Source organism: Bidens hawaiensis, unplaced genomic scaffold (assembly GCF_021521415.1).
Source record: "Bidens hawaiensis isolate Kalapana, Puna unplaced genomic scaffold, B.hawaiensis_p1.1 tig00016108_1, whole genome shotgun sequence".
Classification (NCBI taxonomy): domain Eukaryota; kingdom Viridiplantae; phylum Streptophyta; class Magnoliopsida; order Asterales; family Asteraceae; genus Bidens; species Bidens hawaiensis.
The window spans coordinates 361,659-433,747 of NW_027492463.1; the positions used below are offsets into that span (position 1 = coordinate 361,659).

At 37.2% G+C, this 72,089-nt stretch overlaps 1 pseudogene; it reads right to left on the bottom strand.

The window, feature by feature from the left end:
• The window catches only part of LOC143550584 (uncharacterized), a 1,298-nt pseudogene extending 452 nt beyond the window's left edge, over positions 1-846 (bottom strand).
• Positions 847-72,089: the final 71,243 nt, after the last annotated feature.

Here is a 72,089-nt window from a genome sequence, read left to right on the forward strand (position 1 = left end):
TCATGATTTTGTTGATACAAATCTTAGAATAAAACTTACCCTCGCGTAGAGGCTTTGGGGATCGGTTGCGGTGCCTCTACTCGCTCTTGTTTTACCGTTGGAGTTACTTTGTCCTTCATCATTAGAGCTGCAAGAGCTTGAACTTTGTCCATTCATTTCCCCATTGTTTTTCTTGTTACCTTCTTCTATGTCATTCATATTTTGGTTCTTCTTTGGCTGCACATTTTTCTTATTTTTCTGTAAATATCATACACAAAACAAGATTCAATAAGATTTAATTTTCAGTAGGGATAATATATATGATGTGTCATACACTTATAACATGTTCTTTAAAATAAACAATAGATTCCATAAACAATATACTTACGTTCTCTCTTGAAACTCGAATTCTTTTCTTCGGATTCTTATCAATTTTCTCGTTGTCAACTTCATCATCCTCTGCATCGGGCAACTCCCGTGATTCAAGCTTCCGTTTGAATGTGGTTTCCCTACTTGAAGCAAGTCGATCCTCCTGTGCTACATCTTTTGTCTTGTAGTGACTTTCTTGAGAAACAAATTGGGACATTGGTGACGAGTTGTCGATCTCGTTCGTCATACAAACATGATGGCTTGATCACACACATTATTTGATAATGGAGTAACAATATTAGCATGTCCAAATGGGAAACTAGCATCACTGCTACTAAGGCTATATTCTTGAGAGAAAAATTGGTGGAGATTAGGGTTGATGTCATCAACAAATAAATTGACATTGCTAGAGTCATCACTAACAGGCAAAAAAATGTCAGGAATTATAAAGTTTAAACCAATCAAATTAGAACAACCTTCATGATCAGTGTTAAACATTCTATCTAAGTTGTGCCATTCCTCATCAAAAAAGTTTGCAAATGACTCCATCTTTTTTTCTCTCTTTAAAATGAAAGTTTTGAATTTTGGAATGATTTGGTGATTGAGGGAGAATGTAACCTATTTATACAACTTATGAGCATTGACTAGATTAATAAATTCCTAATCATTGAGTTGGGATATTTAAAAAGAAATCAGTAGTCCTATGTAGGCCCAAGGTAACACAGGTAAAGCACAACTCATAAGTGGGACCTATCCATTTGTGCATCTGGAATAAAAAACATGAAATGATTAATCCACATTTTGGTGTAGATGGACTAGCTAGTTGATCAGATGAAAGAGATAAATAACAGAAAAAGGACGGCTAATCTTTATGTACATCATTACAAAAGAAGGGGCATTAAGAAGAAGGGGCATTAAGATGGTTTAGACATCAAAAAGAAGTCAAATGTATAACACATTAGACTATAAGAGGGAAGGGAGCAAACATAGACTCAACTGACATAGGAAGAACGAATCATTAAACATAATTTGCTAAACTTGCATATATCTGAGGCTACGGTGAGAGATAATAGTTTTTGAAGACGTCGAACAAAGGTGATGGACTTTTATATAATGTATAGAGTTGTCTAAGCGTTTTCTTGAGGCCTTAACTTCTCCATGTTTGCTTGTGTTAGCCTTAGTTTTGCCCTAGGGTGGGCTTGGCGTGAAGACTTGTTAGGGGATTGTATAGGTACCTTAAAATTTTTTGCGATGTTACCATCACACACCAAGTGAAATCATTGGTGAGTGTTTGCTAATGCATTAGGCATGCAATATTATATTTAGGTGGCACAAGATGTCGTTGGCCACTTTTATTTTATTTTATTAACTACTTAATATAAAAGTAATTTTTGTTAAACGATCAACTAGATAACTTTAGAACTAACCGGCTTGCAAGAAACTAGACCAAAAAGTTAGCCACCACGTAAAACTGAATACACCCTAATACAATACATTTATCCACATTCACCCGTTACAGACTTACAATATTTCCAAGTCAAAATCACACAACCTCTCATATAATAAACCCACCCGCTTCACTGTATTATGAACTTTTAAGATGCTCAATACTTTGATTACCCCCTCCACACCATGTAAACGGCCAGTTACCTCGATTCAAATAACACCAAATTCTGGGTTTTTCAAACACACCATAGCGTTTTTAAACAAGTTGCATGGAACACCTTTGTTACATGTGTTGGAAGCGCAGCATACATGTACAAATCTAATATATTAGATGTTGTCAACACACACCAAGTGAAATCATTGGTGAGTGTTTGCTAATGCATTAGGCATGCATTATTATATTAACGCGGCACAAGATGTCGTTGGTCGCCTTTATTTTTTTTATTAACTATTTATTTTAAAATTAATTTTTTTTAAACGATCAACTAAATAACTTTAGAACTAACCGGTTAGCAAGAAACAAAACCAAAAACTTAGCCACCACGTACAACTGACACAATGCATTTATCCACCTTCACCCGTACAAACTTACAATATTTCCAAGTCAAAAGCACACCACCTCTCCCACAATAAACCCATCCGCTTCACTATATTCTGAACTTGTTAGAAGCTCAATGCTTTGATTACCCTCACCACACCATCTAAACGTGCCAGTTACCTCGATTTCAAATAACACCAAATTATTGGTTTTTTTATACACAACATAGTGTTGTTAAACAAGCTGCATGGAACATCTTTGTTACATGCGTTGAAAGCACAACATACATTGTTGGGTCTTATATTTTAGATCGACGCATCGAATTAATATGTGGGTGAAAAAAATATATTGTTTGGTCTCAACCAAGGGTGGATGGCTTGAAGACCAAGTCATGCTAGATTAGTATAAATAGATGTTTTTATTCATTTGTCTAACATTGAGTGTATTGTGTATTGATTGAGATCTAGGGTTTTATCCCTATGAGAGAGTCTCCTCCCCGGGATGAGCTCTCCTGAGATGGATGATATTTCTTGTGTATGTATCAATGTATTTATGAGTGGTTCATCTTTATGGGAATCATTCGACTAACGATATCATACTACCATTTCTATCTTGTTTGTGGTTTGATTCCATATATGTGTTCATCCTACTTTATTGGTTATTGTTAATCGAATTAGAATCTCTCTCAAGACATCTCATCCGTCCAAATATCATTCAAGAATGAATACGAGTGCGTTTCGATCCTAACCAAATCCGAGCTCCTGCGTTTATAATGAATATTCACGCTTCTGCACCGGGGCTCGATTATGTCAACTGATATCAGAGCGGGTTACCGAATCATTCAGACTAACCGCTGAGCTAGATTCAATTCACTCTTGAATCCGCCATGTACGTTAAACTTGAAGTTCGTTGAAGTTTTTGTGGGTTTTTTGCATTGATTTGGATGAAGTTTGATGATTCGAAGATGATTTTTGTGAATTGATGTTTGAGTTGATGATTAGCTCAGAAATTCAACATTGATTTCCCATTTATATGTTCAGATTTGTCCAGATCTACATTTTTGGTTCGTTTTTTGGTAAGTTCGTTTATATGAGATTATTCATCTGAGTATTTGATGAAATGGTTGAATAATTTATCATAAAATTATGAGTTGGAGATGATTTAATGAGATTTAAGCGATCCTTTTGTATACTCGGTGTTTAATTACAGATATGAGAATTTAGGGCTCGTTAGTTCAATGTTTGGCGAATATCAATATCGATGTTACTTAGGGAAAATTGGTGACTGATTTTGTCTTTTATAACGATTATGGTGTATTTGGAGATAGTTTTGATGATTAATTTATTGATTTTGATATTTGTTTAAGCCCTACACGAGCCTTTACTGAATATGTGTTAGAACAGATGTGAGTCCGTGCAGATACTGATGTGTGCTTGAGTTATAGACTGGGTTGAAATAGAATGCCGTGTATAGAGTCAATCACTCAGTGGATGTGTGTGCTCACTGAGTTTGAACAGCCGTTGGTTAATCGAGTTTGCTACCGACTCTTAATGTTTGTTAAGAGTCATAACAATTACTAGTTGCAGATGGTTTGTTATTTTCGAGCACTTAATTGCAGATATATAAGGGTTTAAATTCAAACCAAATTTACTGCTGATTTCTATACACGAGTAATTAAGATACATGGGCATTTAAGTAATTGACTAGGATGCTGCACTATTATCAGGGGTATTTTGATAATTTTGGTTGTTGATATGAACTTCGAACAAATAAACACAGATGTCGTCCGTTGATATGTTTGTTGCATACATACCATTATTATTTCACGAGCAAGAGTAGATAGAACATCAACATATCAGTAATTATGGGGGGGTATTTTCGTCTGGTTGCTGCTGATATAACATTACTCAAAACAGTTTCGCAGTTGCTGCATATAACAGCTGCTACCAATATTTGAACAGTTGTTGACATCAGATCCACACGGACAGTTAACTCTCAACTAGTTGTTGCGGATGGTGCGTATACTTGAATAAATGAGATGGTCATGAGAAATTGCTACAATAACTAACAAATGGATACAACCAAATCTCGAACAAATGCAACAGGGGCTGTTCGGCAATTTGTATTTGATTATATGAAAAGTTGCTGAATCGTTCGAGTAGATGTTTTAGCTGATGTTTATTCAATGATGTTTATTTGGGTGTCTTGAGTAGTTGTAACAGTTATTCACGAACACATACAAGTTGGTTCTGAACACTATATTATTTACCTGTTGATATGCTATTTGATCACGAACATACATTGAGATATAAGGGTGGAACGGTAGTTACAGTGGCTGCTATGACCAGTGGCAGAATGATTGAGCTGCTGCACGGATATGTTTTGGTTGTTTTAGTGCTGAGTGCAGCTGCTGAACGGGCCTGGACACTTAAGAATTCGAGTGCATAACTGCTGATCCAAAATTGTTCAACTTGTTTGCTGATGATGCAAGTTTCTGCAGGGGTCTTTTAGACCTTTTGCAGTTGGTTCAGATTTTCAACGGAGAAAGTTAAGTGTTTGATATTCGAAATGTCAAAATAGACGAAGAAAAAAATATGTTTTAATCTCGAGCATATAATCTTTTCTCGACCACATCTTACTTTTGTTCGAGCAAACTTTGTTTAGACTTGAACAATTAGAATTGTCTCGAGCATATCTCATGCTTGAAAAATATTCTAAGCATACGTGATCGCGAAGGGAAATCTCAAGTTTATGTCTCGAGCACACTTTTTGCTCACAAGCATGCTCCTTCATTACAAATCACTGCATATCTTTTTTACTCTCGCGCACACTTCTTACTCACAAGCATGAGCATGGTCTAGCATGCTCGGGAAGGGAAATATGTGTGCTCGTGAATAGAAAGTTTGTGTTTGTGAAACATTTCAAAGTTTTTGGAAGAAATTTTTGTATAGTTGATGCAGTTGACTTTCAAAGTCAAACAAGCCAAGACGAAGAAAAGAATGTATACTTGCTTATCCGTTGACTTTTTGGCCATGTGCTCTAAATGAAAGATGTTTGCCAAAGTATGATTGACTATTTGGAAGCGAATTTTCTGGTCAAATCATCTGTTGACTGTACCGGGTCAACGAGGGGTATTTTGGTCATTTTTGAAGATATTTGAGCAAAAATTGGCCAAAATTCACCAAAAATTCACGATTTAATCAACAGCTTTACAAGAACAAGTGTTGACCAAGCTTAAGAATTTAACCACTTTGAGTGTCAACCAACAAATGAATATTTTTATTTGGTTATTTCAGATTCTTCAATCTTGATAAGGATGATCAAGACTATTTCACCCACACTTGATTTGAAGACACTTTCATTAAAGAAAATTGCAACGAAATTGGGGGAGTAAAATTCTTTGAATTTCATTGCAAATTGGTTGCTTCAAATCAAGTATAAGACTCAAGTTAAGGAAAAGTTAATCAAGATCAATAATCCAATTTCAAAGATATTTCATCATTTGGAATGGTGTGTAGATGATTTACATGTGGAGGATCTTGATGACGTAATCAGATGTAATCTTCCGTCTCAACATCCATACCACAAACGGGTTTGTAAAATTGAAGATTATTTGAGGATCACATTGAGTGTAATTCTTTTTGTGATGATCTTGTTACTTGATGTTGATCATTGAACTTCAAAGCCGCTTAAAGTGAGAGGAAGAATTTCAAGGAAAGACAACGGGTTATGAAGTAATCATGGAAGAAAACTCGATGGCATCGGTCTAAGGGGAGATTGTTGGGTCTTATATTTTAGACCGACACATCGAATTAGTATGTGGGTGAAAAATATATTGTTTGGTCTCAACCAAAGGTGGATGGCTTGAATACCAAGTCATGCTAGACTAGTATAAATAGATGTTTTAATTAATTTTTCTAGCAATGAGTATATTGTGTATTGATTGAGATCTAGGGTTTTTGTCACACCCCAACCTACGGCGGAAATGTTGGGGCGCGAACTGATTGTCACAGCTCTCAAGGTTACTATCATGCACAATATAAGTTTCAATATCTAATTAATAATTTCAAATAAAACAAATATTTATGTACATCAAGTTTATAAATAAACAATTACATTAAACATCCAAAGTTAAGTTCTTGTATCTTTTCTCTAACATGCATCCTAAGTTGCTTCAAACAATCTTGAAAATCACGTCACACTGTTGGCGAATAATGTCAGTAGTTCAGTATCTAGTGTTTTGTATGTGTCTGTAATCGTGTTAGATTGTTTGTTTTGGTTTTGGATATTGTGTCACACAAGTTCGCCTGTGATGTAGGCGAACTTGTAGACAAGCGAAGTTGTGACAACTTCGCCTAGTCTGTTAGGCGAAGTTGTCGAGGTTATATAAACCTCAACTTCGGCTTGTTTTGAAAATGTTTTTTTTTCCAGAACGTGTATTGTGATAATTGAAATCACGTGTTGAAGTGTTGCAATACAAACGTGTTTTATTAGTATTGTAACGTGTGTTTGTGTATCGTCTCAACGTATTATATATCTTACGCTCGTATCCTATTATGTAGGGATTCCGCACCCTCGTGTTACGAGATACTCCTGTGTAGATCCGGCTGGGAACCTACAATTGGTATCAGAGCTTTTGCTCGTGATTGTGCGGTTCGGGATTATCACACGGGTGTTACGATCGTTCCGTTCGACTATTCGCGGAATGAGTTTACGTTGAAATACCTAGTTTTTGTGTCTTGCCCATCTCCCACCATCAAATATAACCCAATACACCTTCGCATACCTCGCAATACGTCCAATTAAAACCTGCAAAACCTTGTGTTCATCAGGCGAAGTTGCCGTCATTGTTCGTAGGGTTTAAGCGAACTTATAAGGTTTAAGCGAAGTTATAGTGAAGCGAAGATAAGAACAAGCGAAGTTAAGTTTAAGCGAAGTTATAGTGAAGCGAAGATAAGAACAAGCGAAGTTAAGTTTAAGCGAAGTTATAGTGAAGCGAAGATAAGAACAAGCGAAGTTATAGTGCAAGCGAAGTTGAGTATAAGCGAAGTTAAAGCCCAAGCAAAGTTAGACACAAGAGAAGTTGTTACAACTTCGCTGTCTGATCATTGTTTAAAGGAAAAATACTTTCTTTGTATTTCGAGTCATGTTTCTTTCAACTATGACTTCAATAAACATTACAGAACTGGTCAAAATGGAGGTTGAAGCCGGTTCAGCAACTAAAGCTCCAAAAATGCTTAAGGGTACCGATTTCGTTGCATGGAAAGATCGGTTTGAACAGTATGTGAAGTATCCAGATGCTAAGATGTGGGTTTGCATTCAAGACGGATACATTCCACTAACATCCTTGTTTGAAGGCCGTGATCAAATTAAGAAGTACAGTAAGATGGAAGAGGAGGAAAAGAAAATGTATGAGGCAGAGAGTAAAGCTCATGCAGCAATAACCATGGCTCTTCCACAAGAGATTCTTCATACCTTCAAGAAGTACAAAACTGCTAGAGAGCTATGGGAAGCACTAGAAAATCGATATGAAGGTAATGTGGGGATACGTGCTTCCAAGACAAAGCTGCTAAAAACTCAATTCTCTGTATTCAAGTATTTGAAAAATGAATCACTTGACGATATCATCACAAGATATTATCACTTGATGACCGAACTTAGTAATTACTCAATTGAATACAAGGAATAAGAGATAGTAGAGAAATTTCTTGATGCTCTTCCACCGAAATGGGAAATGTACACGGTTCTGATGAGAGAGGATAAATACTTTGCCAAGATTGATTTGGAAACAGCAGTCAATAAGTTACGAAATTTTGAACTTAACATGGTTAGGAAGGAGACACCAACTGATCAGGTTCAGGATCCGGGAATGTATGGTGCGAAAGTCACTCCAAGTTCAAGTTCAAAATCAGAATCCTCTTCCTACTACTCAAAGGGAGAATCAAACTCAAACTCAACTCGAGATGGTCATGTGATTCTCAATATGGATGGCGACGTATGTTTCGTAGCAGGAGGTAGTAATCCTTCAAAACCTCAAGCCACAACTGGAAATTTCTCATCAAATGTTCTGAGCTACAACTACTCACAGATGCCCATGAGTGTTAAATAAGCTGAACAGCAGTTTGCTCTCCATGCATCCTTCATTGCATCTTATGAGAATTACATCAAAGGTAAAATAGTCGACCCTGCAACTTTGGATGAAGACTATGATCAGATCGATGCTGATGATTTGGAAGAGATGAACCTGCAGTGGCAGATGGCTATGATAGTAAGAAGGGTAAAGAGATTCATGAAGAAAACGGGTAGAAAGTTCGTTGGAGAAAGACCAGGGTTTGATAAATCAAAGGTTCGATGTTACAATTGTCAACAAAATAGTCACTTTGCTAAGGAATGTACAAATGAGAGAATCGAATGAAGTCAGAACAGGCCTGCACAACAGAATGGGGGTGGTAGTGAGAATAGGGCTATGGTATCTAGACAGAATGGTGGATACAACTGAAATATACAAGTTGAGGAAGTGTTCGAACAGGCTAATCTGGTAAACATCGAAACTGGAGGAAGTGAGAGGGAGACGGGAGAAAATCAAGCATATATGGCAGAAGTGAACGATCAGCTCTCTGAGGTAAGTTCTGAACTTCATTGTATAAAATGTGAAAATCTGTCTGAACAATTGAAAACAATAACTGATTAGTTTGTTAGTTTGGACGCACAATTTAACACGTTAAAAGAAGATCATCACTATACTATAACTAGAGAAAACAGTTACTCGGTAAAAATAAAAGCTAGTGAAAAGGATATCAGAAGTCTTAAAGCCAATCTAGCTGATAAAATACAAGTAATTGATCTTAGTTATGAAGTGTTAGAAGAAAAAACCAAACTAATTGCTGAAAAAGATAAACAGATAGCTGATTACCAAGTAAAAGTGGTGGAACTAAACAGAAAAATTGAACAATTTAGAAATTCTTCAGCAATGCTTGATCACATCATAAGTGTTCAATGTTCCCCAGTTAACAAAGGGGGAATTGGATTTTCTGAACTTCCACCACCGTATAACAATAACTATACTTATAATCCTAGTAATCAGAAATCTGCTGATGTTGAGATTAGTCAGACAGTTCCAGTCAAAATTTCGACTAAAGAACCTGAAGTTAATAAGAGCGAAATGAGTAAGCCAATTTCTAATGTTGAGATTTCTGTTCCTAGCTTTGTCTCATCAAATTCGGACAAGTCATCCGAATCAGGTGAGATAAAAGAAGAGGTAGTGTTACTAAAACGTGGGGAGGAATATAAGCCTGATGAAAAGAATTCTTCCCTAAATCCGTTTGTCCCACCATATGTTAGACAAACGGGTAGTAATGCAATCTCAACATCTGCAACAACTGTTGAAACGAAAGTTGAACACATAAGTTGTTTCAGATGCAATCAAGTAGGACACCTTATTGCTGATTGTCCTCTAAACCAGAGAAAATTTAGAGGTATGAGGCCTCCGAAAACAGAGAATAAAAGGAATATTAATTATGATACTGGTAAGAATGCGAACTCACCAAATTTCAAACATTGGACTAATCCAAGATTTCAAAGAAATCAGTCTCATTTTTCCCCAGTTAACTACCAAACCAACAATTATAATTCAGTTAATTCACTAAGGTTTGGATGGCCTCATAGTCAATCCTCGAGAAGGTTTCCTTTCAGAACTTACAGAAATCATCCTCAAACTGACTTTGGGCAACCAAAGTACTGGATGCAGGTCAATAGATTTAATCGACCCAAGACCAGTAGGTCTTGGGTCCCCAGATTTTAATATTTTTCTTTAATTGTGCAAGAACAGTCGAACAGGGCTGTAAACAATCTGTGGGTTGTGGATAGTGGCTGTTCCCGGCACATGACTGGTAACAAGAATTTGTTACGTGACTGGAAACCTGTTCAAGGACGAAGGGTCAGTTTCGCTGGAGAATGTGGAGGTAGAATCAGTGGTATAGGAACAGTGACAAATGGAAGAATGAAGTTAGAAAAGGTGAATTTTGTGGAAGAGTTGAAGCATAACTTGTTGAGTGTGTCTCAGATTTGTGACAAAGAATACACGGTGCATTTTACTAAAAACGAGGCAATCTTCCTTTATCCTGGTTTCAAGATACTAGAGGCATGGGTGGTGATGAGAGCTCCAAAAGAAAAGAACACGTATGTAATGAATATGAGGTCAACTGAGATGACAACAGAAGAATCATGTCTTCTGTCAAAGGCAACTGAGTCTGAGTCAGAGTTATGGCATCGAAGAATGGGACATATACAACTTCGCAAAATGAATTACATTGTCAAGAATGGGCTGGTGCTTGGGGTTCCCTTGAAGAATTTTAACTTTGAAGATCAATACTTGTCGTGCAAGAAGGGAAAGCAACACAAAAAACCTCATCACTCCAAGAAGGTTAACTCAATTGTCAGTACCCTAGACCTACTTCACATGGATCTCTTTGGTCCCGTGAATGTAAAGAGTCTAGGTGGAACGTCATACTGCTTGGTTGTAACCGATGATTACTCTCGATACTCTTGGGTATACTTTCTGAAGGCAAAAGATGAGACAGTTCAGTTGGTAATCAACTTGATTACCAAGGTTGAAAATATTGTTGGGAGAAAGGTTAAGTACATCAGGAGTGATAATGGTACAGAGTTCAAGAACTATCAGATGGAGATGTTCTGCTTACAGAAAGGGATAGAACATCAGTACAGCGCACCGTATACTCCGCAACAAAATGGAGTAGCTGAGAGGAAGAATAGAACGCTAATCGAAGGAGCCAGAACCATGCTGGCAGATGCTAAACTTCCCGTGGTGTTCTGGGCTGAAGTTTTTGCCACGGCTTGTTATATCCTTAATCGTGTTTTAACTGTTAAAAGATTAAATAAAACTTGTTATGAACTCATGCATGGTAGAAAGCCAAACTTGAATGGTCTCGAACCTTTCGGGTCCCCATGTATGATATTAAAGACAAACTCAAAATTTGGTGAGAAAGCCGACGAAGGTATTTTAGTCGGATATGTTGTTGGGACACCCAACAGAAGAGTCGTTAATTTATCGAACAACAAGGTTGAGGTGGTATGTAACACTAACATTACGAGTTATAAATCACCAAAGCCTAGCACGGGACCTGCTGAAGCTTTCGACTATGATAAACTATTCAAATCTTTTAATATGCCTTACTTGGATTTTGCAGAAGTTAATGAGAAAATTGCTTCACATATTCTGTATGACGAGGAGGAGAATATTGTGCAACGTCCGCAATACGACGAAAGTCAACCTTCCTCGTCAAGTGCCGTTGATACTCCTGCTGCATCTACTGAAGAAGAATTCTATAATCCATTTCACACTCAACCTCAATCACACACTGATGAACTCTCTTCAAATTTAGAAAACAATCTGGAGGTCGGTCCGGTTCAGACTACTGGAATTCACAAAAATCACCCTTTGGAGAACGTGATAGGTAATCTGTCTGACGGTGTTCAAACAAGAAGAAGTTTGGATGAACACACATGTGTTTACGCAAGCATTAAAGACACGGGTATCATAAATGAATTCTTGTACACCTGCTTCATTAGCCAGATTGAACCGAAGAACTATCAAATGGCTCTAAAGGATAGCTCGTGGGTAGAAGCCATGCAAGAAGAGTTAGCACAGTTTGAGAAGATGGAAGTATGGAAATTAGTTGAAAAACCAATGAATGTAAATGCTATTGGTACAAAGTGGGTTTTTAAATGCAAGAGAGATGAGAAAGGGATAATCATACGGAACAAGGCAAGGCTGGTAGTAAAAGGGTTCAATCAGCAAGAAGGAATCGACTACAACTAAGTGTTTGCTCCTGTGGCAAGATTGGAGGCAATTCGACTATTTTTGGCATTTGTTGCACACAAAGAGATGAAAGTGTTCCAGTTAGATGTGAAAAGTGTCTTTCTTAATGGTAAAGTCGATGAGGTGGTGTATGTTGAACAACCTCCATGATTTCATGACCCTGAATTTCCTGATCATGTGTACAAACTGAGTAAAGCTTTATATGGGCTACATCAGGACCCTCGTGCCTGGTACGCATCCTTGTCCGATTACTTGCTTGAGAATGGGTTCGAAAGAGGGAAGATCGACAGCACGCTATTTGTCAAGAGAAAAGGGAGAGATTTTCTACTAGTGCAAGTCTATGTGGACGACATCATTTTTGTTGCATCAAAAGTCGCCATGTGTCAGGAATTTGAAGCAGTCATGAAAAAGAGGTTTGAAATGAGCGCCATGGGCGAATTAACTTTCTTTTTGGGATTGCAGGTAGATCAGAAGAAATATGGGATGTTTATTCATCAAACAAAATATGTCCATGATGTGCTCAAACGCTTCAAGATGGACGATAGCACTCCATTTGATACTCCGGTTTGCGTCAACCATAAACTGGGTGCTGATTCTGACAGTGATGAAGACGTTGATCCCACCCAATATCGAGCAACCATAGGTTCTTTAATGTATTTAACTGCATCTAGACCTGATATTATGTTTGCAATTTGTCTTTGTGCTCGTTTTCAGGCAAGCCCGAAGGAATCTCACATGAAGGGAGTGAGGAGAATATTGAGGTATCTCAAAGGCAAGCCTAAGTTGGGATTGTGGTACACAAAAGGGGGAGAACTGGACTTGGTTGCTTACACAGATTCTAACTATGGAGGTTGCAATCAGAACAGGAAGTCAACAACCGGTGGATGCCAGTTTCTGGGAGGAAGATTGGTGTCGTGGCAGTGCAAGAAGCAGACCTCAGTAGCCATTTCCACCTGTGAAGCGGAGTACATGGCAGCATCGAACTGCTGCTCCCAGGTTCTTTGGATACAACAGCAATTGCGTGATTACGGTCTGAATTTCACTCAAACTCCTATTTGCATTGATAATACTGCTGCAATCTCAGTAACTAACAATCCCGTCAAACACAACAAAACTAAACATATTGACGTTGGTCATCATTTTATACGGGATTGTGCTGAGAAGAAATTAATTGTGCTTGAAAAGGTTGATTCTTTGGATAATTTCTCCGATCTTTTTACTAAAGCGTTTGACCGATCCCGTTTTCAAAATCTTGTTGAGCTTAATGGGATGATCAATCCCGAGTAACCTTGTTTTTTGTTTTTATTAAAAAAAAACATCACTATCGCTTAGAATTATGTCGGTTGCTTCAGTTTGAAGGACACATCTTCGGATATGTTTGGTCCTTACTTCTACTAGTAGATTATGAGGATAGCCATTAACCAGATGACTGAAAGTGACCGGGGCGGTTTATGATGGGTTTTTATTCTTTCGCTGAAAAACAGTCGTTCATACTTAGTTAGAAGGACACATACTCGTATGTGGTCGGTCCAGCTGATCCATTGGATCTTTAGAATAGCCGTTTACCTGAAGACTTTGACTTGATCGGGGCGATAGAATTTAAGATTTTTTTTGGGAGATGATATAATTTTTCAATTCTATAACTTCGTAAGAAGTTTCAATACAATGTTTAAAAGAAAATTGATCCAACCTTGGAAAGTGATAGAAAAACTAATTCTGTGTCCTTAACTAGTGAAGTTATTAAGCCTAAAAGACTCTAGAATAGCCATTGTAATTTATGGTAGCTTTATATGGTGCGTAAAAGTAGAAGTGATACAAACTAAATCTCCTCGATATAATGTGGAGAATCATTCGGAGTTGTGAATGTCTCCATATACATCTTTCCGAATGATAGGCAGAAAAGTGATTACCTAGTCATACACGAGCCCGTGAGTGTTCTGATTCCCGAGAAGATGGTGTATCAAGTACCTGCAGTGATCCAGATTCGGGACTTGCAGTTGTCTATTATTTGAAGTTGTATTAATATCTTTAGTATTAAAAAAAATGTTGTTAAGCCTTCTGAAGCTTATGTTGTTACAAATATCAATCAAGAGGCAAGAAGGAGATCGGGAAGAAGACTCTAAAGATCGATATATACTTACTGTTTAATCAGACACTACGGGTCGAGGTCAACTCGGGGTGACTTGGGGAAAGCCAAATACGCTTTGAGAATAGATAGGAGGCATCACAATCTCTCATGTGATGTCCATCTAAATTTTGAGCTTAATTGAACCTAATCCGTATCACAGAAGCGATGAAAACCATACTAAGTTTTATACCTGCTTACAACCTGTTTCTTTATGTCATAATACCGCTGAACATGGATCTATGTGACAGTCACTTAATTAGTATGATTCCTGTTCGGATCTTTTCTAAAACATGCAGGTTCTCGTCTAGACTGAAATTTGATCCCGTTTATTTAATTACTAACATTTTCATTGCATATCTTGTTTTATGGTTTAAAACTTGGTTACTTGGTTCTTTGATCGTAAAGTTTAAATCTTTATCGGAAGAATTTTAAAAGACTGTTGCATTTTGATCAAATTATACGGGCCTGTTTTGTAAATAAAATAGGCGAAGTTACTGGGAAAGTAAAAAGGCGAAGTTGTTCAGGGGCGAAGTTAAGGGTATGCGAAGTTAACCTTAACTTCGCCTGTGTATTTTTCAAACCTATATAAATGTTCAACTAGGTCAAACTCTTTACATACTTTCAAAAACTCGGCGAACTTATACCCATAGACATAACCCTCGACGAACTTACACATTGAATCGAACCTCATTATTATCTGTTTCTTGTCCGAGATAAAGGTGTGTAGGATCGGTTTAACCCGTAATTGATGTTAATGGTGTTAATCAGAAGTCTTTTTGGTCTGATTCGTGACTTAGTTCATGCAACCCTTTAAACACCCGATAAACAATCTGTTTCTACCATGTTTGTAACTCATTTGATTGTCTAGATCTCCATAGAAACATCTTTTCATGTTTTCAATCACAAATACACGAAACAAAATCATGATCGGATATCAGTTGCTCGCCGTTTCAGATTCAGGTGAAGTTAGGTTTTAGGCGAAGTTGTTCTCAACTTCGCCCTAGGTCTAACTTCTCCTGCTCTAGTTTCTCGTAAATAATTAAATAGTCTAGTTTGTTCTTAGGCGAAGTTATAAGTTAGACGAAGTTATCCTCAACTTTGCCTTAGGTTTAACTTCGCCCGATCAAGCTAATTTTATTTACAATTTCTGGTTAGCTGTTCTCAGGCGAAGTTAATGTTTTGGGCGAAGTTGTACTCAACTTCGCCATATGCCTAACTTCGCCTGCACTTTAGAAGTTATCATAACTTCGCCCATGGTAACAGGCGAAGTTATGATATGCTATGTCAATGTTCTAACTTGGACCGTTTGTTGTGCAGATATGGCTGCTGTAGCAGGAGCTGGTGGTGCTGGTGGTGACGAAGGTGGTGAAAACAACCAACAGTTCTTTCCGGGTCACAACATGTACATTACTTTGGATCCGGATGCTAGTGGTATCGACGACTATCGCGAGATCATCTCCTTCCTCGTTCGATCGCGTATCTTTCACGCCATCACTACAACTCTCCCCATTTCTCTACCGAATATTGAAGATTTCTGGCCAATGGTAGAATATGACTGTAGAGTTGATCCTCCGGTTATGCGCGCTACAGTGAACAATCAGGTGGTGCAGTTCTCGTCAGATCAAATCAGAGTTGCCTTGCAGTTCGGGGCTGAAACTACAGATGATCCAACAGATTTTCCGGCTCAATTCAGAGATGGGCATTTCTACGTATGGGCTATTCAGGTCCTTTGGGTGACACTCAAAGGCGAAAGGGATTCTTACTGGATCAGTGGCGTTTTCTGATGCACGTGATGATTGTGTGCATGTCGGGTCGTAAAGCTGGTACTGACGGTATGGGGGCAATGATGCAATCTGCTATGACAGCGCTGACTTACAACAAGCCCTACAGCTTTAGTCAGATGGTGTTTTATGAAATTGATCGTCAGAGACGCGCAGTCGCCAGGGAAAGATGTTTAATGTACCAAAGATTTTTACAGATGATTTTGAATCATGTGGCACCTACGCTACCTCAACAACGTCCCATCTGTTATGTTGAGAATGTCAGTAAGAGGATCTTTGCGCAATGTAGGTCGTCAAGCGCTCATAGCAAACCAGAGCTTCGTCCGCGGCACACTCCATTGTTTGGTTATTTGGTGAACCCTGCTTATATTACTCCTCTTGGAGATGAATTTCGGGACCCGGCACCGCAACAGGCTGATGTTCCTCAACCACCACCTGTGATACAGCAAGCATTGCCTTCTGATCCTGTTGCAGCTCCGGAGGAACAGGTAGATCTTGAAGAAGCCTTTGGTGGCCAAGGGTTCTTCGACGTGGAACAAATTGATCCAGCTGCTGAGGTTCGAGCCCCAGTAGCTGAGACTTCTGGTGTAAATTTTTCGATGGTAGCTACGTCTGTAGAAGATTCTAAGAGAACCGACTCTGACTCCTCCGCTGATGATATTGCAGAAGCACAACAGATTCTGGTCTGACAAGAAAGAATACATGGAAAGAGAAAGAAAGACTCGGATGACAGTGAATCTGACTTCGAGGAGGAGTTAGACCAGTTGATACGACGATCGAAGATAGTCAGAACTGGTGAGGGTTCGGGAGCTGGTGAAAGCTCAAGGGTGGTTTGTTTCTCTCCACCCTCGTTATCCGGTATGACTATGGTTCCTGCTTCTGTGTCTGTGACAGTACTGGATAACCTCCAGTGTTCCCGTGGTGACAACGTCATCATCATTTGGTGTTCCACCAACCACGTTGTTGGTGCATAGATGTCAGTAGTTCATATGTCTAATGTCTGTAATCGAGTCTGTAATATTGTTTGTGTATTTGTTTGTAAAAGCGAAGTTGTTGACAAGTTCGCTTAGGCGAACTTGTTAACCAAGCGAAGTTGTTGACAAGTTCGCCTAGGCGAACTTGTTGAACGAGCGAAGTTAAGGACAACTTCGCCTGAGGCGAAGTTGTCGTGTATTTATATAGTTTACAGTTAACTGTTTACGCGTTAGAGTTTTGGTTGATCGAGTTGGTCATTTACGTGTAATTCAGTAAGTCAATTGACGTGAGGTCGAGAGTCTGTAAGTATCACGGTTCGAGTTATCAATATAACGTGAGTTTTGTTCATATCGTGTGTACGTGTGCTTGTGTTCTACGTTCGTAACGATCTACACAGGGATTCCGCACATGTGTATATCGGGATATCTCGTGTGATCCGTCCGAGGAACCTACAATTGGTATCAGAGCTTTTGCTCGATTGTGTGGTTCGGGATATTCACGCGGGTGTAGAATTCGTCTCATTTCGGGTATTCACGGGACGAGTTTGTGGTGTTTTTGCTCATTCTAGCCTCCTACCAGTGTGTTTAAGCCTTTAAACAGTCAAAAACGTCATTAAAATCCGATTTTCAGATCTGCAGAAAGTTTAAGTTCGTCAGGCGAAGTTGCTGTTCATCAGGCGAAGTTGCCGTCAGGATACGTAGGGTTTCAGCGAAGATATAAGGAGAAGCGAAGTTATTCACAACTTCGCCTACCTCCTCAACTTCGCCTAACTCAGCGAAGTTCTCATCAAGTTCGCCTAGCTCAGCGAAGTTTTCTTCAAGTTCGCTTACTTTCTAAGTTATTACTTAAGCGAAGTTAAGAAAGATCCAGCGAAGTTATTACTTAAGCGAAGTTATCCATAACTTCGCCTACAGTACTGTTCAGAGAATTTTTTTTTAATTTCGCCTTTTCAGAATTTTTTGGGTTTTTTAGTCTTCAAGAAGGATGTCGTCGATCAACATTTCAGAGCTTGTCAAGATGGAAGTTGAAGCGGGGTCAGCCACAAAGGCCCCAAGGTTGCTGAAGGGAACCGATTTTGTCGCGTGGAAGGATCGGTTCATACAATACGTTAAGTACCAGGATGCGAAGATGTGGGTATGCATCCAAGATGGATATATTCCACCAATCATGGAGTATGAGGGTCGAGACCAAATCAAGAAATACAGTAAAATGGAAGAGGAGGAGAAAAAGATGTATGAAGCCGAGAGCAAGGCTCATGCTGCAATCACAATGGCTCTTCCACAGGAGATCCTCCATACTTTCAGAAAGTATGCATCAGCTAGAGAGCTTTGGGAAGCTCTTGAGAGCAGATTTGAAGGGAATGTAGGTATTCAGGCTTCAAAGATAAAGTTGCTCAAGACTCAATTTTCAGTCTTTAAGTACTTAAAGAATGAATCTCTTGATGATATTATCACTCGATATTATCATCTAATGACTGAATTGAGTAACTACTCCATTTCCTACCGAGAAGAAGAGATTGTGGAAAAACTTCTTGATGCTCTCCCACCAAAATGGGAGATGTATACTGTACTGATGAGGGAAGACAAGGACGTCCCTACTTATGATCTTGAAACCGCTGTCAACAAGCTCAGAACTTTTGAGCTTAATATGGTAAGAAAAGAAACATCTATGGATCAGGTTCAAGATCTAGGCATGTACGGTGCAAAAGTAAACTCCAATACAAGTTCAAAGACTGATTCTGCCGCCTACTACTCGAAGGGTGAGTCGGGTGCCAATTCTTCACAGGACGGGCAAGTGTCAGTAAACTCAAATGGAGATGTTTGCTTTGTTGCGGGTGGATCAAGTGGTACTCAACAAACAGCAAGCAAGATTAGTGGATTTCAAGTTCCTCAAGCAATAATTACTCTAAGATGCCAATGAGCGTCAAATCTGCTGAAGAGCAGTTTGGCCTCTATGCTTCATTTATTGCTTCATACGAAAATTATATTCAAGGAAAGGTGGTTGATCCAGCGATGCTAGATGAAGACTATGACCAGATCGATGCTGATGATCTGGAGGAGATGGATTTACAATGGCAGATGGCCATGATAGTGAGGAGAGTGAAGAAGTTCATGAGAAAGACGGGGAGAAAGTTTGTTGGTGGCAGGCCAGGGTTCGACAAGTCTAAGGTGAGGTGCTATAACTGTCAACAAAACGGGCACTTTGCCAAAGAATGCAGAAACGAGAGAGTTGAACGTGGTCAAGGCAGGTCTACACAGCACACTGGGAATAATAAGGAAATCAATGCCATGCTGTCCAGAGAAGCAGGTGAATACAACTGGAACCTGCATTTGAATGAAACTAGTGAACAGGCAAATATGGCTAAGGTTGAGAATGAAGAATGTGAGAAGACTACCAGAGAAGAGAAAGCTACTGGTAAGGAAAAAGCTTTCATGGCAGATAACAATGATCAACGCTCCGAGGTAAGTTCTAAATCTATTTGTACTAAATGTGAGAATTTGTCTGAGCAACTTACTACCATAACTGATCAGTATGTTCGTTTAGATGCTGAATTTAAAACTCTTAAAGAAGATCATCACTTTATGAAAGCAAGAGAAAACAGTTACAAAGTTAAAATAAAAGCGTGTGAAAAAGATGTTAAAAGCTTAAAAACTAAACTTGCTGAAAAAATTGAAGTAATTGATCTAAGTTATGAGGTTTTAGAAGAAAAGACTAAACTGATTGCTGAACGAGAAAAGCAGATTGCTGACCACCAGGTGAAAGTGGTGGAACTGAACCGAAAACTTGAACAGTTCAGAAATTCCTCAGCTATTCTTGATCACCTTGTTAGTGATCAAGGTACCTCTACAAAGAGGGGAGGAATTGGTTATCACAAGGTTCCACCACCTTATAACCACAATTACACTTTTAACCCTAGTGTTCAGAAATCTGTTGATTTTGAAGTTCCTCAGACAGTTCCAATCAAGGTTACGAGTAAAGAACCAAGTGTTAGTAGTGGCGAAACGAGTTCGCCTGTTTCAAGTGAGAAAATTTCTGTTACGAGTCCAGTCTCATCAGATTCGGATATGTTGTCCGAATCAGGTAAGACAAAAGAGAAGGTAGTGTTACCCACTGGTGGAGAAAAAGATAAAACTTCTAAAAAGAATACTCCACTCAACCCGTACGTCCCACCTTATGTGAGACGAACGGCCGGTAACACTGCCTCGACATCCAAAACAACCTTTGAAAAGAAAATGGAGTATAGGTGTTGTTTTAGGTGTAATAAGTTAGGACATCTTGTTGCAGATTGTCCTCTGAAGCCTAAATTCAGAGGCATGAGGCCTATTAAAACTGAGCATAAGTCTAATGGTAATTTTAATACTGCTAAAAATGAAAACCCTTCAAGGTTCCGAAATGTAACTAATACAGGTTTTCACAGAAACAAACCTCAGTTTAACAATGCTAATAACCAAACCACAAGATATAATACTTTCAATATACATAGGTTTGGAAGGCCTCACACTCAATTTCCAAGGAGATTTCCTAATAGGACTGACAGGAATTATCCAAATGCTAACTTTGGAAAGCAGAAGTACGGGATGTATAGATCCAAGACCAATTGGTCTTGGGTCCCTAGATTCTAATCCTTTGCTTTATTGTGCAGGAACAGTTGAACAGGGCTGCCCACAGTCTTTGGATTGTAGATAGCGGCTGTTCCCGGCACATGACGGGTAACAAATATTTGTTGCACGACTTAAAACCTGTTCAAGGAGCGAGAGTTAGTTTTGCAGGTGAAAGTGGAGGAAGAATTACTGGAAAAGGAACGGTGTCTAATGGGAAAATGACACTTGAGAATGTGAATTTTGTAGAAGAACTGAAGCACAATATGCTGAGTGTGTCGCAGATTTGTGATAAGGAGTATATTGTTCATTTCACGAATAATGAGGCGATCGTGTTGAAGCCTGGTTTTCTGATACCAGACGAGTGGATAGTGATGAAAGCTCCACGTGATACAAATACTTATGTGATGGATATGAGGTCTACTGAAATGGCCACGGGAGAATCATGTTTAATGACGAAAGCAAGCGAATCGGAATCCGAACTATGGCACAGGAGAATGGGGCACATTCATCTTTGGAAGATGAACCACATTGTCAGGAATGGGCTTGTGATGGGCGTTCCCTTGAAAAGTTTTAACTTTGAAGACAAATATATTGCATGCAAGAAGGGAAAACAACACAAGAAATCCCATCTCACCAAGAAGGTCAACTCTATTGCCAGTACTCTAGAACTGCTTCACATGGATCTCTTCGGTCCAGTGAATGTAAAAAGTCTAGGAGGTACTTCTTACTGCTTGGTGATCACTGATGACTACTCGCGATATTCGTGGGTATATTTTCTGAAATCGAAAGATGAGACGGCTCAAATGGTGAAGAATTTGATTACCAATGTTGAGAACGTCATGAGTAAAACAGTTAAGTTCATCAGGAGTGACAATGGAACGGAGTTCAAGAATTTTGAAATGGAGATCTTCTGTCTTCATAAAGGAATTGAACATCAATACAGCGCTCCATATACTCCGCAACAGAATGGAGTGGCTGAAAGGAAGAACCGAACTTTAATTGAAGGAGCCAGAACTATGCTGGCAGATTCGAAGCTTCCTGTGATGTTCTGGGCTGAAGCGGTTGATACAGCCTGCTATGTTCTGAATAGAGTGTTAACCGTTAAGAGACTTGGTAAAACTTGTTACGAGCTTATGCATGGAAGGAAGCCCAACTTGAGTGGTCTTGAACCATTCGGGTCCCCATGTTCGATCTTGAAGACAAACTCTAAATTTGGCGAAGTAGCCGATGAAGGAATCTTAGTCGGTTATGTTGTTGGTACTCCCAACAGACGTGTCTTCAATACTTCGACCTGCAAGGTGGAGGTGGTGTGTAACACCGACATCACAAGTTACCAACCGCCAAAGCCTAGCAATGGACCTGCTGAGCTTTTCGACTATGTTAAGCTTTTTAAGTCATTTAACATACCGGATTTGGAGATTTCTGAAGAAGAAGAAAGAGCTGCGACGAAGATGATACTCGATGAGGAAGAAAATCTATTGCAAAGACAGCTGATTGAAAAATGTCAACCTTCCTCATCAAACACTATCGGTACCCCTGCTGCCTCTGCTGAAGAAGAATTTATCAATCATTTTCACTCTCAGCATGAAACAACCATTGATGAGATCTCTTCTAATTTGGAAGATAATCTGCATGTCGGTTTTGTTCCGACCACGAGAATTCATAAAGATCACCCTTTGGATAATGTGATTGGTGATGTGTCCTCAGGTGTACAAACGAGAAGTAGCTTGAATGAACATACCTGTGTTTATACAAGCATTAAGGAGACAGGAATAATCAATGAATGCCTGTACACTTGCTTTATAAGTCAGATTGAACCGAAGAATTATCAAATGGCTTTAAAGGACAGCCCGTGGGTCGAGGCCATGCAAGAAGAGTTGGCTCAATTCGAGAAGATGGAAGTTTGGACTTTGGTTGAAAAACCAAAGAATGTGCATGCGATAGGCACAAAATGGGTGTTTAAGTGCAAGAGAGATGATAAGGGGATTATTATAAGAAACAAGGCGAGGCTGGTCGTTAAAGGTTTTAATCAACAAGAGGGGATTGATTATAACGAAGTGTTCGCTCCTGTCGCCAGGTTGGAAGCCATAAGATTGTTTTTGGCGTTTGCTGCTTATGAAAAGATGAAGGTGTTTCAGCTAGATGTGAAGAGTGCGTTTTTGAATGGGAAAGTTGATGAGGTTGTGTATGTTGAGCAACCTCCGGGTTTTCCAGACCCGGACTATCCAGATCATGTGTACAGGTTGAGCAAGGCGTTGTATGGATTACATCAGGCACCTCGTGCCTGGTATGCAACTTTATCGGATTACTTGCTCGAGAATGGTTTTGAAAGAGGAAAAATTGATAGCACGTTGTTATTCAAAAGAGATGGAAGCGACTTCCTGCTGGTACAAGTCTAAGTGGATGACATTATTTTTGCTGCATCAAAAGTCTCCATGTGTCAGGAGTTTGAAGTCGTCATGAAGAAAAGGTTTGAAATGAGTGCTATGGGTGAACTAACTTTCTTTCTAGGATTGCAGGTTGATCAGAGGAAGGACGGGATGTTCATTCATCAGACGAAGTATGTTCATGATGTGCTCAAGCGCTTCAAGATGGAGGACAGTTCTCCATATGATACTCCAATCTGCGTCAATCACAAATTGGGTGCTGAAGTAGACGGTGATGCAGATGTGGACCCAACTCAATATCGGGTGATAATAGGTTCTTTAATGTACCTAACTGCATCTAGGCCTGATATAATGTTTGCTGTTTGTCTTTGTGCACGTTTTCAGGCAAATCCAAAAGAATCTCATTTGAAAGGTGCAAAGAGGATACTGCGGTATCTCAAGGGCAAGCCGAAGCTGGGGTTGTGGTACCCGAGAGGAGGAGACTTGGAGCTGGTCGCTTACACAGATTCTGATTATGGAGGGTGCAATCAGAGTCGGAAGTCAACAACTGGAGGATGTCAGTTTCTTGGTGGCAGATTGGTGTCGTGGCAATGCAAGAAGCAGACTTCATTCGCAATTTCAACCTGTGAGGCAGAATACATGGCAGCATCCAACTGCTGCTCTCAGGTTCTTTGGATTCAACAACAGTTGCGCGACTATGGTCTGAATTTCTTACTTACTCCTATTTGCATTGACAACACAGCTGCTATCTCAGTAACTAACAATCCCGTGAAACATAGTAAAACTAAAAACATATACGTCATCATTTCATACGGGATTGTGCTGAGAAGAAACTGATAATTCTTGAAAAGGTGGATACGCTTGATAATTTCGCTGATTTATACACTAAAGCGTTTGACAAATCCAGATTTCAAAACCTTATTGAACTGAATGGGATGATCAATCCCGAATAACCATGCTTTTCTTGTAAAAAAAAAAAAAAAAAAACACGTCACTAATCGCTTAAAAATATGTCGGTTACATCAGTTTGAAGGACTTGTCTTCGGATATGTTTTGGTCCTCATTTTCTACCTGTAGATTTTGAGGATAGCCATTAACCAGATTACTGATGGTGACCGGGGCGGTTTATGATGAGTTTTTCGTTCTTTCGCTTAAAATTGGTCGATCATACTTAGTTAGAAGGACACATACTAGTATGTGGTCGGTCCAGCTGATCCATTGGATCTTCGGGATAGCCGTTTACCTGAAGACTTTGTTTTGGTCGGGGCGATTTTTGTTAAAATTTTGAAAAAGAAAGGGAAATGAAATTATTTTTCAAGTCTGTTACTTCGTAAGAAGTTCGTTAACTATGTTTAACAGAAAATTGATCCAACCTTGGAAAATGATAGTATACTAATTCTGTGTGCTTAGCTAGTGAAGTTATTAGGCTTAAAAGGCTTTAGGACAGTCATTGTATGTCATGGTAACTTTTTATGATGCGTAAAAGTAGATGTGATACACACTAAATTTACTTGATTTTACGTGGAAACTCCTTAAGAGTTTTGCATGTCTTCATATATATCTTTCCGAATGATAGGCAGAAAAGCGATTACCCAGTCATACACGAGCCCATGTGTGTTCTGATTCCCGTGAAGATAGCAAGATACTGCAGTGATCCAGATTCGGGACTTGCAGTTAATTTCTACTCTGAAGTCTATGTTTATTAAAAAAAAAAAAAAATTTGGAGTTATTGAAACATATTAGAGATGATAAAATCATGACTTCTCAATCTTAGAGCAAGAAGAAGAACGGGAACCAGAAGAAGAGTACTTACATGTTTAGTCAGACACTATGGGTCGAAGTCAATTTGGGGTGACTTGGGGAAAGCCAAATACGCTTTGAGGATAGATAGGAGGCATCAATATTTCTGAGATGTTGCCCACTTAAATTTTGAGACTTAATTGAATATAACTCGTATCACAGAAACGTTGAAAACTATCTTAAGTTATACCTGCTTACAACCTGTCTCTTTATGTCATAATACAGCTAAACACGGATCTATGTGACAGTCACATACTTAGTATGATTCCTGTTCGGATCTTTTCTAAAACGTAGCAGTCCCTATCGAGACTGAAATTTGATCCCTTATACTTTAAATTTTTTAAGTTTTTGTACTTAGATAGTTTTATGATATTTTAAATGGTTACTTAGAATTGATCATGTCATTTATTTCTTCTAGGAAAGTTTTATAATTTATTTGGAAAATTGTTCAAATTATAAGGTTTGATTTTGTAAATATAGGCGATGTTGTTAAACAGGCGAAGTTGTGAATAACTTCGCCTAGGCGAAGTTATTCGTAACTTCGCCTGTATAACCCAGACCCTATATAAGGATGTTCAACAGGTAACTGTTCATCAGTTTTTCAAAATCCAGCGAACTTATCCACAGCGAACTTACTATTCTCCGGCGAACTTGTTATTTCATCCGATTACGTGTTATTTATTCCCGATTTTCACACCGATCAAAGGTTCGAGATGTTGTTTTATCATATATTGTGACATTCATGATAAAACGAGGTATACTATATTCTTTACGTAACAAGTAAACGATAAATCGGTTAATTCGTAGTGCTTAAACGAGTAACCGACCGATACTAATTATGACCCGTATACATACTGAGGGGTCATATACGAGTTATATATATGTTATAGAGGCTAACATATTGATATTTAGGCTCCAGTACGTTTAAAACTCTTTAAACGAAAAAGGTTTCGTTTATCGATACGCTATAAGCTTAAACGCAATCGTTAATGTCAAAACAAGCATTGTAGCATCCGTTAAGCCAAAAAAGATTTATAAAACACTTATATGACATGTTCTAAGCAATCCGTGAAAATATTTTGGAATTTTACAACGAGTCAGTACGTTTTTCTTATTTTACAAAAATAAGCTGAAAAACACTCGTTTTTACGCTATTTCTTACACCCGAATTAATTTTCTTGCGAAAAACCGGACCCGAACTAAATTTGAAGTGGGCTTTTCACGTTTGGGCTTGTATGATTAGCTAAATGGGCCAAAACAGCCCATTAAGGGCCTCTAAGATTTCCGTTCGCTAGCTACCAAACCATACATTCTTTTCTTTTTTTTATATAACTTCAACTTTAAGCTTTGTTATTCATTTCACCTTTCAAAATATTTCAAGTCCACAGCAGCTCCAGTTCTGTCCTTCCAAACCCTTGCCCAAAACCCTCAAGTAAGTTTCATTTACATGAATTTTTAACCATCCTTTAACTAAGTTATAATCTTATAAACATGTTTTAGTTAGTTTTAAACATGTTTAACCATCCAAAAACCCTAAAAATCAAGTAAAATTATGTGTTGATGTTAAACATGTTTACAAACCTGGAACATATACTTTTTTGGTCAAAAACGCGGATTAGAACATGAATACAACGTTTTTACGGTTAGAAAGTTCGGTTTGAACCCAAAACCGAAACCCTAATTATCAAGGCTGTTACATGGATGATTTATGCTTGGTTTGATGTTATATGATATGTAGATATACTGAGTTTGCAACCCGAGACCCGGAAAGTCGTTTAAGCTAGCAAAATTCATCGAAAACCGACAAGGTAAACCCGTAATACTCGTTTAGGGGCTGTTTAGTATTAGGTTGTGACGTGCTTGTTGTTAGCTTGTGAAAACTTGCAGAGACACTAGGGATCATATAAATGAGTCCCTGTTCAAATTTGGTAATTTTTCGATAAACGGAGAATATTTGGTGAATTTATTCCCGTTTATGAGCGTTTATTTGGGAAAAATAGCTAAACATATTGAAAAATTATGAAACTTGGTTTTGGAGTTTAATATGTGATGGTAAGATCACTGGTAATGTTTGGGAATCATTGGAAATGTCTAAGTATGGTTTGTATGATCATGGCTTAACCGAATTTTAACAGCCGAAAAACGCACAAAAAGGCATTGTGTCAAAAGAGTTAGGTTCTGGAAATTTTGCAGGGGCTATGTAATAACATTGAGGTCATTGGTAAAAATTATCAGATTTTTCGGAGGTCGTTTGATATAAACGGGCCATTTATTACACGATTATAACCTATTAAATGAATTTTTATAAATAAATAATTAATCATAAAATTTCTGAAAATATTTTTATAAAATTCTCCATGTCTTAATGTATTTTTACAAAAATTTACATAATTTATATATAAGTACATATTTAGTTATGATTAATCAAAGATTTAAATTATAATTGTTTTAACGAAACCGGCAGTTTTGTGTTTAACGGACTGACTGGTATGTCAAAATGTCAAAAGTGGCCAAATATCATATTTTTGAATGATATTAATAAAAACGAAATTTTTACGAGAATTCCGGACAATTCGGGTGGATTGTGCGCGTTTTGTATAATCAAACCCGTGTAAAAACGGAAACGAACCCTGCAATCAAACCAGACACCGAAACTTTAAAATTCTTTCATAAATCAAATCATTTTATCAATCAATATATTTACTTAAGTTTTATGTGATCTTACCAAATCCCGAAACGTATAAACGATCAACTGAGCTAGGCTCAGGAAACGGTGAAACTGAGCCAAATCCAGTTTTAAACATTTCATAGTATACAACGTCACAATCTAAGACTATGGTCATGTTCTGGGCCTAACAGCTATACCCAGATTATCTATACAGCCCGACTTAGCTTAAACACTGTACTAGTAATAACAATACGATACCGTTTATAGGAATCAGGCTATAAACGAGACATCTGACTATTTGATACGTGATTTCTGTGCGAACTACGATAAGGTGAGTTTCACGACCCCCACTTTCTAAACCGTGTTACGAACTTTTGGGGTGAAAAGCATGTTTATATAAACTGTTATACTTGAAAACGTGTGATGATGTGGATTATCTAAGTACTAACACTTGACAAGTCCCCACAAACACAAGTGATTAACTTCGTGCCGGTGGCGTGTGGATAGTACTATCGGTTTGACAAACCCAACTGTGACAGAGCCGGTGGGGTAAGCCGGAACATATGTAAAAACCAGTTGCACATTGTCATTATATATTTACATACTGCTATGTGGTGTTAGACATAGTACATACATGGGGCAAATTGGCTGTTAAATGCCAACAGGAGTGCATGGGCAGGAGAGGCCATGCAGTATAGCTCGTTTCGGTTTCACTTGTGGCTTAGTATAATGCATCATACACAGACATTTATACATACACACTGTAAACATTACAAACTCGTGAACTGATCTCAGTGATACTCGTGAAACTTGAAACTCACCAACTAGACGTAGTTGACCCGTTTTAACATGCTTTTCAGGTAAAGCAAAAGTGGAATGATTTGCTTACATGCTTGGTGTTAGGAAGAAAGTTGAATAGCTGTGAATAGACGCTGATATAATACTGTATAAGAAGCTCGTAAACCGGTTATGTGTTTTTCTCATCTAGTTTGTAAACTTAGTACCAACCCATGTATTATGATGTAAATTAGTTTATGAATTTCTTTATAAACAATGTTGTTGATACCAGTGTTATCTGTTACATTCCCGTATTACGCTTCCGCAACTACCTAGTCGGGGTGTGACATATATTACAAGTTCTTTCATGCTAATCAAGGGTCGTTTCGACCCGGTTATTAACCTCGAACCATCGGATTTGAAACCGATTTTCATAACTTGTGTTTTTACGTGTTGAACACTATACTGATCGTCAACATGTCCTTAAAACGTGTGTTTAAGAGTATTTAATCGTCTAAAACTAGCCGAATCATCAACTGCACGTTGTTCCATAATCTCACTGTCGCCGATTCAGATTCAGGTGAAGTTAGGGTTTAGGCGAAGTTATCCGTAACTTTGCCTGAAACATAAGTTCGCCTGAGGCGAAGTTATCCGTAACTTCGCCCGAAGCTTAAGTTAGCTTGAGGCGAAGTTAACCGTAACTTCGCCTGTAACTTAAATTCGCCTGAGGCGATGTTGTGATGAGGCGAAGTTAACTTTAACTTCGCCTAGATCATTTTACTTATTATTAATTAGACGAACTTAAAGCTGAAGCGAAGTTGTTCCCAACTTCGCCTCAACTTTAACTTCGCCTATACAGAATTTATCACAACTTCGCTCATGGTAACAAGGCGAACTTGTGCTATGTCTTTATGTCGTTCTAACTTGGTTAGTTTGTTGCAGATATGGCTGCGGTAGCGGGTGCTAGAGGTGCAGGAGGAGATGATGGTGACAATCAGACACAATTCTTCCCGGGTCACCATATGTACATTACACTTGACCCGGAGGCGAGCGGTGTGGACGATTACCGCGAGATCATAACTTTCCTCCTGCGCTCGAGGATTTTTCATGCCATAACAAATACTCTGCCGATATCCTTGCCGAAGATCGAAGACTTCTGGCAGACGGTCGAATACGACTGTCGTGTTGAGCCCCCGGTCATGAGAGCGGCAGTGAACAATCAACATGTTCAGTTCAATTCTGAACAGATCCGGGTGGCACTACAGTTTGGAGAGGAGACTCGAGACGATCCAACTGAGTTTGTCGCTCCCTTTCGTGTTGGAGCGTTTCTTCGAATGGGCTACTCTGGTCCATTAGGTGATACCCAGAGGAGGAAGGATTTCCTTCTAGATCAGTGGCGCTTCCTCATGCACGTTATGATAGTGTGCAAGTCGGGGAGGAAGGCGGGCACGGATGGTATGGGTGCGACCATGCAGTCTGCAATGACTGCACTGACCTATAACAAGCGTTATAGCTTCAGTCAAATGGTCTTCTACGAGATTAACAGGCAAAGAAGGGCGATGTCTCGGGAGCGGTTCATTATGTACCCACGTTTTTTTACAGATGATATTGAACCATGTGGCTCCGAGTCTACCTCAGAGACGCCCGATAAGATACGGGAATCGGTGAGCAAACGTATCTTTGCTCAATGCCGCACGTCGAGTGCGAGGAGCAACCCTGAACGTCGTCCCAGGCATACTCCACTGTTTGGGTTTTTAATTAACCCAGAGTATGTTCCTGCTGGTGGGGACGAGTTCAGAGATCCTCAACCGCAACAGGCAAGAGCAACTCAAGCTGTTCCTGCTCCTGCTGTGCCTGTTGTATCAACTGCTGAGGATATAGACCTTGACGCTGTTTTTGGAGTTCAAGGCTATTTTGATATGGATCAAGTTGAAGAGGTGCAGGTCTCGGCTGCACAGGGTTCGGGTGTGAGTATGACTAGAGCAGCTACGTCGATGGCTGACTCATATTTGGATGAGATCATGGATGAGGGGAGACGGTTGATGGTGTCTCGAGAGAGAACGATTGGGAAGAGGAAGAGAACGGAGGATGATGATGAGTCGGAAGAGGAAGAAGACATACATAAGCTGATTAGAAGATCAAGACGGGAAAGGACAGGTGCTGGCATAGGAGCTGGAGAGACTTCAAGGACTGTACGTTTTGCTCCGGCCGCACTGTCTGGTATGTCTATTGTTCCTTCTTCTGTACAGGTTACAAGTACAAGCGCTGCGGATGTTCCCGTGGTGGCTACATCATCTGCTGGCACTCCATCCGTCACTGCTATCCAGACGTCGACTCCGGGGATCGTATCTCTACCGCCTCCAACGCTTACTCATTCGGTGGTAGCTGCACGATTTGTAGAGTCAACGGTCGTCACTGCTGCAGGGTTATCAGGTATGGTACCACCTGCGGTTACGCCTGCTTCTGGAGTATCGCCTTCGCCTATGTCAGACTCAGAGAGAATAGCTTCACTAGAGCGGATCGAGGCAGAACAATCGAAGACTATTCAAAGCCTAGTGGAAGCAAATCAACTACAGGCATCCCTCCTGGTTGAGCATGGGAAAATCATAGATGCCTTGAAGGAGTTCTTGGCATCTCAGGGGGAGATGAGCTGTAAGGGCGACGAGCTCAGAACGAAGAAGAGAAACGACCGAGACGATGATCCCAATGCATCGAAAGATGCAGGTGGTGAGCTGCCAAGAACTTCTGAAGCTCTTGGTACTTCCACAGCTGAGGGGGAGTCTACCGACGCAGCTGGTGGTGATGATGTGGTGGTGGTAGAGGATGACGTGATTGATGCGTTGAAGGAACTGGACGATGACATGTTCAGCGATGATGTGTTGTTTGATGAAGATGTGCTGCCGAGTGATGTGATTGAGAAGATCGGTGAGCAGATTGTGATTGAAGATGGAATAGAAGAGGGGGAGATAGTAGAAGAAGAAGTTGAACACGAGATCCCTGATGTTGAGAAAGCCGACATGGGTGCTGAGATGGATGAGACTGAGTGGGAGGAGCAGCCTAGGTGGAAGGAAGGCTGTGCTCATTGGTTTATCAAGACCAAGAAGCCTGCTGTTCCACCCATGTTCAAGAAGAGTTATAACATCAAAGGCTATGCTGAGTCGAAGAAGGGAATTATCTGTTGGATATATGATGAACAGATAAAATTGTTTGTGGTGAAGCGTTATGATGGCATTCAATACTTCAAAAGAATGTTGAGATCTCTCAATACGTTGCCGGAATGTGAGGTGAAGGATTTGGCCAGGTTGGGCCTGATAAATAGAAGTGACAACAACATGGCAAGAGTGATTGAGAAGATCGTGTGGAAAGAAAGCACAAAAGAAAAGAAGTTTGAATTATTAAAGCCACAGAAGGGAAAGCTCGTGGAGGATACAGAAAGGGGATTGAGAGCAGATGGCAAGCCATGGATGGTGATGAAGTACAAACCGATCCGATGCATCAAGGAGGTTCCAATGAAGACTATGCCTCAAGATGTGTTGAAGAATCTAAAATGGTGGTACGTTGATTGCCAGACTGCTGAAGCCGTGATGGAAGACGAAGATGAACAAGAAGTGCTAAGGGTGTATGACCCGATGCATCTTGTTAACTTATTGAAAGCTGATCTGCAAGTGTTGAATGAAAAGAAGATATTCTATATTCCTGCTTTGAAGGATGAAGCAAGGAAATATCAGCGAGTAGTCACGGTGTGTGTTAGAGAAGGAGTGCACGCTTGAAGATATAGGATTACGAGACAAGAGCTGAAAGATCAAGATATGAAGCTACTGCCAAGGGGGAGTCTGTTGGTGCATAGATGTCAGTAGTTCATATGTCTAATGTCTGTAATCGAGTCTGTAATATTATTTGTGTATTTGTTTGTAAAAGCGAAGTTGTTGACAAGTTCGCTTAGGCGAACTTGTTAACCAAGCGAAGTTGTTGACAAGTTCGCCTAGGCGAACTTGTTGAACGAGCGAAGTTAAGGACAACTTCGCCTGAGGCGAAGTTGTCGTGTAGTTATATAGTTTACAGTTAACTGTTTACGCGTTAGAGTTTTGGTTGATCGAGTTGGTCATTTACGTGTAATTCAGTAAGTCAATTGACGTGAGGTCGAGAGTCTGTAAGTATCACGGTTCGAGTTATCAATATAACGTGAGTTTTGTTCGTATCGTGTGTACGTGTGCTTGTGTTCTACGTCCGTAACGATCTACACAGGGATTCCGCACCTGTGTATATCGGGATATCTCGTGTGATCCGTCCGAGGAACCTACACACGTTTCAGTTTTCGGCTCCGGAGATAGTTTCCTTGCCACCGCCTACTGTTACTCCATCGGAGGTTGTTGCAAGATTTGTTGAGTCGACGTTGGTAGCTACTGCGGGGTTATCTGTCACAATACCACCCGCGGTTACTGTTCAGCCTGCTTCTGATACTTCAGCCAGTTTGGGAATACCTCCACCTTATGCTCAAGACGTTTCTCACATGCGTTTTGATTTTGATGCTACCTTGTCCGATTCTGAAAGGATAGTTGCTCTTGAACGGGTCGTTGCTGAACAGTTAAGAATCAATCTAATCCAGACTCAAGCTATCCAGTGCCTTGTAGCAGAAAATCAGATCCAATCATCCCTCCTTGTTGAGCACGGTAAACTATTTGATGCTTTAAAACAGTTCTTAGAATCTCAGGGGGAGATAAGCTGCAAGGGCGACGAGTTGAGAACAAAGAAGAGTCATGATAGAGACGATGATCCCAATGCATCAAAAGGTGCAGGTGGTGAGTTGCCAAGAACTGAACAAACTCTTGGGACTTCCACATCTCAGGGGGAGTCAACTGGTACAGCAGGTGGATCAGGTGGTGAAGATGTTATGGTTGTGGATGATGAGGAAATGTTGGGTGATGATGATGTGTTAACTGTTGAGGAGATTGAAAAGACAGGAGAACAGATTGAGATTGTTAGTGAGATAGAAGAAGGAGAGATTGTGGATGACAGTGTAGAACATGATATTCCAGACGTTGACAAGGTGAATGTGAGTCAGGATATGGATGTGTCAGATGAGCCTGAGTGGGAAGAACAGCCGAGATGGAAAGAAGGATACGCTCAATGGTTTTTGAAGACAAAGAAGCCAGCAGTTCCTACAATGTTCAAAAAGAGTTACAATATCAAAGGGTATGCTGAGTCGAAGAAGGGAATTATTTGCTGGCTGTATGATGAGCAGTTGAAGTTATTTGTGATTCAACGCTTTGATGGGATTCAGTATTTTAAGAGGATGTTGAGATCTCTCAATACCTTGCCTGAGTGTGAGGTGAAGGATTTGGCTAAATTGGGGTTGATTAATAGGAGTGATGACAATATGGCTAGAATAATTGGGAAAATTGTGTGGAAAGAAAGTGTGAAAGAAAAAAAGTTTGAATTGTTAAAGCCGTAGAAAGGGAAGTCAGTTGAAGATAAGGAAAGGGGAATGCGAGCTGATGGCAAACCTTGGATGGTGATGAAATATAAACCGGTTCGGTGTTTGAAAGATGTGCCGATGAAGTTAATGCCCAAGGATGTCTTAAAGAATCTCAAGTGGTGGTACGTTGATAGTCAAACAGCTGAAGCAGTTATGGAAGATGAAGATGAACAGGAGATTCTGAGAGTGTATGATCCCATGCACTTGGTGAATTTGTCTCAAGCTGACTTGCAGGTGCTAAACGATAAGAAGATATTCTATATTCCTGCATGGAAAGATGAAGCCAAGAAGTACCAGAGGGTGGTCTCTTTCTGTGTAAGAGAGGGCGTTCATGCTTGAAGATGGGTGACACGAGATTTTTGGGATTACGACACGAGAATGAAGATATAGATATGAAGCTACTGCCAAGGGGGAGTCTGATGGTGCATAATGTCAGTAGTTCAGTATCTAGTGTTTTGTATGTGTCTGTAATCGTGTTAGATTGTTTGTTTTGGTTTTGGACATTGTGTCACACAAGTTCGCCTGTGATGTAGGCGAACTTGTAAACAAGCGAAGTTGTGACAACTTCGCCTAGTCTGTTAGGCGAAGTTGTCGAGGTTATATAAACCTCAACTTCGGCTTGTTTTGAAAATGTTTTTTTTTTCCAGAACGTGTGTTGTGATAATTGAAATCACGTGTTGAAGTGTTGCAATACAAACGTGTTTTATTAGTATTGTAACGTGTGTTTGTGTATCGTCTCAACGTATTATATATCTTACGCTCGTATCGTATTACGTGGGGATTCCGCACCCTCGTGTTACGAGATACTCCTGTGTAGATCCGGCTGGGAACCTACACACACGATAACCTGCATATGCGTTGAAAATAATATAGTTTGTCAACACAAGGTTGGGTGAGCAACACACCAGTTTAAATGTACATATAGTATATAACAAAAATATGTAGTTGCAACAAGTTATATGAGAATAACAAATTAACCAAATGAGCACGTATAACTGAGATGTCAAGAAGCACAAAGGCTAACGACTGGCGTATGATCATACTTGACTGAGATTATGTTGGACCTCTCCGAATGCGGAAGCATACAAAGCAAATAATCACATAAACAAGTAAAGTATAAGTTGTTAACACATAAGACAAAGTTGCAGTTTTGAGTATAAGTATGTATGAAAAGTAAATTTACGCATATGTCCCCAAAATGCGAGAAAACGAGTAAAATAGGGGAATGTGGTACTCACCTCAATAGACGAGCAAAGGTGAAAAGGAATATTAAGAATGATGATTGCGGAAATCACGCGTTGATGATAAAGCCTAATAAGGATAATAGAATACATATATACTAAGTTAATAAATCGGATAAGAGCGTCGATAGTTATAATATTATCAAGTTTACATTACATTATTTAAACTTAGTTTATAAATCATATTTAACCTTATTATATTTTATGACGTAGTAATATTTGTATAAATAAAATACATCCTTCGAAATTAATTAATTCGTTAACTATATCAAAATATTTTATTATGTAAAAATATTATATGAGTAAAAGACATCTTTATAATATTATTACTAGTTTTATAAATGTATTTATTTATAGTTTACTTGTTATATATTTATATATCAAAATATTAGTTTTCATATGATTATGTATATACACATATATTCTTACAAAAACATACATATGCGAACTAAAACGTGAGAAAAACAAGTATTATATAGTCGGTTTTCAATAAAATAATTTTAGTTGTTGATAATTAATAATACATTTATTAACTGATCTAAAAAGAAAAATAACCATAACATGCTAAAAACTCAGGGTTGGCAGGGGTCGAACGCTTGACCCCTCAACCAGAAAGCTTGGCCAGGAGCGCACCAGCCAACTGGGCTGGTGGCTTATCTGGTCACAATACAGTTTTAAATAAATATAACATAACAGAAGCAGATCCCTAATCAAACAAACCCTAGAATTTACAATCGAGATGAATAATGACTGTTAACAGAATTCGTTATAGGGCTTTTGATCATGGCTCAGTGACGTTCAAAAATCACAAACTAATTACCTCGAACAATGCTGCTTGATGGTTTAATTGCGACAGGCAGTTGACGGTGCGGTGAGGTGATGAACGAACACACAATACAATGATTTAATTCAATTAATTAGGGGTTTATGGATGGCGATGGTCTAATGATCATAACTGCAAGTTTAATTTGATTTATATACATGTTTACGTGTAGAACAAGCTCGCGATAGGTCTGCTAAACATATTTTGGATTGCAGATCTTGGTTGATTCGATTAACATAATAGAATTGTCGGTTTGGTCGAAAATGGTAAGTGCAACGCGAGTATTGATTCAATTTCCATGTTTCTAACGAGGATTGAGGGCCAAGACATTCCAACAGTTAAACGGGTTCACGAATAGGATATCGGGTTTTGGGTTAGGGTTTTGATTTGGGGCTGGCTCCTGGGTTAACCAGATCATGTAAACGGGTTATAACAAACTTTTACATTTCAGCCCCTGAGGTTTGAGGATGGTTACAAAAGAGGTTAAAAGTTTATATTTTGGGTTAAAAATGCCAAAACAAGAAAAGTATAATAAATATATTTTATATGAATAATTTAAACAATAAAAGAATAATAATTAATCTTTTCGATAAACGTGAAATTTTAATTAATAAAATAACCCGAACGTCGAGACGAGACGGGTATTTAATAAAAATATATACGAAAACCCGTGTTGTTACAGTTTTATCCCTATGAGAGATTCTCCTCCCCGGGATGAGCTATCCCGGGGTGGATGATATTTCTTGTGTATGTAGGAATATATGTGTGAGTCGTTCATCTTTTTGAGAATCATTCGACTAATGGTATCATACTACCATTTCTATCATGTTTGTGTTTCGATTACATATATGTGTTCATCCTACTTTATTGGTTATTGTTAATCGAATTAGGCTCCCTCCCAATACATCTCATCCATCCAAATATCATCCGAGAGTGGATACGTGTGCGATTCGATCCTAACCCGAATCCGAGCTCCACCGTTAATAATGAATATTCACGCTTCGGCACCGGGGCTTGGTATTGTCATACATGTACAACTCTAATATATCAGATGTTATCATACAACAAGTAAAATTATTGGTGAGTGTTTGCTAATGCATTAGGCATGTAACATTATATTTTGGTGGCACAAGATGTAGTTGGCAGCCTTTATTTTTTTTTACTAACTATTTAGTTTAAAATTAAATTTATTAAGCAATCAACTAAATAAATTTTGAACTAATCGGCTAGCAAGAAATTAGACCAAAGAGTTAGCCACCACGTACAACTGAAGACCCTAACACAATACATTTATCCACCTTCACCCGTTATAAACTTACAATATTTCCAAGTCAAAAGCACACCACCTCTCCCACAATAAACCCACCCGTTTCACTGTATTGTGAACTTGTAAGAAGCTCAATGCTTTGATTACCCCCACCACACCATGTAAACGGGTTAGTTACCTCGATTTCAAATAACACCAAATTATGGGTTTTTCATACACACCATAGTGTTGTCAAACAAGCTGCATGGAACACCATTGTTACATGCGTTGGAAGCACAACATACATGCACAACTCTAATATATCATCATCCAAATATGCGAACACCTCCGGCTAAAATGGAATACGCCCGGGTGCGATGTACAGATTGTTAAAACACATGTGACACTATAAAGTGAGAATATTATCATTATTTCAAGATTATATATATATATAGGTTTAAGTTCAATAGAAAAGTCATTTTATTGTGAGAAGTGTGAGAAATCCTTCCAACGAATCAAATAATTTCCTTTTTCTTCTATGATTTATTAGTTATAAGGGCATGTTGGTAAAATTTTCATATTTTGTATTTTTGTTAACTAATAAATATGTTAGGGTGTAATCAAATCATTATTTTCATTTATATTTTGCATATTATATTAATCGTAACTTTCCATGATCCTACAATCGTAACTTTCCATAAACCCAACTCTTAGATAAGTTTATCTTCAACTCAGAAGTGATATAAAAATACCTAAGAACACAATGCAAATTCAAGGCGTTTTCTTCCTCCCACCCATAATTCAGCCACTTATACAACCCCCACCCCATAATTCAGCCCCTTATATAACCCTACAGAGCTAGCCCTTTTCATAATGCTCGATAACGACTCCATGGCTAACACGAAAAAGAAATAGAGACAATGGATCACCTTGTTGAGGCCCCCCTCAGTAAATTTTAAATTTGTTTACTTTAATGATGAATGACATGAATGATAAACAATATATATTAATTAAATTTAATAATTAAATTATCTATTAAATAAAATAAAATAGTTATAACCATGATTATAGAATATAAAATACTCACCAAACTTATTTTTATGATAAATTAATATATCATATGGTGATCGTAGAGTGTCTTATGAGTCTCTAGTCCAATCATTGGATAAAAATTAACTAATTGGTGGGTATTAATTGTTAAATGTTTATTTAAAAGGAAAAGTAAACCCGTAATACCATTTTATTAAGAGTATTATTCTTTCGTTCTTTGAAAAGTAATTTAATAGATACATAGTTTATTAAGAGATCTTGCTACTAAATATACACAAACCAAATAAATATCTCTAGAAAATGGAATTATTGGATTTCAATAGCATCTTCAAATGGCTTCTAACTTTTTTTAACATCAAAATTCCACTTTTTTACTTTACACTTTTAAAGATTTAAACCCACAACCTAACATTTGTTAGTTTGGACCCCATACTACTAGGCCAATAAGTAATGGGTATATTTTATGTAAAGTTTGTTATCAGTATAGTTTGAACATATTTTAGATATTGTTTTAGTTTTATATGGAAACATTAGTACTAAATATTTGATAATTACGTTAAGAGATAAGCAAATTATGAAGTTTTCTTGAGGTCAAAGACCTATATATAATCTTATTATATAAATAATACTAAATATTTGGAATTCATGTTAAGAGATAAGCTAGCTATGAAGTTTTCTCCGCATTAAAAACTCGTGTATAATTTGATTAAATATATTGTGTTTCACATATTTACTTAAACATATGCAAGTTGTTGAAAAAACAATGGTTTAATCTATAATCAAGTTGAATGTTTTAATAATGACCTAATTAGGGCAATGTGACATAAAAGAGTATTAGTTCATCATTGATGATATATGTCACACACATGTCCCTTAACACTTGACTAATCATCATTGGTCATAATTAAACAAGTTGAAGCACTTAATGAAAACTATACACTGAAGATCAATTATGTAGGAGTTAACAAGTTTAATTTCACAAAGTGTTACATAAAGATCTCCATCAACATCGAATATGAAGACTTGTAAGATTAATCAACAAGGTGTTACATGAAGATCTTCTGCATTAACATTAATGATGAAGAATTATATGATTAATCATCAAAGTGTTTATTAGATATTCAACATCCGAGACTGAAGACGGCGAAATTACAAGGTCAATTCATTGGAAGAAATCTCAATAAAATTTAAATGGTAGTTTTATAAACTTAGAAAAGTTTTATAAATTATTAAAAAAAATTAAATATATATTATTTTAAATCCAAATAATATTTGAATGAATAATTCCACTTATGGAATGCCTTTAATTAAAGCCTACCTTGAAGATTTAACTTTACCACAAATGGTTAAGTCAAATACAAAAATGGAATATGTAGAGATTTTGGATGGATAAATGAAAATATGTTTAACCATTTAAGTGAAATACATGGTTTATGTTGCAAATTCAAAAGATGGTGTAAAAGACATTTTGAAACATGTGAGTAATCTTAATAAATAACTCACATAATAAAGATTTTATAAAATATGAATTTTATAAATCTTGTTGATGTTTTGTAAAAACCATTTTATGAAACTAAGTTATTTGAAATTCAAATAACTCTTGAAAGAATCTTCCAGTTAGGGTAAGTTTTTCATTCAAACCAATTTAAAAAACCAACTTGGATGGAAATAGGTAAGCCAGCACATGGAAGGTATGCATAAGATCATGGGATGAATAAACCATAAAGTGTTTATGCCATTTGTGTGAAATACATGGTTCATGCTGCAAGGCCAAAGGTTGGTGAAAGGGACACCTTACGACATGTGAAAAACTTGCATTTGGTAGTCAAAAAGGAGATAAAGAACTCACATAATATTCATGTTCACAAGACCAAGATTGATGTTGTCTAGACGTTGATGGTCGATTGAGCTGGCCGCGTGATTGACCATCGGGTGTGCAATCCCTTAGCCTTGCTTCTCACATGTTGGGCCATAAAAAGAAGACTTATGCATTCACAAGATTTCACCCATTTGCTTTACAATATTCATACATACATACATACATACATACATACTCTCTTTCATATTTCATGAAGAATTCAAGCTTCAATTCCAAGAGAAGAGATCAAGATATAGTAGAGCAAAAACAAGAGCTTCAAAGTTATTCATCTTTATTTATTCACACTTGTATTTTGAGGGGCCGTCACTAGAGGTTGTTTTAGTGATTTGAAAGCTGCAACAGGATAAAGGATATCCTCTCTTCTCGCTTTGTCTGCTTAATGCCTTCTATTGAATCGATTGGTGCCATTTCTTCTCTTGGAGGCAGGGCAATAGATTCATCTTGTCCTTGGCTTGTGAATGGAATGGGGTAGGGTTGCCAAAGCCCCAAACAAATGGATAGGGCAATCCTTCCCAAGTAATGCATAAGCAAGATCAGGACTAGAAGGGTGTGAAGAGTAAGGGGGTCTATTCGGGGCTGGGTGGCCTTGCCCCACAAGCACCCAACCTTCTTTTTGCTCTTCCTTCGGGTTGCCTCCACGAACGCGCCACCTAGGAACCCTACTCATATTCCAAAAGCACTATTCAATTCAAGCGCAAGCCCCCTTCTATTGCATAACCTAAAAAAGGTATAAACAAAGTGCAAAAGTAGTTGCGGGAACGATACGTTTGGTTACTAGCGAACGCTTTCAAAGGCGACCAGTTTTCAATACTAGTTGTTACCTTACGCTGCCATTTTTTTAATATTCTTGAATAGCATGGCTGGGGGCTAAGATAACTCAAATGGGAGAGCCGTGTTATGGGTGACCTTATTGCACGGTTAACACTATCTTTATATAATGCTATTGTATTGGGTTGCAAAACTCTATCTTGACATAGTGTTCATTATTATTGGGAGTTTGAGAGAGTTCACAATCTTGACATAGTGAACATATTGAAGAAGTGTAAAGATAGTCATTTGGCGTGGCTAGTGAAGAAGGTGTTCACTTCCTTCGAAGAGTGAGACGTTTGTACCGGTGATCTCTACCGTTTTAGGGAGATGTTTAGTGAAACAAAATCTCGATGGTTGGGGGTGGTTGAGGAGAGGACGTATGGTAGATTAGTTAACATCCACTTGAAGATTTATAAATAAGTTGTCCCTCTGTCCCAAAACTATTTTCATACATATTTATTCCAAGCATACACAACAAGTGTCTTCCATATACAAGGTTTAAAAATCAACTAAATATTTTAACAGAAGTTTAAAAAGAAGAATATTTTAAAATTCACCCCCCTCCCTCTAGTTTTCTACACAAGTGTTGAAAAATCATGAAATACTATAATATTATTAAGATCAACCATGAAAATACTCATCACTCTCTATCACTCTTCACTATACAATTTTTAATGTTTTAAATACATGTAATGTAAGGTTATCATACCAAACACGTTATCGCCTACTTTTGGACTTTTGTAATGGGCATAGAGAGAACTTGAAATGTGGCGATTAATAGGCTTAGTGTATATAGTATGATGTCATTTGGGCTTCTTGTGGAACACAAACACATTAATGTGAATTTGAGAGAAAACTTTTAGATTCATCACGTTTTCATTCGTTTGTGCTTATTTCATATTCAATTCATGTCTCTTTTCATCTATGATATTCACATGCCCTAGGTGTATCCACCACCTAGATGTAACAGCCCAGTTACCGCTGCACCATAATATTGTCTACTTTAGCCGAGTCGTACCACCATCATCTCACGGATTTGCTTTTAGCTGCCCAAGTTAAGACTTCTTAGGAGGTCACCCAACCTGATACTAGTTCCACTTGAGCATGCTTAACTATGGAATTCTCCTCTCATCTACTACCATTAAGCGCCCAAAATGCGTTATGATGGGGAAGTTATCCATCTCCTAATAAAGAATGTTTGGTTCTCCTCCCCAACCGATGTGAGATGTAACAATCCACCCCTACTTAGGGTCCAGTGTCCTCGCAGGACCTTGCACTACCCTTCCGGCCCTGGCTATGATACCATTTGTAACAGCCCAGGCACCGCCGCACCATAACATTGCTCGCTTTGGCCGGGACATAACCCCATCGCCTCACACATTTGTTTTTCATTACCCAATTCAAGACTTCTCAGGAGGTCACCCATCCATATACTAGTTCCGCATGAGCACGCTTAACTATGGACTTCTCCTCTCATCCACTACTATTAAGAGCCCAAAGTGCGTTATGATAGGGATGGGATCCACCTCCTTATAAAGAAGACCTAGTTCTCTTCCCTAATTGATGTTAGATGTCACAAGCCTCCCCATTAGGGCTCCAGCGCCCTCGCGAAACTTGGCACTACCGGTTCAGCCCTGGCTTTGGTACCATATTTAACAGCTTTGGTCGGGACATACCACCATCGCCTCGCGAATGTGCTTTTGGTTTCCTAGGTGAAGCCTTCCCAAGAGGTCACACATCCTGATATTACTCCTACCTGAACACACTTAACTTTGGAATTTTCCTCTCAGCCACTACCTTTAAGCACCCAAAACGTGTTACGATGAGGGAAGGTATCCACACCCTTATAAAGAAGTCTTTGTTCTCCTCCCAAACCAATGCGGGATGTCATAATCCACCCCCTTTAGGGGTCCTTTGTCCTCACTGGACCTGGCACCAACGGTGTGGGCATGGTTCTGATACTACTCTCACCAAAGCACGCTTAACTTTGGAATACGTCTCTCATCCACTAATTTTAAGCGCTGATGCGACTTGTGTGTGGGTACATGAAAAGTTTGTTTAGTTTTTCAAAAGGTTGTTCACACGATGTATAATTTTAAATTTATAAAAATAATTATTATCTTAACTAAACGACACACAAATAGGCAAGGTTAGCTAACGTTTATGTAGAATAGTATAGGTAAGAACAAGTATCGATCCACGGACACACTTGTTTGATTTTTACTACTAAATCGTTGTATTTATTCTAACCGGAAGTAAACGTCATGGAGGTTTTAGTTTGACAAGTAAGTTTTAAAAGAAATTTACAGGCATAAATTAAATACAATATTTTTTGGTTTTTATATTTTTTATAAAGCGATAATCAAGGATAAAAGTGTATCATCTTTGTTAAAACTCCTCTTAACTTGGTTTAACAATTTATTGGTAAACATGTGATATGAGTTTGCTAAGGTGATTAAATGTTGGAATATCACCTTATTCCTAAGTTATGTTATTCCATGATAATTAAAGAAAGAAGTATGCATAACTTGATAACCTCCACTAAAACATTATTTTATGTAAGCAAGTGGTTTATAAGAAATATTTATACGATAACTTAATTTAAAGATAAGACAATCCCTTAAATTACTAAGTGAAGTGTCCTTGATATTTTAGTAAAAATAACCTATGTATTATACTTAAAATACCAATTAAGATTAGTTAAGTAGTAAAAGGGTTAACCTTGAGTTATCAAGTATTAACCCCCATAATTCTTGAACAGTTATAGATATCATATAATAACCATCCAAGAGTTGTTTAATATAGGTTATTTTGCACACTTACTTGGCAAGTAACCAACCGATTTTAGTGGAAGAATATTGACAATCCGTTTTCACAACATTGCTAATCATTCTCCATTTTAAGATGATTAATTGCTACTAACACTTCATTTGGTCCATGTTAATATTAGGATTTATGTTTTTTTCTCAACCAAGACCTTACAAGAATGGCAGTTCCCCGGCTTATCATCAAGCTCGGTACTTGGTGTCTCTTTCAATGTTATTTAATATATCAACCAAGCCCTTACAGGAGTGGCAATTCTTAAGCTTATCGTCAAACTCAGATTTTGGTGTCTATTTTAAAGTAATCCAAGGTATCACAAGAATAACATTTTCCCGAAAATCTTAATTAAGACAGCGGAGGATTTTAACTTAAGTAGTTCGGGTCGTGACAGATGCCGATAGCCAATAATAATAGAACAAGAATATTTAATAATAAAACATTAACTTTTATTTAATAAAATATCCATTATATTATCAGAGTTATACACGTGCAACCGCATGGTTTATTATAAATCCCGGTTTCGACATTATTCAAACACACAACCCGCTCTCCTTTTAATGTCTCCTCGAAACCATCACATACCTGAAAAGCATATTAAAATAAACGTCAACATGAATGTTGGTGTGTTCTCTTTATTGTAAAATAATATATACATATATATATACACACATATATATAGGGTGGGGTTAGAATAAGAAGTGAGTTATTTGTAAGAAGTGTGAGAAGTAATATCGGGTGTTGGATGTGATTATCTGATGGCGGATATTGTTAGTGTGTTTTTTGTTCGGTGTGTTTTATTTTGTTAGTTTGTTGTGTTTTTTTGTTCAGTGTGTTTTATTTTTTTAAGGGTAAAAAACACTTCTTAGGATAGTTTTACTTCTTATTTTAATCTTGCTCTCTCTCTCTCTATATATATATATATATATATATATACATATATATATATATACATATATATATATATATATATGATATAATGAAAATAAGGCAATCGAAATTTCAATATAACTCATCATAAACATCATAATGAACAACATTATACCAATTTATCGAGTAATACAATAATGTAAACAAATTCATATCAATCCTTTCCATACCATGGTTCAACGACCATTCTTTTATCATGATTCATTACCATAAGCGACGGTGGCGGCCTTTCCTACCGTTCTTTTAACATGGTAAATATATCTTTTAAAAATCCTCAATAATCGAACTTACCATAAAAACGAAGCATTTTATTTTTTAACAAATCGTACTGTTGTAGACTATCAAGGAATACAACAAGTGTACGACTATCAAAATTGATAACTCAATACATACCATACTCAAAATATTCTCATTTTTAACCCAACGCGATTGGAAATGGAAGGCGTCACCCTGATAGATATACCAATATTTCTATGCCCTTATTAATTCGGTTAACAGCTATTTAACCAATTGTTGACTCGTCCCACTTTTTAAACGTTTGTAAAATAAAATACTTTATGAAAACATCAATTAAAATCGATAAAGAATATGTTTTTCTCCCAACACAATATAAACAATTTGAAAATGAGGGGTCTATAAAGAAACTCAAGGTTGAAGCCCTTCGTTCTAAAATATCGTGTCCTATATTAGTACACGTTTTGTTAATAAAGTTTGATATTAGTTTATAAAAATCTTTAGCTGTTAATCCTAGTCTAATGTCCACACAAGCACATAAGCAAGTAAGTTTCTATTAAGTTAACGAATACATATAGTTCGATTTTTGTTAACTATTGTTTAAATAACTAAATAAATTAATAAACAATTAAAATATAAATATAATAAAATATTGAATTTTCAACTGCTGGAAAGTTTTAAGAAAATATTAATCTATTATTTTTCATAAATTTTGTCAGTTTGTCGGCTTCGCATTTAAAAGCGAACCGTTCGATTTTTCGAATAAAATATAACTTTTAATTCTTGAAAAATACTTGTTTCATATATATTAGTCAAGTTTTAGAAGTTACTTTAAAAAAATATGTTACTTTCATTTTTGTTAACATTTTCTTAAAATAACAACTTTTAACGTTTTCATGTCGGTTTTCGCGACACGAATCGTTTAAGACTAAGTTTTGTTATCTTGTCCTTTTTTCATATATTAACTTATGTTATATATGAGTATTATACAACTTTAGGGGCTTTTCTAAAATAATCCCTAATTGTCATATCAGTTTACGTTTTAAAGCTGATTTTTCAACCGTTAAAGTTACCGACACGTCAAATAATTTCACACCAATAATCCTATGGACTAAATAAACTCACTGTAACACATAATTCATCATGTATTTCCAGATTTGTTCATATAGTTTCACAAAACACATTTAATCAATTTTCAAATTTCTAATTCAATACTCAAGTTTATTAATAATTGTCACTTATCAAGCTTATCATTTCTTATATGATTAAATGTTATAATATAACCTAAAAATTCAGATTTTAATCATTTATTATGGGTTCCACAACAAGCCAAAACAACACTTTACAACAATATTCGTTTATTTCTATTTTGGAAGATTCTAACATGTGTGATCATGTAAGTCTTTTTCAAAGATCAAGTATTTTAACTTTTGTGTTTATTCTTGTTATTATTAATTAATCAAATCATTCACATCATCCTGAAATCATCCAAACAAATCATTCAAATCATTAGTTCATACATTCTTATGAATTTCCTAAGTGTTTAATTAATTAAGTTTCCTATTATAGTAACTTTTAATTTTTGATAATTTTATCTAATTCAATCTTTCAATTCCTGATTAAGTATGAATCTAAGTTTATTTCATTGAACTAGTTTGATATGGTTTCATGCACCCTAAGTTTTCTATTCAAGTTTTGTTCTTTCAATTAATCAAGTAATAAAGTTTCCATTTCTAGTAAATAATTGATAATTTGATCGATATGCTAAACTAATCTATATTTCAATCATGCACCCTATCTTAATTCAAAGATGCAATTCATAACAAATCAAACACATTCATACCAAGCATTCATATCACAATCAAGAATTCATCTTTTCATTCAACAAAGTTTCCTTAATAGGCAATTTTACAATTTCTAACAATCTTAAGTATTAACTAATGGTTTTATGAGTTTACTAGCAAATACTCTATTTCATTTTCAATTATATTACTCCATATCACTTTCATGATTCATTAATCCATCTAAAATCTCTAATAGTTCCAAGAATCCAAAAATCCCCAAATTTTCAATTATGAGAAAGTTCTTATCATATTTATCTCTAACAACATCAATTCAATGATTCAAGTCCATATCATAAAACTAATTATCAACAATTAACCAAAATCCATTCTATCATTAAACCCTAACATCAATTTCATCCAAGATTGTACCAAATTATCAAGTAATCCAACAATGCTTATAATCAAATTTAGCAATCAATGTATGATCTTTCAAGATGAATGTATGCATGTATAAGTGGGTTTAATCCCTCCTCTTACACACACACACATACATACATACATACATACATACATACATGCATACATGCATACATGCATGCATGCATACATACATACATACATACATTCACACATTCACACATACAAACATACATACATACATACACACACACATACAAACATACATACATACATACATACATGCATACATATAGACATACATACATACAAACATACATACATACAAACATACAAACATACATACATACATACATACATACATACATACATAAATACATACATGCATGCATACATGCATACATACAACGGTCCATACACACATACATCATCATCCATAATTTCAAACTTTCAAGCTCAAATATAACTCAAGAACATCCAATCTAATGTATTTAATCCTAGAAATCAACCTATAACAACAATTACTTGTGTTCTTGAAGATTTTAAGATGAGAATGAAATTGTAGTGGGTGCGATTGTGATAGTTCTTCCTCCTAATCTTATTCCTAGACGCTTGTTCTTGATCAAATCTCCATGGTTCTTGATTAATATTGATTGTATTTGTGTGTGCTTAATTTAGGATTTGAATTTGTGTGTGAAGTGAATGTGTATGTGTGCCGTGAGATTTAAAGAGAGAAAGAGAGATGGGTAGGCTTGATGAGTGGGTGTTTAGAGTGTTAATGTGGATCACCCCTAATTCTTCCAAGACACCATTCTTCTTGAAGCTACAATGATTGAAAGAGGTGAGTTGGAGGAGGCTTATTGGAGGAACGGAGAGGTGGCTTGGTGAGGCGGAGGGTGGGTCGGCCAAAGGGGTGGGTGGGGTAAGGAGGTGAAGAGTTGATCATAATCTAGTAAATTTTGGTTAATCGTTTAACGTATTGCGAGTTTTAGATATTCAAATGGATCCTGTTTTTAATATTTTTTGTCAGACTTTGAATGAAATCAAATTCCTGACAGTATAAACTATAAAAACTATATTTCTGAAAATAGTTTGTGTCGGGTCATTTCCGGTCCTGTACTGGCTTTTGTATACTTATTTTCCAGTTTGCGCGATTGAAGCCTTCCCAAATTATGTTTATACACTGTCTCCAATGTATTATCATATATTTTGAATTTTTAGGGTCATTTAATCATTCTCATGATTTATTTACTTTCTGGCTCGGTGCCCAAGTTTTTTTCACATCATGCTCGTTATAAGCCGAAATTTGGAATTTTTGTTGACTTTGCAAGATATAGAATCTCAATAAAGGAAGATTTAATTAATAAAATGATATTATAATGTTAATCATGATAACATTAGAGATAATTTTTGCCGAGTGTTACATTCTCTCTACCTTTATGAAATTTCGTCCCGAAATTTAGGAAGTGTCACTGGCTTCAGATTCTATTGGAAACAAGTGAGGATTTTTTTTGTTTCATCTGGTCTTTCGTTCCCAAGTGAACTCGGGACCTAGCCTTGTATTTTCCAGTCCATGACCTCTACGGGCTCTTCGACGAATTGAAGCTTATCACCAACTCGAATATCCTCGACAAAACAATTAGTGATTCATCGGATAAGAATTTCTTCATATTTGATACATGGAACACATCGTGTATTCCGTTCAACTCTAAAGGTAGTGCGACTTGATATGCTACAGCACCAATTTGATCGGTAATTTTGAATGGTCCAACATATCGAAGACTCAAGTTTCCTCTTTTTTCGAATCTGATCACTCCTTTCCAGGGTGAGACTTTTAACAATACTTGATCTCCTACTTGGATTTCCAATGGTTTTCTGCGATTGTCAACATAACTCTTCTATCGGCCTACTGCAACCTTCAATCTGTCTTTGATCTGGAAGACCCTGTCAGTGGTCTCTTGAACAATTTCAGGTCCTGTCAGTTTTTTTCTCCAATCTCGGCCCAACAAAAGGGGGATTGACATTTCCTCCCATATAAAGCTTCAAACGGAGCAGTCTTAGTACTGGAGTGGTAGCTGTAATTATATGATAATTCAGCTAACGGTAAATGAGTATCCCAACTTTTTCCGAATTCGAGGACACAGGCTCGCAACATATCTTCCAACGTTTGAATAGTTCTTTCGCTTTGACAATCGGGTTGGAGATGATAAGCGGTGCTCATATCCAAGCATGTGCCTAAGGATTTGTGCAGGGATTTCCAAAATCGAGAAATGAAACGACCGTCTCTGTCAGAGATGATTGAAGTATGTACGCCATGTTTAGCTACAATATCTTTTAGATACAGTCGAGTTAACTTCTCTACACTATCCTTCTCGCGAATGGGAATGAAATTAGCCGCTTTTGTCAATCGATCTACAATAACCCAAATGGAATCGTGGTTATCGGGGGTAGTTGGCAATTTGGTTACAAAATCCATGGTAATGTTTTCCCATTTCCATTGTGGAATCTCAGGCTCCTGTAACAGTACATATGGCTTCTGGTGTTCAGCTTTCACCTTCGAGCATGTCAGACACCTGCTGATATAATCCGCTATATCTCCTTTCATATTTGGCCACCAATAGAATTATTGGAGATCTTTGTACATTTTAGTTGATCTTGGGTGAATTGAGTAGTTGAATTTATGTGCTTTAACCATTAATAGGTTTCGCAAATTTCCATAACGTGGCACCCAAACTCGATCAATCAAGTATAGTGTACCATCAGATTTTGCTATGAATTCACAATCAAGACCTCAAAATCTCTCGGCTTTGATGTTTCGAGGTTTCAAAACTTCTCTTTGTGCGTCGAGAATTCAAGTGGTAAGACTCATTTTAATTGTCAGTCCTAATGTACGGACACGAAGTGCTTTTTCTCTTTATTTTCTACTCAAGGCATCAGCTACAACATTTGCTTTACAGGAGTGGTAGCGAATGTCGCAATCGTAGTCGTTGTGTAGTTCTACCCACCTTCGTGTCTCATATTAAGATCTCTTTGATCAAATACGTGCTGGAGACTTTTGTGATCGGTAAAGATCGTGCACTTGGTGCCATAGAGGTAATGTCTCCAGATTTTGAGAGCAAATACCACAGCTCCTAACTCTAAATAATAGGTTGTTTACTTCTTTTCATGCACTTTGAGTTGTCGAGATGCATAGGCTATCACTTATCTCGTTGCATAAGCACACATCCGAGTCCTAATCGTGAAGCATCACAATAAACTACAAATCCACATGTTTTTTTCTGGAAGTGACAAGATTGGTGCGCTACACTACTTCTGTTTTAGTAGCTGGAAAGCTTCTTCCTGCTTCTTCGTCTGATCATACTTCTTGTATTTTTGGGTTAGCTGGGTTAGAGGTTGAGCTATGGAAGAAAAGTTTTCGATAAATCTATGGTAATAACCGGTCAATCCCAAAAATTGTCGCACTTCAGTGGGTCACCCTGGTGTCTCCCAAAATTAATTGCTTCAATTTTTGTGGGATCAACACGAATAACATTCTCATTAATTACATGTCCTAAAAAATGGACTTCTCGGAGCCAGAAATCACATTTAGAGAATTTGGCATATAATTTTTCTTTCTTTAGCAATTCTAGAATTAATTTCAAGTGTTGCTCATGCTCTTCCTTGGTTCATGAATAAATACATATGTCATCGATGAATACTATCATGAATTATCCAAGTAGAGCTTACAAACTCTGTTCATAAGGTCAATGAATACAGCGGCTGCATTCGTTAGACCAAATGGCATGACCAGAAATTCTTAATGGCCATACTGAGTTCTGAAAGCAGTTTTATTAGCATGTTCTTCTGCAACTCGCAATTGATGGTATCCAAATCGCAAGTCAATCTTTATATAGTAACTAGATCCTTGTAACTGGTCAAACAAATCATCAATCCTCGGCAGTGGGTATTGATTCTTAATGGTGAGTTTGTTCAGTTCCCGTTAGTCAATACACATTCGAAAAGAGACGTCTTTCTTTTTCACGAATAAGACTGGAGCTCCCCAAGATGAGAAACTCGGTCTTATGAATCCTTTATCCAATAATTCCTGAAGTTGATTGGATAGCCCTTGTATTTCCGATGGTACTAATCTGTAAGAAGATCGAGCTATCGGAGCGGCATCTTGAACCAGATCGATTCTGAATTCAATATGTCGTTGAGGAGGTAATCCAGGCGAATCTTCAGGGAAAACTTCTGGAAAATCTCGGACTACAGGAAAATCATCAATTTTCCACTCTTTGGATTTTGTATCAACTACATTAACGAGGAATGCTAAATATCCTTTGCATAGATTCTTATGGGTTTTTGTGATACTGGAGAGTTTTAACTCGGGATTACATTAATCGCATTGGATGGTCAAGGATTCACCATTTTGGTTTGGTAAACGAACTAGCTTTTCTGAGCATATTATCTCAGATCCATTTTTGGACAGCCCATCCATTCCCACGACTACATCAAAACTTCCTAATTCGAAGGGTAAAAGATTGATATTGAACTTATGGTTAGCTAATAGAATATTACAGTTACGTACGACTTCACTAGTTTCTATTAACTTTCCATTAGCTAATTCGATAAAATATTTGGTGTCTAACTTACAGGCTTATATTCCTAACACAGGTTTGAATTGCTTGGAAATGAAGTTTAAGTCATCCACAGAATCGAAAAGTATATAAGCATAGTGATTATTGACAAGAAACGTACCGGTGACCACAGATGAATCTTTCCGGGCCTTTTTCGCGTTCATTTTGAATGCCTTGCCCTTAGTGTTTTAAAATTTGAATTTAGGGCAATCCATCCTATAATGTCCTATAACACTGCATTCGAAACATCCCGGGTTATGGTTTCCCGAACCAGATGGCATGATCTTGGCGTAACAGTTGCGAGTTACGTGTCCAAACCGGTTGCATCGGTTACATCTCCAACAATCACCACTATGATATTTCCCACACCTGTTGCATAAGGGCGTCTGACCAAAGCTTCCTCCGGGTCCTCTTGCATTAACATCGAACATTATTCCAGCTCCAAAATTCCACTTGAACTGTCCTCCTGGGTTCCCATTCCACTTTCGCTTGAGTTTTCCGGGTTTCTGATTCACACTGGTTGGATTTCGTTCGGGTTCTCGAGTGACTACTTTCTTTCCACTGTCTTTCAGTATTCCCATGTGAACTGCATTATTAGTCAAGGACTTTGCCAATTCTCTGGCTGACTGGATAGTGGTTGGTTTAGATTAGGTGACCATTCCTCGGATTTTGGGAGCTAAGCCCTAAATGTACTTTTCTATTCGTGCATATTCAGGTGTAACCAGTCGGGTTACCAGTCACGCCAATGCGTTGAATCGTGAGGTATATCCTCCGATGTCGGCAACTTTCATTTTTAACTGCCAGAAGTCATATTTGATTTATAGGAGTTCGTTTCGGGGACAATATTCTTTCAATGACTTCTCTTTTAATTCCTCCCAGGTTAAACGGTAAGCGGTGTCTTCTCCTAAATTTTGGATTATGGAGTTCCACCACTTGAGTGCCTCATCACGGAATGAACAAACTCCATATTTTATCCTTTCAAGAGGGGTGCAATCATTGATATTCATGACGAATTCCATTTTCTCGATCCATCGGATAATTTCTAAAGGTCCTTCGGCTCCAGTAAATTCTTTCGGGCCAACCCTTGAAAAGTTTTGTATGAGCACCAGTGTATTGTGCTACCTGAGGGATTTTCGTTTAGATTTTCGGTTCTAAGAGTCCCTCCGGTTTTGTTATTAGTGGTGTTTCGGGTGGTTGGACTTGGATTGAGGCTAGCCTCACGTTGGTCGAGTGCCATGTTTACATGTTGGGCGATTAGTTCAACTAGTTCTTCTTAAGAAGATGGTAATCCGGATGCTTGATTGATAGTAGTTCGTCTTGTTTTAGGCGCCATGATTTCTTTTAGAGAAAAAATATAATTTGTTAGTTTTGGAAAAATATTCTTAACTTGAAAGATTAATATATCATATCTTATGTTGGGTCTATATTTAGTTGGTTTGTACTTAGTCTATGCTTATTATGGCTTGTGTCTTGTATGCGTATCTAAACCGAGATCGATTTGTGATCTCGGTGGGCTTGGGGTTTTTTTGGGCTAGGTTGTAGTCTACCTATATATAGTAATATTTCTTGGGCTTTTTTTTGGTCGTTCACAATAGCACAAGTTGAACGAGGGTTTTATGTAATATTGCTTGAGCATTAGACATTCAATATGCATATGTTTTGAAGCAATACTTGGTGTGATTTACGTGTTCTTAGTTTTTCATCTTGAATCATCTCGTGCTATATTTCTCAATAACATCGAGATTGTTGATATCATATTGAAATATCCGTTCTCGGGATTTACAATTGGTATCAGAGCCTATTGACCTATTCTAGGCTCGGTTGTGATATCAAACGATTCAAGATCTGCATGTACGTTATTGTTTCTAGTAATTTTGGTACATTATTAGTGTTTTTTAAGTAAACGGTTTATCAGAGAAGAAGAAGTCTTATTTTTGGTTATGGTTTTGGTTGATTTGGAAACTAATTGAATCCCATACTTCACAGAATTCAGTTGGTTGCAAATTTGAATCAGTCAGCCTTGTTCTCGGCCAAATTTTGTTTGATTTCGGGTTGATTTGAGGGAAGTGCTACTCACATTCCTCGTCTGCTGTCTCATGAGGGGTTTAGCAAGTGGAAATTCAGATTTGAGAAATACGTTATAATGAAAGATGCCAAAGTTTGGAGAAGTATTGTTAGAGGTCCTCAAGCCATCACCTACCAACGTGAAAACTCTCAGGAAGTTGCTGTGAAGCCTGTTGAACTGTATGATGATGCTGATTTTGAGAAAATGGAAGAATATGAAAAGACACTTTCAACGTTTACTATGGCACTCTCACCTGAGATTGCCTTAGGATTTAGAGAACGACAGTATGCTAAGGCTCTATGGGAAACCTTGATTGAAGTATATGAAGGTAATGAAGACATGAGGAGGAGTCATCAAGATCTGTTGCGAAAAAAGTTTAACATGTTTAATCACGTTCTGGGAGAGTCGTTGGAAACACAGCTGCATAGGTTTATATCTCTTGTGACTGAGATGAGATAAGCAAATATCAATCTAACAACAGCTGAAACTAATAATAAGCTGGTAAACTCTTGGCCTCAAAATTAGGATATGAATGATGCAGTAATTAAAAAGACAAAAGATCTCAACAAGCTAACACTGTCTGAAGTTATGGAAATCATCAAAGCTTGTGACATGGATGACAAGCAACGTGCTATAAACCATGCAAACTCATACAATGCAGCTGGCTACAATGTTGCTTCAAACAACTAACTCATTTCACAAGACAACTTCTCAATGTTCAAAGCTACTCAAGGAAAACAGCAGTTCCAACCTCAAAACAACTTTGCAATGTTTAAGTCCGCTCAGGGTCAATTCTCTCAAGTTTCAACACAAAACGCTCCAGTGTTCTTTGCTAAACCTGCTCAACCACCACCTGCTACTATTAAACCTCAAACATCTAGTGCTACCTCTAGTCAGGTTTCTAGTCAGCTTCCCTCTATCTCAAAGGAAACTCAATAAAATATTGCTTTGATCGCGGGGTTCATGAATTGCTACAACGCGCTCCTTGCTGGGGATCTGGTTCAACTAGTAGTAGCTGCTGAGCTGGATCAAATTCATCCTGAGGATGTAGAAGAAATTGATATCTCTTGGCAAATCACCATGGTTGTGTTTCATGCTAAGATATTTACCAAGAGAACGGGAAGAAACAATTAAAACAAACAATTGAAACATGCCAAATAATCAGAAGGTGGGTTTTAACAAGGATATTATGAGGTGTTACAACTGTCACAAGCTGGGTCATTTTGCTCGTGAATGCACCAATCCAGCAAAGGAAGAAAACATGGAAAGGGCGCTGGTACTAGTGGGAAATGCTAAAGGAGAAAGTGGGCTAGTCCGGTTGATAGTGAACGGGGGTTAGTAGCTCAGCAATTCTCCTGGACTGATCAGATGGCTTCTCTCAACATAAATAATCAGACTACTAATTTTTCTCATGTTGAAGATGCTAAGAAAGAAAATGTTGTTGAGGAATAAGTTAAGGAGCTTCAATTTGCTTTTATGGATTTCACTTCTTCCAGCTCATCTGAGGTAAGTTCAAAACTATGTTCTCAAGCTTGTATTGATAAAGTAGATCTCTATAAATCTCATAATAGTAACTTGCTTTGAGAAATGGAAGTAGTAAAATCTGAAAAATATAATCTCAAGAAAAATGAAAGAGCTTTCAAAGATAAAATAGAAGCACACAAAAAGGATTTGTCTAAACTCAAATCTGATTTTAGTTTAAAATATTGTCACCACCTTGATGCCAAACAGAAAATTGTTGAATTAACTGCTGAACTTGAAGCCTATAATTTAGAAATTTCCAATCTAACCAATAAATTTAAAAGGGCTGAACTAGACTTTAGAATATTTGATGGTTCCAGTAATGTAGTCAATTCTATGATTGAAACTCAATTATAGTGGAAAGAAAATGAAGGTGAAGGTATAGGTACAGTCACGTACCCCCACCATACAATGACAACTATACTGGTCTTCCTCTTACCAAAGAGCAGGAAGAAAAGGTAAAAGACACGAAGTACGGTAAACCAGCTAAAAATGACAAAGTCGACTCAGTAAAAGCCACTGCGTCCACTTCAGAAGTTAACGATTCTAATGTGTTTTCCTCGTGTGCAGATAAAGTAATCATTGAGGATTGGAATGATAAGGATGATGATTCGTGTGTTTCAATTAATAAAGACATTAATTATGATGTTCCTTTAAAATTACTTGTTTTGAATTCTGTTATTCCGACTGTTTGTGTGGGCTTTGTTTTTAAGAGAAAAGACAATTGTGTGGTTGATTTTGTTAAAACCTTGAATTCTTGTAATGTGGTTTTTAATAAGTTTAAAAAATCCAAAAATTCTATAAATACTCATTGCCTAAGTTTGTTAAAGAGGGATACTCTAATGACAAACAGGGTAATAATCCAAACAATGTGTCAAGCAGTAAACACCAGGCAAAGCAAACTGGACCACACAACCAGTCCAGACAGGGAATTGACCAAAATAAATTCTATGTAAAATGCCAAACTTATTTTAATTGTGGCAATCCTGGTCATATTGCAAGAAATTATCCACACCGTCTATATGTCCCATACTACGGATTCTATCAGAGGAATATGCCTCGTAATACCTATCAATGAGATTTCAGGTATCACTAGGCTAATCCCTTTGATGGTGATTGGAACATAAACAAATCTGGCTGGTTTAGTCCACATCAGACCAAGCCTAACATGTTTCGTGAAGGTGGTAGAAACGGTGCTTCGGTTTCAAAAACCGAAACAAGTGAGAAAGACAAAGTCATTTGTGTCTCCCACTTGCAAATCCAAGACCAAGTCATCCATTCATACAAATAATGCCATATCTTACAATGGTAGACATGAATGGTTGCCTAAGTCTATGGTGAAAGAGGCATCAAATTCCATATTAGATGATCGGAAAGACATGTCAGGGAAACCCGTGACAAATTTAGATGAATCAAGTTCACCCAGTGTAACTATGGACTGGGTACCAAAGTCTAACTAATCTCGCACATCGTGCAAGAACAGCTATGGAGGAATATCATCAGACTGAGATATGTTGATAGTGGTTGTTCCAGGCACATGACAAGAGACATTTTCCAGCTACACGACATTCAAATCTTTAACGGTGGGTATGTTTCTTTCGCGGGAGGAGAGAAATGGAAGATTACGCAGACTGGTACAGTAAGTAATGGTGTTCTAAAATTTGAGAATGTTAATTTTGTTCCTGAGTTGAAGCACAGTATGTTAAGTGTTTCACGGATCTGTGATAAAAGTTTTTCAACTCATTTCACTAATAAAGAGTGTCTAATTTTAAAATTTGGTATCATTATACCAAAAGACTGGATTCTTGTTAGATCGCAAAGAAAAGATAATGCTTATGTGATCGACTTGAATAAAAATGTTACTGATGAAATAACCTGCTTATTTTCTAAAGTGTCTGAACATAATGCCATGCTTTGGCATCGTCGTCTCGGCCATGCAAATGTTAAAAATTTAAATAGTCTTACGAAAAACGACTTGGTGTGTGGTTTACCCGTCAAAATTTAGTTACTATTGAAAAGTGTGTGGCATGTGCCTTGGATAAACAGAATCGCATATCTCATAAGCCAAAACTGATTAATATCATTTCATCAGTGTTTCATTTATTGCATATGGACTTGTTCGGTCCAGTTCATGTTTTAAGTCTTTCTCGCAGCGCTTATTGTCTCGTTATTACTGATGACTACTTACGTTTTACTTGGGTATTTTTCTTGTCAAATAAGAGTGAAACTGCAGAAATGATCAAAAAGTTCGTGGTGCTTATGGAGAATCAGCTTAATTTAAAGACAAAGGGTATTCGTTGTGACAATGGCAAAAAATTCAAGAATTCTTCATTGAATTATTTTGGTGCAGAGAATGGGGTACTTCAGCAGTACAGTTTTGCTCGGACACCGCATCATAATGGTGTCGCTGAACGAAGAAACATGACTCTTATTGAGGAAGCAAGAACTGTTATGTGTAATTCAAAACTGTCCTTATTCTTCTGGGGAGAAGCTGTCAATACGGCGTGTTATGTTCAACACCATGCCCTGATCAAAAAGTCACAAATGAAGACTCCATACTAGATTGTCTATGGTCACAAGCCCACGGTTGCACATTTTAGAGCATTTGGTTTTCCGTGTACCAAACTGAATCTTTAATCGACTCCAAAATTTGGGGACAAAACTGATGATTGTTACTTTGTCGGATATGCTGGTCGCACTGCTTGCAGAGTCTACAAAAAGTCAACTAAGAAGATAGTGGAATCATATGGTGTACATTGGTTGGAAGAAAATGAGACCGATGCTCGTGTTGGTCCTGACTGGTTGTTCGATTATAATGAACTCTTCAAACCCTTCAATGTTTTTTCAGTCATCAATACAGAAATTTCAGGTGCTGATGATTTAAAGTTTGAAAAAGATGGCTCACCTGCTGTTGGTCATATATTCCTAGTTATGGATAATGACTACTCAGAATCAACGAATACCACTCATCCACTGTCAGAAAATAAACAAGAAAGGGCTACCGAAACCGTGTCTTCACTAACTCCAACAGAAAACACTCCAATAGTTTAAGGGGAGAGTCCTATTCGTCAAATCTTCGGAAGTACATTATTTCTAGATGTCATTCCTAATGAATACATTGCTAGTACCTTGTACTCACATAGTACGTCGACATCTGGATGGAAAACCCTCTCACTGAAATCCTTGAAGATCTCTCAAATCTACCTAACACCAGTTCTTTTCCCGAGTAATCAATTGCATCAAGAATTCATCGAGATCATCCTATTGAAAATGCCATAGGTCCTTTTGAAACAGGTGTGTGTTAAACACGAATTGGATCTAAACGATATCAATTATCAGTTGTAGATCTAATATACCTTAACCGGATCTAGTTCATTATAATACTCTTAATCCATTATATATATGCGTATTAGTTATTAGATATGTGTATTAGTAATACTTTAGTGACGATTTGATCTGCAGAGAATGTGGACAGAGGTTCATTACTTAATAATCAAAACTTAAATTAACAGGGGTATAAACACCCATATATATAGACGATGGAAGCGATTCGTTACATATCCCGTAACGAATTGGTGTCCAGTTCATTAACTTACAGACTCAAAAAGGAAACATAATGAATCTTTGATTTGTTATCCCCTATTCATCAACATTCCATGACGAATGGGAACATACATAACGAAATAACAGTCCATTCGTTAAACAACCTTAACGAATGGACTTTTAATTAAACGAACTGCCTAATTCGTTAAGCATCCTTAATGAATTAGCCTTACATTAACGAACTAACTTATATTACATAAATAGCTTTTCATTATTATAATAATAAATAGAAAACGATAAATACAAAGACTCGAGGCGACAAAACCGTGCACTAACAAACACCCCCTAGTCTTGAGCTCTTTGTCATTAAATTACTTGAAGCGCCTTGATTGCTAGTCACTACAACTATGAATCCCAAATTCATGACACACGCGTACGACACGCTGGAATTGCATAGCCAGGTTGTAATCTTCACGGTGCTTGATAAAAATCTTGTTCTTAAATAGCATATCATTGTCTGTCTCTGATAAGTTAACGAGCCACATTGGATCGATAACTCGAATAAATTCAGTCTTCAAACCTTTCACAAGGACAATGACGGCCTCACCGGTACGATTTTTGTTGTACCAATGGTTAAACGTTAGGTGAAGACCTTGCGGGAATCTGCGGCTTAAAGAATTTGAACCCACGGTTTACTTCGAATAGCAGATGTTGGTGAAACCAATTTGCATTACTATTTCCATCGCGATTCATAAAAGGTCGATTCGCGAGGGTGCGCACGTCCCAACACGGTAATGAGAGAACGTCATTGATGTTCTGATAATACTGAACATCGTTCTCCCATTTGATAATGCAGACCTTTAATTCAGAATCATAAAGCCAGGACACGATATCACCTTTAACAGTCGACACAGCGTTAAAGGTTGTCTTCTGATTAGCTTTAGCGCGTGCGAAAGCATCCTGCTTCTGTTCTTTGTCCGCGTATTTGTATGCCTCAATAATCTTATGTGTCCTCTTCTTTCTGCACGCAAACCAACCTTGGATATCAGCAACTGACGAATCATCATTCCGTTCAAACGTCTTTCCTTTACCCTTTGACACCTTATCCAAATGGTCTTTAGCAAATTTTACATTTTCTTCATTGAAGTAGGAATACCCTAATCAACATCGGATCATTGATAAAGATTGGGGTACTTCTCTGCTGTAACATCCTCAACCTCGACCTCCTCATCTTCATAAATAAACGACGTATTCATAGGAATCATCGGATCTTGTAAGACTTCCTCATCGTTCAATACCTCTACATCCTCTTCATCTTCTAGCACATCAAGCTCTTCATCATTTAAATCCAGCAGTATTGAAATCTGCTCACGTTCAAGGACCTGCCAACAAACTGTCCCACCTCAATCTTATCCGCATTTACTATACTCTTCACCACCCCCGTGTTATCCATAAATAGTACAGTATTACCCATTATCGACTCGACTGGTTTGGCATTCGTTGAGTCTTGATAAACGACCAACTGTTTATCCACATCACTAACCCCGCTTGTTCCAGCACCGGAGGATGAGCCGTGAGCTTGTTTCAGCTCACTACCTCCAGCTCCCGAGGCATTATGAGCTTCATCATCATTCTTTAGCTTCTTTAATTCGTTTTCTTTGCACGTAAGCTGTAGAATGAGATCCTCTTGCTCTTTGATTTTCACCCCCTGATCCGTAAAAATGTCACAAAGCTCCTTCGTCTCCTTTTGACAATAGGAGACGTAGCCCATCAAACGTCGTTGATTCAGCATCATTTGCTCTTGATCTTGGCGATCAACAACCATTTGATTCTCATAAAGATGAATCAAACTCAAGAACATGTTCATTTGATTATCCTGGGGCATAGCATGGAAATGTCCATCGGCTGCACAGGACATTGAGGACGATTAAGCCTCATGAACGAAATGTCCATAGGCTGTGTCGGCATCATAGTCGGTGTTGGAGAAACCACCGTTGTAGCAGCAGTAGGCCTTGGTAGTGTAGATAAAACAGATTGAGGAATCATACCAAGCCTAGGATCCGAAGTAAGTGTGGTCATCAATGTCAATTCCGGGGTGCTAGTATTAAGCGGAACCACCGGTCTTTGAGGAGCATACGACCTTGAAACTTGAAGACCAAATGAAACTCCAGCACCTTCGATAATACGACGTTTAGATGGCTCACCAGTAGCCACCTCTTTCCCTTTCCGCTTCCGTTGAGCAGCTTGAACATTAACTTCCTCAACTTCAGCACGTCGTTGAGTATCATCTCCACCTTCATCACCGTCATCACCATCATAATTAACACCATCGTTCTTACCTGGTCCCTCTTCACGCTCGGAATCCGAATCATCATGGATCCAGCGATCATTAGAAGGAAATTCGTATGCTGAATCAGATAAATGATCAATCAAGCGTTTGGTCCTTGTTCGAGGATGTTGCCTATACGACTTCATACGCTTGATGGTATCAACTGTCATGTGTTCCATCTTCAGTAATCATCCACTAACATCTGATCAATATCCAAATTGGGAATCAAATCTTGAACAAACAATTGTATAAAACGTGGATACATCAAAATTTCCCACGTCGATTCTTGACATGATAATTCTCTTTGAGATGATAGAAGATCATCTCCGAAAAGTTGAATGGCTTGATCAAGATCAATGCAATGAACGTCGACTGCAGCATAATACGTCACTCGTCGAAACCTCCCTTCCATCCACCAAGGCAATGAATCAGTACATGTAGTAAGTACTTGTAAGTGAGACACAAGTACGCATTGTTATACATGGACTTGTCAAGGTCTCCAGTGTAGAACACCCGATTCAATAACCCCTGAATCAACTATTTATCAAATTCACTCGGGTTGTTCATATTATCTCCAAACTATAACACCCGTCTTATCATCCCATGAGTAATAATGATAGACTGCCCTTTGACTTCAGCAACAATGTGGTTCTCGGATTCAATGTACTGTGTCGAGTTCCAGAATGGACGAACAATGCAAAAGTGAACGTTCGGCCTAGAGGTTACAACATAATGAATACGAGAGCGTCTTATGAAGACCAATAAATCTCCAAATAGATCCTCGTCAGCAAAGTTTGTTCCGACAAAAGCACATATGTTATGCTTCTTGTCGAACGGTAACAATGGAAGATCCGGTACTCGTTGTTGTACCGGTTGTTGTTCAACTGCAGGAGGATCCTGAACGTTCTCGTCAGACATAACTGAAAATATATAAACACGAGATTTAGTAAAAATAAATCAATAAATAATTAATTTTGAAAATCCAAATTAAATCTAAGTATTATTCGTTAAGCTTAGTGATTCGTTATAACGAATCAGGTATGTCGTGATAACGAATTACTTAGTTTGTTAGTTATACGAATTAACTTTGTAGACATAACGAATTAAAGACAAATGTGAAGTAATTAGTTATATAATTCATGAAGAAGTTAATTCGTTATGTCATCAACAACGAATTATGCACGAATAGACCACAAATTAGTATCAATCCGTTATCGCATAACGAATAAGAACCAATAATATTCAATTTTGACTTTCCAGAGTCAAAGTCAAAATTGATAAGAACATTTGAAGGTCAAATCTGCAACCCAGATTCACTTTCACCATAATACACGATGAAATATCCTACTAATTACCCTAATCAACTCGGAATAGCATCGATAATCAATATACATTATTCATTTGAACCAAAACTAAGTTTACATTAGGTTAAATAGGGTTTAAACTTATAAGTTAAAACTGAACACATAATCGATTCAAAAACCCATCAAATGTTGATGAAAATTGACGAAATGTGTCACGTTTTGATCCTTGATACCTGATGAATCTGAATTGATGAACGAAAACAAATTTTGTGAAGGTTGAGAATTCTTGAAAAGTTTTGCCAGCGTATGTTTAGAGAAGATGAATAAGTGAAATGAACGAAGGAACTGGAATTTTCAACACCATTCCCTATAAAAAACGAATTGGCACATTTCACAAGACAACGAGTCATTTGATTCGTTAATTTTTGAATTAAGGAATTAGTCAATTCGTTATCTCATTCGCAACATGTGGCAATTACCATGTCCACACGAATGAGTAATTAGTTAATACTTCGCATGAAGCAAGAACAAACTAGAAGTGATTTATGGTTAATTCATTATATATGAATGACGAATTAGGATCATCCGTTATAGAGTGGCAGAAGCGAATTAGAAAGGTAATGAATTGAAGTAAGTAATTCGTTAAGAATATCCCCATTCGTTTTCCAAAAATAACGAATTAATGTTTTTAACATTTATATTTATTTAATTTTAAATTAATTAATAAAATAAATAAATAAATGAATAAATAAATCATTAAATTAAATCAACGAAATCCCGTATCTCGATGACCTTGTACCTTAAGAATCTTTACCCAACTTGGTAAAATGAAATACCTTAAAGTGTTTTACGCTCAGAACACTTAACTTAAAAGAATTAAATAATATGTATAGGAAAATAATAAAAAAAAATTTGATTTTTTTCATTTTACAGTTTAAACACCCGAAATGTAAACATAAAGTAGAAAATAAAATATTTTTGTGTTTTTGTATGCTTTTCGAAAGCAGTATATATTTGTGTATTTTTGGTCAATTTAAGCAGAGAATCATATTGACCAAATGTGCTTCTATCACAGTTTTATATTTCAGCGATATTATGACGGGTGTTAATTCGGTCATTGATATTGTTGTCCACTTAAATCTTATAACAAACTTTCAAGAATTTTTATGATATGATTAAATGTTCATTTAGAGCGCATAATATCAGAAACTATCAATCTTTAATCTCGGTTCAAGCTTAATTTTATTTTACTGTATCACCCCAACTTGACTTAAACCATTATATTGCCGATCAAAGTTGAATTTATAGAAATTATTGAGCAATGCATCAAGTTTCTTTTACTGTAAGTGAGTATGCACAAGTCCATCTGTGGGCATAAATACATTGTATCCCCTGGGGTCCGTTTCTTAATGGTACTGAGACGCGCGCAAGGGATGAACAAACGTATGACTAACAGCGGATTTTGATCAAGTCAGTTGTTTAATTCGTACGATGTACAGCGGTGATCAAGTTTAATGACTTTGGATTTGCTCTAAAAGCGATTGAAATATTCATGAATATGAATACCTAGATGATTAAGCCGCATAAAGACTCACAGTGTCCAGAAACCTACCGCTTGTTATTTGTTTTATTTTATTTTTGGTGATAAGACAAATATAAGTCTTGAGTATGATATGTTATTATATTTCTGCCATCTTTACCGAGATTTTTGTTAGAGACTAACACATCTTTCAATTTGGCATTTCTTTATGTTTATATCACATACTTTACTCTAACGACTTGTTTAAGACCTATCAATGCACCAATGCAATTACGCACTCAGTCTTTTAAGCTTATTTCTTTCTGGATATGGGACCAGATGATCAATGTACTATCATTTTCTCTTTTTGCTTTAAAACTCATTTTTGAGGAGCATAAAAAAATAATTATAATCGCCCCAGTCACTTTCAGTCTATAGATTAATGGCTTTCCTATCAATCTACAAGTATATAACAGGACCAAAAGATGCAGCCATGTTTCGCAAACTTAAATATCTGACATAATTTTCAGCGAGAGAATAAAATAAAATCGCATAACAATCGCCCCAACTACTTTCCATTATTAGGTGAATGGTTATCCTGAACATTTACAAGTAAATATTAGGACTAAACATATACAATTTTATGTCCTTCAAATATGAGTAATTGACATAATTTTCAGCGAAAATATCTAAAAATCCTTTTGGATTTTCTCTTTACATACAAAAACCACTATCTTTTTGTCTATTCAGATTTATCTGTACATACGAAATATTCACACACTTTTTAATTTTTTTTTAATTTTCAAATGTTTTTGGTTTTTCTCTATACAAACAAAAATCACAATATTTTTGTATTTTTCAGATTTTACCCCCAAAACCCAAAACATAAAAATAAAGAAAAAAAATAAACAAAGACATAAATATAATTATCCTTGTTTAAGAACCTCGGCAAGTATTTTAAGACCGTTAAGACCAAGCAAAAAGTTAAAACGAGTTTTGTCAAATGCCTTGATAAACAGGTCAGTGCGTTGAAAATCCGTGTGCACATTTTCAATATCATTTAATTTTTTTTCAAAACAGTCTCGAATGAAATGATATCGAATCTCAATATGTTTTGTTTTCGAATGTTTCACAGGATTTTTAGTGATACTAATAGCTACAGAGTTATCAATTAAAATTGGAGTAGTAAAAAACTTCAAACCGTAGTCGCGCAGATGTTGTTGGATCCAAGAAATTTGTCAACAGCAACTTGAGGCTGCCACGTTTTCTGACCCAGCGATTGAAGTGGAGACCATTGTCTGTTTCTTACACTACCAGGAAACAAGTCGGCTTCCTAAAAATTGACAACCCGTCGTAGTCTATTCGAAATTGATCTTGCATCCTCCATAATCAGAATCGGAAAATGCAGTGAGTTCAAAACTACCGTCCTTGGGATACCATAACCCGATGTCAGGATTAACCCTCGAATATTGAAGCATACGGTTTACCGCTGCCAGGTGAGTCACTCGGGGACTTGATTGGTACCTATCACACAAACAAACTGCAAACATTATGTCAGGTCGAGAAGCAGTTTATACATTAATGAACCAATCATAGAACTATAAAGGGTAGGATCAACGGTATCCTCCAATTCGTCTGGTGACAAACTGTGACCCACGGGTAGAGGCGTTGAAGGGATTTTTCCGGCAGTTAACTTAAATCGGCTCAAGACATCATTCACATATTTTGTCTGATGAATGATGATCCTTTATCAGACTGATGAACCTGCAACTCTAAGAAGAAATTCATCTCCCCCCCCCCTCGAGATCATTTCAAACTCCGTCTGCATTGACTTATTGAAATCCTTACACAGCTTGTCGTTTGTTGAACCAAAAATGATGTCATCAACATAAATTTGGACAAGGAGCAGATCGTCACAAATATTCTTATAAAATAGAGTGCATTCGACAGTTCCTCGCTTGAAGCCATTATCATTAAGATGGTTTGCAAGAGTGCCATACCAAGATTTCAGGGCTTGGTGTAGACCATACAGGGCCTTGTCCAATCGGTTAACACGGTCCGGATAATCTAGATCTTCAGAACAAGGAGGCTTCAAAACAAACACTTCTTTATGCAATATTCCATTAAGAAATGCGCTCTTCACATCCATCCGATAAACTTTGATGTTCTTGAAAGCAGCATAGGCCAAGAAAATTCTTATAGCTTCCAATCGAGTGCTAGAGCATACACTTCAGTGTAATCTATGCCTTCTTGCTGATGAAAGCCCTGAACAACAAGTCTTGCTTTGTTTCTGATGATCACACCACGATCATCATTTTTAAACATAAATACCCATTTTGTAGGAACTGGTTTCTTAACTCTAACCGGTTTATCAATGAGATCTCATACACCCAGTCGATTAAACTGTTGCAATTCTTCTTGCATTGCTTCTACCCAAGATGGATCAGCGAGAGCCATACGAACATTTGTTGGCTCTACTTGAGATAGAAAGCAAGTGTATTTCGCGAGATTCACGATTCCCGAAGAATGCATATCAGCATACGTACACAAAAAAGAATCAGTAGAATTAGCAATTTGATGACGTGTTTGCACACCTATAAAAAGATCACCAATGATGTTTGCCCTTCTTACAAGCAACACAGTGGTCAGTTAACTTATAGTGTTTCTAGGAAACACCATCAACCAAGTCATTAGCCATTAAATAACTCATCTTTCAAACGTGAATATGACCCATCCTTACGTACCACATAATCGTGGCCATTTCAGTTGCCTTAGAAACGAAATATGTCTCGACAAAAGTATATACCTTAGAACTCATGTTCAACACATAAATATCATTCGATCGAAGAGATCGCATGACAACCATATCCTCAGGAATGATATATCCCGTTTTAATAATTATGCACACCTTATCATTAGATACGGTAGTGTACTTATTATCACAAATTTGTGACACACTCAATATGTTATGATCAACTTTGTCACAATAGTTGATTTTTTCAAACGTGATATGCCCATTTGAAACATCACCTTCTTGTATTATCATACCACCCTAATTTCCCACAAAAGAAAGATACCCTCCTTGAATATTTTTGACATTTTTAAGAAGATTGATATTGCCAATAATATAACAAGAACATCATCTGTCCACGATCCAATTCTCCCCAGACACAGTCTTGGATGAACCCTACACACAAACCTAAAGTGATAAGTTCAAAAAGGTAGCCCAGACCTCAGTCTTGGGCACCTTTTGAGTTTCACATGTTGAATCAAAACAAGCAGAATTCAAATATTGTTCAGCAACTTATGAATAAGTCACAGGCTTTTTTGACTTTCGTCTTAAATAAGCAAGCTTCAGCGACATTTGTATTCACATTTTTACAAGTAGGCTTAGTTGGAACAAATTTGGGTTTCATATTAACTGATTTTTCATTAACATGATTTGCGAGGATTCACATCAGAAAACATAATGTGAGTTTCATCATCGAAAGACATTGGTCTTTTCAAAATCTCCTTGATCATAGGAATGGGTTTAGATTGTTCCTTGATAAATGGATGACGATTTTGAGACTTCATTAATCCACAGTTTCTGACCACGTGGCCTTTTTCACCACAGAGAAAGCAACTTCTCATATCAACACGTTCACGTTGCAGTGGAGCAAAAACATGTGAGACCGATGGATGAACCACACCAGCAATGGGACCTTTGCCTAAGTCATCAAATGTTACTGATTTCTTTTTCGTGCAAAAGTTAAGATTTGAACAATTTGAGAAGCTTTGCAATGAGTCAGTTCCATGAGATTTTCCATACTGAACCTTTTTAGAAGATTTTAATAATTGTTTTGCTTTTATTAAAGGATCCACAACATTTGATGTATTAGATTTCACAAATTCTTGTTCAAGATTTTGAATCTTGGAAGTTTCATTGAGAAAGACGCTTTCAATCGACTTAGGATTGATTAGATTAAGCGGAATATTTTTCTCAGCGAAAACTTTGCTAATCCCTTTTAGCTTAAACACACGACCAGTTGAAGAGTTTGGAGTATGAGGATTGATAAAACGCATCAAGTCCTCATCAGAATTTTTTGGTTTTCTTGATTTCTTTGTTTTAACCTTAACTGGTTTCTCTTTTTGCACTTTAGTTGTATTTGAACCGTACACTGCCTCCTCAAATTCATGAGGTTCACATAAAATGTGATTTGAACGTGGAATGCCCTGGTTTTTGTGCACAACATCAGGTTCAAATACATCCTCAATGATTACTTTTCAACAAGACCTTGTTGCTTAGAATATGGGGTTTTTGTGATGAAGATTGGTCATTCACATTGTCATGTTTAACAACTTTAGATTTTGTTTCAACAACCAGTTCATTAGCAATAGTTTCCTCTTTTCCAGCAAAAGGATTAGCAGTGTAATCATTATGAAATGGTGGTGGTACTTCAACAAAACCTACACCTTTCTTTGAATCTTTTTGCTTACTTGATACTTCAATAATTTCATTTAGCAAAAATGATGAATTTCTGAATTTGCCCAATTTGTTTTTCTACTCAAGAGCCTCATTTTCAAGATCTGTTATCTTAGATCGTTCTTTCAAGATTTCTTGAAATTTCTTATCATTAATTGCCATTTTGACACACAATTCTGCTTTGAGGTCATGATTACTAACAGACAATGCTTCAATTTTCTCCCTAGATCTCATTTGAGATTCTAATGATTGTCTATAAGTATCCTTAATTGAAGCAATTTCTTTCACCAAACTATCATTGTGTACTTTCAAAGATCCTAACTTAGGCTTATTAGTTTCAGAACACAAGGCACATTAGCAGACAGATTAATAGAGTTACAAGAAGAACTAACCTCATCTATTTTAGCCATACATGCAAATGTGGTTGTTTGAATTTGACATGATTCATCAGAATCCGATTCAGTGTCGTTTTCAGATGACAACTCATTTACACTTGCATCTTGAAAGCTCTCGTGCATCTCAAACATAGCCAAGTTTGCTTTATTTTCATTACACAATAATCGTTGAGACCAATTAGTTCCATCAACAGCACAAAGCAAGGCTTGTGATCCTGAAGCAGAAGGTTTATTGCCAGACGGTTTGTCAGTATTATCACCCTTTTCACAGAACCTCTTTCATAATTTCGCGGTCCATTATATTCTTTCTTCGGCTTATCACGCTCTTTTGCGAAATGACCAAATTCTTGGCAGTTAAAGCACTTGACTTTCAGCTTATCGAACCCAATTACCAATTTTCTTGTTCAAAGTTGGTAAATTCTTATCAGTTCTTTGCTGAATTTCTTCCCTTTTCTTATAATCATTGCCGTATTCCACTTAAGATTCATAAGTTCCAAATCATCAGGATCTACTTGATCATAATCTTCATCGGTTAATTCACTCGTTGTAATTTTACTACCCACCAGATTTTCATACGATGTCATAAAAGCACAAAGAAACGAGAAGTTCTGTTCAGCTTCTTTTATGTTCACGTTTGTGGTGGAGTGAAGTTGTTTGTAGAAGAAGATCCAGCAGATTTCCCAGTATTTCCAGTGTAACAAGATGCCATAAAACATGCATTTGGATCACTACAAGCAGATCCCACATTTGCATTTTGTAGTGCTGTTTAAAGGCATACTTCCTCCATAGAAAGATGGATCTTGAACTTCTTTTGATGAATTTTGACACTTTAAATCATATTCTACGGCTTCAATCTTTTGCATAAACTCTGAAGAAGTCAAATCTTCGTTTTTGAAATAATTATTTTCTTTTAACACCATAAGAAAAGTAGAATATGAAGTAGGTAAAGCGTTCTTCATAGTGTCAATTTATCAGTTTCATCTGGTTCCATTTTTAACTTAATCATCTCAGCGATAAGATGATTGAACCTTGTAGTCATTTCTTCTACTGTCTCTCCCTTCAACAAACTAAAGTTTCAAATTTGAAACTTCAAAAACCTTTTTGCTTTCTTTGGTGTTTCCCATTCTTCTCATTTTAACATGCTGAAATAATGAAGCACAAATCTTGATACTTCCAACTTGATGGAATATATTATCAGGTAAAGCCATGGTAAGAGTTGAGTATGCTTTAGTCTCAATCTTTGCAGATTTCTTATCTTCTTGTGAATATTGTGAAAAGGCTTTAGGAGTAAAACCAGTAGTCTCATCACCAATCATTGGTATAGTATAAACTTCATCAAGACAATAGGAACAATCAAGATGAACTGAACCAAGATGTGCACGAAAACGTGGTTCCCATTTAGCAAAGTCATTGAATTTCATCAGTCGTGGACATTTTGAATGAGATCCAATTTCCGCATCGAGATGTAACATTTGTTGCATAAGTGCGTTTTGAGATGCCAATGCATAAAAACCAGCCATGGTAAAATCCAAGATCAAAGTTAATAAAATTTTAAACTTGGGGGGTTAAAAATGAAAAATCTGTTAACTAAATAGAGATTGTGTGAGGAACGAACTAGGAATAGTAACATAACGAAATAGATTATAACGAGTTAGTAACAAATCAAGGACACGTCACTAACGAATCACTAACGAATCAGGATTATAACGAATCAGAAACAAATCAATCAAAAGGAAGAATCAAAGTAACGAATCAAGATGACGAATCAAACTGACAAATCAAGATGACGAATCAAACTGACGAATCAAGAACACGAACTGTCAATGATTCGGCTATAGTAATAACATGAATTAGTTACTGTTACAAAAGAATCAGGTTGTTAGTCAGTTGTAACAGACTTACCATGTGGCACGAATCTGTTCAGATAAAGGTAACGAACAAGGACATGTTAATAACGAATTGCTTATAACGAATGACAGCCATTAACGAATCTTCGAACTAGTTATGAAGATCTTCAAATGTTCAAGGTGATTTTCCAGAAATCTAGAAAATTACCAGATTTGAGATTTGTCAAAACCCACAATACAATTATGTAATACACCCTTAATATTGCACCAAATTGACCAAATCAATATCCAAACTAATCGTAAACCAATTGCGAATCCCGTAAACTTAATCCCGTAACCTTAATCGATCAATACAACTCCAAATACCACAAACGCGATACCTTGTTCCGTACACATACTGATCCACTTCAAAACCAATCCAATCCCACACAAATCCTCAATTAAATCCACACACTAACACTTCAAACCTTCCCAAACACAATTCAAACCAAAATCAATCCATAATTAACAAATTTCACTGTTAATTTAATCAAATTCAAATAAACACTTAACAACTCAAACCAATTAATTAACTAATTAATAATACTAAATCAAGAGCAATCAGAACACTGAATGGTCTGACACCACTTTTTAAACATGAATTGGATCTAAATGATATCAATTATCAATTGTAGATCTAATATACCTTAACCGGATCTAGTTCAATGTAATACTCTTAATCCATTATATATATATACGTACTAGTTATTAGATTTGTGTATTAGTAATACATTAGTGAAGATTTGATCGAGAGAGAATGTGAACAGAGGTTCGTTACTCAATAAATCAAAACTTAAATTAAAAGGGGTATAAACACCCCTATATATAGACGATTGAACCAATTCGTTACACATCCCGTAAGGAATTGGTGACTAGATTGTTAACTTACAGACTCAATAAAGTAAACATAACGAATCTTTAATTCGTTATGCCCCATTCGTCAACATTCAATGAGGAATGGGAAGATACATAACGAACTAGCAGTCCATGCTTTAAACAACCTTAACGAATGGACTTTACATTAAACGAGCTGGCTAATTCGTTAAACATCCTTAATTAATTAGCCTTACATTAACTAACTAACTTATATTACATAAATATCTTTTCATTATAATAATAAAAAATACAAAATGATAAATACAAAGACTCGAGACGACAAAACTGCGCACTAATAATGTGTCCACCAGAAGCCAGACCGGACATATCAACAGTTGTCTGTTTTCTTGTTTCATCTCTCAAATTGAGCCGAAGTCAGTGGAAATGGAATTAGAAGAGGGTGGATGTTATGCACGAGGAGTTGAATCAGTTCGATAAGCTCAAAGTTTGGAGATTGGTTGAGCTGCCCGTGGGAAAGAAAGCGTTGGATACAAGATGGGTTTTCCTAAACAAGCAAGATGACACGGGGGTTATCGTTTGAAAAAAGGCACGAGTCGTGGTTCGAGGTTTTC